Source organism: Cryptomeria japonica, chromosome 5, assembly GCF_030272615.1.
Source record: "Cryptomeria japonica chromosome 5, Sugi_1.0, whole genome shotgun sequence".
Lineage (NCBI taxonomy): Eukaryota > Viridiplantae > Streptophyta > Pinopsida > Cupressales > Cupressaceae > Cryptomeria > Cryptomeria japonica.
The window spans coordinates 764378673-764450761 of record NC_081409.1 but is presented as its reverse complement, the minus strand read 5'-3'; positions in this window follow the sequence as shown (position 1 = coordinate 764450761).

Below are 72089 nucleotides of genomic sequence, written 5' to 3'. Positions count from 1 at the left end.
ATAGATGAAAAAACACCCTGATTTGGACATGAAACAAGGAAATGCAGCCCATAGGAGCAAACCCTAAAACTGACAAAATGTGCCCCAATTGTGATGCAGAGTCGACAGTATCCATTGATCACGTGGGAGAACCGACCTGACTGCTTCATGTTACGACATAGACTCAGGAGCATGGATAGAGATACATTAGCAGGACTTGGAATATACTATATCACATTCATGCCCGAGATTAGGGCAAACACAGGACTACTGACCGCATTGGCAGAGCGATGGCATTTAGAGACCTCCTCATTCCATCTGGCGACTAGAGAGGCGACTGTGACACTAGAGGATGTATGGCATATAGTTCGCATTTCGATTCATGGGGAGATGATAGAGTATGACCCAGTGATAGGGAGAGACACTTTGTGTAGATTATTTGAGTGCGACGCAGATGATCTGGATATCGTAGAGAGGGAGATTGGCTGGGAGACCATGGCATCAGAGTACGATCGACGATATGTGGTGATAGCCGTGGTTATAACATGCCTACTAGCAGGGGACAGACGAGGACATGGATTCCCTATTGGATGGGGAAGAGTGCTAGAGTGGATGGCGACAGAGGGGATGGTGTATGCATGGGGACCATGTGTAGTAGCTATGCTATATTTTCAGCTGCATCAAATAGCATATCAGGGAGTGCAGACTTTGAGCTGTGGAGTCACATTGCTACAGGTATGGGCATTTGAGCACATAGCCATATGTTGACCGATTGCAGAGAGATAGGTAGTATCACATTGACCATATGTGTACTACTATGGGGGAGCACTGAGACAGGGTCCTTTTGGATACATATTGTATTGGCGACATGAGCTAGATAGACTAAGAGAGTTCACATGGAGGCCATATCTTGATTGCCCTGGATGGTCAGATAATAGTGAGGAGCTACCGTATTGTAGACAGGAGAGATACCTGATTGGGTGACCAGTGAATCGCCAGAGAGTGATTGAGATGTACCTATCGGAGAGAGTCAGATGACAGTTTGGGGAGAGGCAGGATGTTCATAGAAGGACTGCACACTTTGCCCGATCTCACAGAGAGACGAGTCAGTGGGGGAGTATGATTCAGCCACACATAGCATATGCCGACTTCACATAGCTACAACAGAGACAGTGGGATTGGAAATTAGATGTGGGGGACGCTGGGATGACAGAGGATTATGAGCGATGGTTTGCATGATGACAGCCAGTGCCATTGACAGATCCTGATATTCCGGTACCGAGGAGACAGGAGGACTTCCCACTCATAGGAGAGGAGGAGGGAGATGATGAGGATGAGGAGGATGAGGGTGGGGATGAGGATAGAGATGAGGATGAAGAAGACAAAGATAATGAGGGGAATGATGACTATGAGCCAGATTCAGCCGATTAGGAGTCATTGCAGGATATACCTATAGAGCCAGAGACAACTAGCTTAGAGGAGATGGAGATGTGCAGGGCTACCATAGCAAGTCAGCATGATCACATTGTGACATTAAAGAGACAGAATGCCCTCTTGAGGATAGAGCATGAGTAGTTCACAATAGAGATAGCCAGACTTACAATGGCTCGAGATACAGCAATAGCTCAGGCATAGCGAGAAGAACAGAGAGTCACTGAGTATATTGGGTCGATTAGGGATGCCAGTGCACGGGAGATGGCACAGATGTTGGTAGAGACCGAAGAGGAGATATGCCATTGGAGGACACTATATGAGAGTGCAGTTCCACCAGAGCAGAGAACATCATCATATCGGGTACGATCGAGGACAGAGAGCAAGGCACGCTCTCGGAGGTCAGTGAGCAGCATGGGGGTGAGTGGACCTATGAGACCACCATAGCTAGGACCTGGAGGGACATCATCCTTGAGACATGGCAGGGATGAGGAGGACAAAGGGAGCACCCAGTGATAGAGGCACGTTCTCCTTATGATAGAGACATATGTAGTTTGACATTATGTAGTCTGCCTGCGAGCCATACTTAGGACAGACAGTCCAATTTTGTACTCCAAGATCAGTTTGATATATGATATGATATGCATCGATATGATGGGATGCAATGTGTTATGACTTATGTTATTTTCCATGTATGGATGGCTTATACACTAATTATGTACCATTGTGGAACATGTATGGATATATATTTTATGTGTTTTTGATGCATTTATAATATGAAATGGATAAAATGCTTGATGCAACATATGTGTTTAGGGAAATCGGAGCACTAGACCGAACTGACTATCCAAACTGATAGAAGAAATGTTTGTAAGAAGAAAATGAGACAAATGATAGTTAGAGATGAAGAAAAACTTGCTTTCAGTAATGCACTTTGTAGGTGAGAACCTTTATTTGATGTAGCAAAACGGATGCAGAGCATCATGGCATTGAAGGCCAGAGCTGAAATGCAACCCTTTTTGCAAAAGACAGACACATTGCAGACAAACAACAATCACAACAAAAAAAAAGAAAGGGACCATGAACCATCCCGGTCACTCTAAATTACTCAGTGACATCATCGAGCAACATAGGAACATGATCGAAGATAAATCAATAAATGATAAGACTCGCTAATTCCAACAAGTCAAACAAACATCTTGATCTTTATTGTCAAAATTTGAAAGTGTTGATAGGATGATCATGATGTTTGGTTTTAGGACATGCCGTACCCCGTCTAAGACAGGACACAGTCTGGTTTCGAGTATACCACACCCTGTATAAGTCCCATGATAGTAGTGACAAAGTCAAATGATATTGATGCTGATGTTCGATTGAGAAGACAATTGTGATCAGTTTGAATGTTTGGTTTGATTGAAAAATTTCATCTGTTTATGCATGATTTCATTAAAGCATAGTGTGTGATTGTGTGTCGTTGGATGTATACTAAGTGATCTGTCTTATGCACCAAGAGGATATATTTTGTTATGCTTTTTGAATTTTTACAATTTTTTTGTTCATTTTTTCAGGACTTTATTTGATTTTTTTGGATTATTTCAGGACGTTATTTGATTTTTTTTGGATTATTGCAGGACATTTTTCAATTTTTTTGGATTATTTCAGGACATTATTTGATTTTTTTCGATTATTTCAGGACATTTTTCAATTTTTTTGGATTATTTCAAGACATTTTTCAATTTTTTTGGATTATTTCAGGACATTATTTGTTTTTTTTGGATTATTTCAGGACATTTTTCAATTTTTTTGGATTATTTCAGGACATTATTTGATTTTTTTGGATTATTTCAGGACATTTTTCAATTTTTTTGGATTATTTCAGGACATTATTTGATTTTTTATGATTTTGCCCCTAGTGTCTAGCAAGGCAAGGAATATGATAGGTGAATAAATAGGCTTGCTAAAATGATGGTGGATAGAGGGAAGACAAAGGCCTTTTATTATGGAGACAACACAGATGCAATTTTCAAGGGCTATGGCGTGATGGAACAAGAGACTGGATATGACAATGTAAAGCAGTGACATGGCATGAGGGACATTTCAAGAGGTTTTTGAAACTATGTTTAAATTTTGCGTCCTTATGTCATATCAAGATCAAGGAATGAAAAATAGTGTATGGATAGTGATAAGATATGGATAGGATAAGCAAGACCAAGAATGGATAAGGGACCTAAACTGAAGGTCGGGTTTGGCTAAGGGATAGTGGCAGAAAGTTGCAATAAGAAAGGGAATATGGATGAAAAGTTATAATAAGCAAATGGATAAATGACCAAAAGCTATGATGGACTAAAAGCTACAAACAAGATGTGTGATGCTTATGAAGATGCTCAGCCTTGTCAAGATCAAAGGTGGAAAGAGGAAATGGACATGAGGGACAATAGGATATGAAGGGTAATGATAGGGGTATGATAGGATAATGGAACAATGAAGGACAAAAGGATATGATAGGATAAAACCTGTCCCCAAGTATGGTATGCAAGAAGTTCATAGATTACGCATGATGCTTGTTTGCCAGGTTTTCATCATGGTACTTTCCCAAGGCGCCTGTTTGCCAGGTTTTCACCAATGGATGAATTATTTTTGCTTTACTTTTTTTCTTTTTCTTTTTTTTTTCACTTTTTTTTTTGTATTTTGACTTTTTCAATAGAAGATGGACACATGATAGGGGATGGAAGAAGGACTCAAACATCTTTTTGTTTGGATAGTAGCCTTGAAAAAAATAAAAATGGACCATGACCTTTAAAAGCATGCTCAAAGACGTTGGTAGGATAAGGACATGGAAAAAGAGATGAAACTAAGGCAAGGATTTATGTAAAGGATGGGATCAAAGGGATCGAAGGATGGAAAATATGCATTGGATAATGGATAGGGTATTGGAAGAACTGGGCTTCACTGGATGGAAATGAAGGCAAGATCAACATTGGTACACACCTTGAGGGGTGATGGACTGATGGAGGAAAAATAGATCTCAGATTGTGAGATTTGGATGGAGGAATAGCTTGGGATTTTGGGACATAAGGGCCCAAAATGGATGAAGAAGGTGATGGAGGAACAAATTTGAGAGGTTTGGATGGAGGAATAGCAATTTTGGATGCCAAGTTGGATATTTATTTAAACTTTTGTGCTTCAAGGAGCCGCTTAGGGATCCACATGGTTTTTGATTTTTCATGCTTTTGTGGTTCCTTGGAGTGCATTGCTTGCACAAGGGATTTAGGAACCCATATATATTTTGACTTTTCTTTATTTTGCTCCATGGGCCTTTGTGGCCTTTTGGATTTTTCCTTTTCTTTATAGATCATATTGTTCTTTGTTTTGACATGTCGATTATATTGGACATGTTGATCCTTGAATACATGCGGATTGCTAGACCTATGGCGTTTATACTTGGCATCCAAATTGCTTCGAGGGGGAAAGGAATGCATGGATGGATATGAATGAAATGGACTTCTTTTGGATTGATGAAATTCACTCAAGGATGTGTGCCTTTTCTGACCTTGCATAGAGGACGAAGGGATATAAGGACCTAAGATGGATGGAAGGTATGATGGGGAAAAGATATGTTTGGATTTTGAAGAGATGTTGGATTTAGTAGGGGTACCCACGTCTTGAGGAATTTCCCTGAGGTCATGACCCTTAATATTTTCTTTAACATGAAGGGATTCTTGCTTATGGAGATCTACTCCTTTGCCTTTATGAATATTTTGACTTGTAGGATACTCTTTTCTTTGGGAAGAAGATGCGAGCACATTATGAGGTGGATATGAGATGAGAGAAATAATGAGATCTTGAAGTGGATCGGATTGCACCAAAATGGAAGAACCCATTATGCATGTCGAGGGTTCATGAACATCTTACACTGACACATTAGAATCATGAGTGGGATTAGGATCATGAGGGGGACTAGGATTGTGTTGTGGACATGGTTCAATGACAGGCTCTTCAAGAGATGGAATGGGAGGAATAATGGGATCATCACAAGAAATACGATCTTGGAGTGTATATGGAGCATTAAGACAAGGAGATGGAGGAACAAAAGGAATAATTTGATCTTGGAAAGGAGGAAGATCATTGGAATCCTCTTTAAAGGTGCTTTGCTCTTGACTTTTAATGGGATCATCAGAAAGGATGGAAGGGCTATCTGGAATGTCAATGGGATTTGAAAGGACATTTTGTTCATGAAATGGAAGGGGATCATTTGGGATTGGATGGACTGGGATATCTTGAGCTTGCTTGGGGAATGGAGTGTCAATAGGACTTTGGATAGGATGGACAAGAATAGGGGAATTGTCATGAGTGTCTAGGAAGATGGGGTCCTGGTCAACAATTGGATGGGATGATAAGGTTTCAAGATCTTGATCTTGATTTTCTTTAGGACTCATTTCTTCATGCTCTAAATTATCCTCTTGACATGCGGTTGGATTTTGGACATGCATGGTTGATTTTGACAAGGGATCAATGTTTTGGCATGAAGGAAATACACTTTGAACATTTGTGATGGATTCTGGCAAGGAATCAATGCTTGAACATGAGGAAGAGGGACTTCGAATGGGGTCCTCCAAAATAGGTAATGGCAATAAAGTGCATGGTGGCATTGGGTCTTGTATTTATGAAACATGACAAGGATGTGCATCATGAATTGGATTATTGTGGCAATCAATTATGGATAGCCCTTGGGTAATTTCATCCTTGGATGTATTGTTTGATGAGGACAATATGGAAGGTTCTTGTGAAACTTCTAGAGGTGTAGGGATAGATGCCACTAGAGAGTCAATTTGTTTGTGGGGGGATGAGGCATTGCTAGACATAATTGTATTATCTTGATCTTCCTCAAAGAACTCACTTGGCAATTTCCTTAAGAGCATTGCAATAAACCCACCTTTCTTTCAAGGTTTTGACATAGTTGTATCTGGAATTTGAACTTGTTTGGCAAGGAGTTGGTTCTGATCTCATGTCATGTTTTGATATTGGACTTGGTTCAATTGTTTTGACATGTTTGAAACTTGGGTTGGTGTGTGCTGCAACCTTTGTTTTTGAATGTTTGGTTGTGGTTGTTGACATTGATATGTTGATTGAACTTGTTGATATTCCACCATTGGTTGAACTATTTGTGGACATTGTATAGGTGGTTGGACATACTGTTGGTAATGTTGGAGCTGTTGAACAATTGGTTGTAATTGTTGAAAATCTAATTGATAGTAAACACCTTCTTGTTCTTGTTGTGGAGGCACATAATGTTGAAATTGTTGTTGTCTCTTTTCTTGAAATTGTTTCATCATCTCTATTTGGGAGAGGAGAGCTGGTATGTCTGATTGTTCAAGAAGAGATCTTACATCAATTGGCTCAATTTTTGGATTTCGACCTGGAAACTTTTTAAACATTTTGGACATTTGTGATCTATTCTTCTCAATGTTTTTCACTCTTTGTTCCAAAATCTCCTCTTCTTGAGCTAGTTTCTCCTCTAGTTTTTGTATTTGGAGACTTGCTTCATCATAAAAATTTTGATCAATGTTGCTTTGTTGTTGGGTTGGATAGAATTGTGATTGCATTGTCAGTTGATATTTCAAACTTTGTTGCATCATTGGTGCTTGGAACCTTGTTTCAATAGACATGTCACTATGCAATGCAATATTTTTTTGGAATTTTTCAAGGATGATATATGATATGCAACTAAATGCAAACTAAATAAATGAAAATGCAATCTATGGCAAAAATGCAACCTATGTTTTTGGTTGTTTTTCAAGATTTTGACAAACTCATGAATGCAATTCTAAAAATGAGACCCTTAGGAAATTAAAATGATGTCTAGACCTCAAAGGACAAAAGGACCAAGTGACAAAACGATAAAATTACAATGTCTCCCCTATATGCTTGGATACTAAGCAAGGTTTGACCAAATGACATTGATGACAAAAAAAACAAAAGTTTGATAAGGTCTAGACTTCCTAACAATAACTTAGGGTTTATCAAAGATTTGGATTACTCAAGTATGACAAAACCTAGTTTTGAGACTATATGCAAAGGGACAATTACTATGTAAATGACCCTAATATGATATGATAATGACCTAAGCTTGATGAAGAGACCTAGGGTATGCAAATGCAAATGTATGACAATGTCAACCTACGTTTGAATTATGAAATGGTATTACTCTAATGCAAGAGGACACATGCAAATGGCTGACCCTTATTGATATGCAAAGGAGTATGACCTAGGTGAAACTTAACCTTGGTACATGACAATGACTTTGCAAAATGCAAACCTAGGATGAACCTAATGTTGGACATGCAATATGACACCTAAGTGAAAACCTAATAATGACATGCAAGGGGACACCTAAATGAGAACCTAATAAGGACATGCAAATGGACACCTAAATGAAATGGACCAAGTGGAATGCAAGAATGATGCTCTAAGCCTTAAGTATGGACAATGGAGGACCTATACTAAGTGACATGAATGTTGAGACAAGATTTTGAAAAATGTTTGACAACCATGTTTGAAGGTGTTTTGAACTTTGTTGAATGAAATACTCTTGTGTTTAACCTTTTTTTGAATCAATTTGTCTTGTTTTTGAAATGAGACACAACTCAACTTTTGACAAATAAAGAAGACATGATATTTTAACTTAGACTCAAGACAATCATGCTCATTCACACATTTCTTATGGTAGGCAAGGACAGTAGGTACTTGAGAGGTAGACTCGTTATGAGATTCAAGGAGAATACATAGATGTTTGACCCCACGGGCTCCCCTCCATGACACTCACTTATCAGGGTAGCCAAGCATCAGTCCCCATGGAAATCTCCCCATGGTGAACTTAGTATGTCTTCCAAGTATCCGAACTTGTCCTTCTCAAGCAACTAGAAGTATTTTTGGCCTCTAAATACAAGGTGTTTAGTAAGGATTTCTATTAACCGTTACTCCTTGGTGTCACACAAGCGTGATTGAGTCATTAAGCCCACCAAGATACCAAACAAATGTAGTCGCGCAAGCATGATTTAGACCTTAAGGCCCTACTTAGATGTTGATATGAGAAAGAGTCCAAGGGTCATCACTTCCCAGGTAACTACAATTCCCACGTAACCCTTCCTTCAAAGCTTTCACCCATTAGGTATTTATTTATAGTGCGTTAGAATGCCAAGGTGTTCTAGCTGTACTCACTTTGGGTCGTTCCCTTCTCACGATTGTCACTTTCTTGCAAAAGAAAGCAAATGGTCAGGAAGATAGGCCCTCTAAAGGTAACAAACAATCTAAACCAAGAGAATGGTATCAAAGATCTGGATTTTTGATCACCCTAAGAAGGATGAGAGCATACTCTCCTACTCCAATGTCAAACTCAACAATCAAAGAAAACACATGTTCATTCCATCCTACTTAGCAATCATACTAGGTGCTTAAATATGAATTACAAACACAAAGTTTAGTTGGAGTCCAAGGCAACCTGCAAAACCATGAAGTCAGAACTTTGATTTTCTTAGTCTTTGACTAGCGAACCTGCATACAATGTGTTGGTAGTTTCATTTGTTGTCTTTGTCATGTGTATGCCAAGGTGCTACACAAAGAATCCATACCAAAAACAAAAAAAATGCAGAAACAAAATGCAAAACAAAACAATTTGCAAGTAAAAAACACTGCATTTTACCTCTATTTCTGGCCCTACGTAGGCACAGAATGTCTCACACAGGCGCAAAATGCTTGACATAGGCACAGATTGTCCTTGACACAGGCGCAAAATGCTTGACACAGACACAGATTGTCTCACACAGGCGCAAAAGTTCTCAGAAAACCCTGCATTACCCTGTTTCTTGGGTTTTTCACCTGCAAATCAACTCAAAAGCACTCAAAAGCATGGTTAGGGGGTTAGTTCACATCGGGTTCACCAATTAATGTAGCTAGGAAATGTGGAAATCATCACAAGAAATAGCAAATTGGACTAGTTCAATCACGAAAACTCAATTGCAATGATAACAATCCTAATTACACTCAATAAAGACATGAAAACAAGACATCAAGATTGAAATCTAAGCAAACCAAATGCAGATGTCTTCTTCATGTGGCTCCATTGTCCTTCTTTCTCCTTCAAATAGCTTTGTTGTGGATCTCACCTACTAGTGCATATGCATGATGTGAAAGCAAGTAGACAAGATGATAGTGCAAGAATACTTGAAGCGTGATTGATTCGACCAGGGATTAGGGATTCGAGAAAGTGATTCAATTGGGGATCGAAGAAATTCATCCAATTTATAGATAATTTGGAGAAAAGACAAAATTAGCATGAATGTGATTCGAATGGAAATCTCAAATCAAGAATGACAAATATGACAAATTATGACAAATTTCTATGTCAAAATTGATTGATTGTCAATTATGACAAGTTATGACAAATTGAAATGTCATTCCCATGAAATTAGGAGAAAAATAGGATAGAATTGAATTAGAAATTAGGAAATTGATGCAAACTAGGTAAATTAATTAATAATTTCTCATTCATTAATTAATTTACAAAAATAGGAGGAATTAATTAGCCAATTAAATAAACATTTAATTGTGACAAGAAGACTTAGGATAAATAAATAAATCATTTATCCTAGAGGAAGAAATGACAAACAAGGTTAAATGAATAAATCATGAAACCCTAGAAGATGAATTAGAAAATGCAAGAATGACAATTAGGTCTTGACAAAAGATAATTGATATTGATTCGATTTGATCATGATTAACAAAGGACCAATACTGATAAGTGATTTGATTGATAAATGCACCAATTGATGAGGAACAATGACTAATTGATCCAAATTGACATGATTGATAAAGACGACAATCGATGACAAATTGATCGCAAAATGACAAAATTGACAAGAAGACAAGGATCAATGACAAAATAGATTGCAAAATGACAAGATTGAAAATGACAACGATCGATGACAAATCGATCGCAAGATGACAAGATTGATAAGAGGACAAAACCCTAATTAGGATTGATGATGTCCAAAATGAAATCAAATTGACGATGTAAAAATATGACAAATGAGCATGCACATTGATGCAACAAGATAAGATTGACCAAAATCATGACAAATATTGTTATCGACAAGACCAAATTAAAAAGTGAGACAAATAAAGAATGCAGAAGAAGGAATCGATGCTCGCAAATGATAAAGACCAAGTGTGAATCATAGGAGGAATGTTAATGCGACGTAAAAACCCTAAAATAAGGCAATGCGTCAATGTTAAAGTATGATTCCACAAGCATTGACCATTTTTAGACGTCTACACATACAATGGCATACAATACGAGTTTGAGAAATACATCACATAGTACCAGTTGAGAATAACTCATATAACAAATAAGTGTGTGTCCATCAATGATAATCACAACTAAATATCATCAAAATGCCATCAAGTAGATCATAGGAAAAGGTCATCCACACTCCAAGGAACATCATAATAAATGCTTAGGGCTCCACAAGCTATGGAAGGGATCTGATAGATCACCAATGCAAATAGGTCCAGGCAATAGGTAATAGGAAACCGTCAATCGATAACAGGAAATTGTCATGGAAATCGGTAGTGATATCTTGCCGGAAAATGATCCAAATTCTCTGTGGTTTGGGAATAAGAAAGATGATCAGGTATTCAAGTAAAATCCAACTCCACATGATCCGGTGAGGCAAATCTGGGACACCCAGAAAGAAATGTTGAAATTGCAAACATAAAGGAAAATGTTTTTGTTTGATGTAAGATTGACATGAACCGGGGATGGTCCTACACCACCTTCCCTTTGGTCCGTACTTCATGCTATGGAGATTCCAGAGGATTCTCATTTTCAAAGGCTAACTTGTGGTTTTGCAAGTTTCATCATGTTAATTGGTGTTTGATTCTTCTTGGGTCAATGTGGATCCCTCTAGAGTATATAAATCAATGTAATTTAGCTTGTAGTAATGAGTTTTTAGAACCAGGAAGATCTAACTTGAAATTAAGTGGTATGGTATTGACTGAGACTGTAATTGAGAATGTTTGTATCAGGTAAGTGAGCCAAATCTTGTAGCCCGCATGTTGCAAGCAAATTGTAAACAATTTTCATGATATAATCAATCAGTTATGTATTGCCTCCATCTTCTTATCTTGGTTTTGTTATACTTACTCTTGTTCCACAGTCTAGATAGATCTCATTGAGGTCCCTTCCATCCATAACTGCACCCCCCTCTCTTTCTCTCTCTCTCTCTCTCTCTCCTTGTCCCTCTCTCCTTCTTTTTCTATCTATCCCCCTCTTTCCCTCATTCTCTATCTCCTTCTCTACCTCATTCTCTATCTCCTCCTCTCTGTATTTCTCTATCTCTCTTCCTCAATCTTCTTGTCTCCCTCATTCTTTATTTCTCTCCCTCTCTCTCATTCTCTATTTCCCTCTCTTCCTTGTTTTCTATCACCTCCTTTCCCTCATTCTCTATCTCCTCCTCTCCCTCATTAAATATCCCTCTCTCCCTCTTTCTTTGTCCCACTCTTCTTCCCTCCACCCCCCTCTCTCTCACACCCTCTCCCCCCCACCTCTCTCTCTCTCTCTCTCTATATATATATATATATATATATTTCTTCCTCGCTCTTCGTCTCTCCCTCATTCTCTATCTATCTCCATCTCTCCATCGTTCTCTATATTCATAGTATACAACATGACCCATTTTAACATCCTAGTACATGACATGACCCCTTGTGACACCATATGACTCCTTAGGACAATATGATGCCCTAATGGATTATGTGGTGTCCTAAGGGGTCATATGGTGTCCTAACACATGTGTGGCTCCTTAGGACCCGATATGACCCCCAATGACACCATATGACCTAGTCTTAGGACACTGTGTCACCCCATATGACCCCTAAACAACACCATATGACCCATTAGGACATTATATTGTCCTAAGGGGCATATGGTGTAGTGAGGGGTCATATGGTGTCATTAGGGTTCATGTCATGTACTAGGATGTTAAAAGGGGTTATATGACCCCAAATGACACCATATGACCCCTTAGGACATCATATGACCCTTTAAGAGACCTTATGACTCCTTTTAACATCCTAGTACATGACATGAATCCTTAGGGAAATATGATATCTTAATGGTATCCTAAGGGGTCATATGGTATTCTAACACATGTGACGCCCCTAAGGACCCCATAAGACCCCTCTCTCTCTCTCTCCCATTTTCTCTATCTCCCTCTCTCCCTCTTTTTCTATCTTTGTTCCTCCCTCTCTCTCCACATCTCTCTCTCCCTCTCCCTATCTCCTTCCCTCCAACCCCCTCTCTCTCTCTCTCCCTCTATCTCTCTTTTCTTGTTCTGTATAAGGTCAATAAACCATATGGGTTTTTGTGAGTAAAGATGTTCCACTACTTCCTCCTCTTCTATAATGTCAACACTCCATATGGGTTTCTTACACTATATACCCATGTATCTAGTGAAAAACTTCATACAAGTTATTGGAACTATATATAGCCATTTCAATGCTCCCCTCCTTTTGTCTATATTGTTAATAACCCGTATGGGTTTTTTTTGTAATAAGAACACGTATGGGTTTCTTACATTATAGATGGTTTCATAACAACAAAAAAAAACATAATTTCTGGTGAATGACCCACTAAAACTATCTTCCACCACGTCATTCTCTGACAGTTTTTGATTTGTTTTGTTTTATATGATCTCAAATGATCGAAATGCATTATAAGTTAGATATTTTCAATGTTTTTTTGTTTCATTTATACTTTTGATTGCCAAATTCATTTATTTGGACCATAGTTTAATGAAATGTTTTTTTGTTTAATTTGAATAATATTTACTAGCATATATGATGTTATTTAGAACAATTCATAATCATGATGGGAAGGAACAAGCGATGAACCATTCAATCACAAGAGGCAGCAAAGGAAACACAGAGGGAGTGCATGAAAATAGTACATGTAATGAGAAAATTGGGAGGAGAAGGTACACCATCTACACCAACTCAATTACATGGATAGAATGAATCAAATGAAAACCAAGAAGAAGTGCTCATTAATGATCAAATGAATGTATACAATGCAAGAAAATAACATGCAACAATATTAACACCTAGAATTATTCGTAGAAAACCAAAGTATATAATTGACATTGATGAAAATATTTTGAAGCCAATGCTCGATAAAATTTGCCAATGCACGATAAAATTTGCCAATGCACTTGTCGTAGAATGTCTCAAAAAGTATGGAAAAAATATTTTGGGAGCTTAAATCAAACTGCAAGATGCCCATTAATTGTTGAAATGATAAGAAATAGGAATTTTAGAGAGACAATGAAAATCATTGGCTTAATATCATCTAAAAATGATGGTGAAAAAGCTATAGTAATAAATCTATTTGATGCATATCAAGAAATTGGTTCAACATCATGCTCTAAAGATTAAAATGTTGGAATTTGCACGATGATTGCATTAATGATGTTATTGTTGGCATTTTTGATGTTTATGTTGTGATTGTCATTGATGGACACACACTTGTATTGAGACCCCCTTTATATGTATGAGCTCATGCTCAACCGGTATTTGTTCCAACCGGTATGTTGTACTCTAGTCTTTTGACTAGTGGTGATTTTGCAGAATGTGTTTCCTGGTCTGAAGCGTCATGTCGACCCCAAGCGGTTCGCAAATCACAAGCGGTACAAGGAAGCAAAGTAGCACGACACATTCTTACTAGTATTCATTTTTGTCAAACCGACAACTAGAATTTTTGTCAAACCGGCAACCGGCATTTTGTATGAACCGGTAACACTTTGTGATGAGTTACCAACCAGAATTTTGTGATGAGTTACCAATCCACCGATTGTTTGATGGTGCTGACACATTGACAGTGATTCTTGTGTCATGTTACTGAGTATGTCTAGATTCACTGAACCTGGGAAATTGTAATGTAATCCTATTGGACCAACATGAAATTAGATTCCTTTAAAAGGACATCATGTCTAGGGTTTTTAGGTGGTTGAAGGAGCTACGAATAGGGTTTATGTTGAGCTAGGGTTTTAAGGTGGAAGAGTAGAGCGATCTTATTAGAGAACATTGAGTTGTAACTTAGAGTGAGACAGAGAATACTGAAGTAATGCTGGAATGCATTAGCTGTGAGCAATACTGGATCTAACCAAGTAGTTTGTGCTAGTAGATAGATGAAACACTTGTTGATTACTCACATCTTTGACAAGTTTGTAGCCCTTAACTGGGTAGGCCTCAAAGCCTTTGTAAAATCCTCTAACAAGGTGGTTCACACATGTGAATCTAAAATCCTCTAACAAGGTAGTCTTTAATCAGACTTATCTCCTAACAAAGATTGAGATTCCTAACAGGATCTATTCTGGTGAAGAACATTGTAAGACCTTAACCGGTCTGGTTTCTATTCTGCAGATAGTGACTTGTGAGTTCCATCTCACCGTGGTTTTTCCCAGTTAGGTTTCCACGTCAAATATCTTGTGTTATGGTTGTATTTCTTTTGTGGGTGAATGGTTTATTCACATTTTGGTTTGTATGTGTGATAACCAGTTTGATTGTCAGACTGCTTTACCGGTTTATCTCTAGACTGTGTAAGTGTTTTAGTGCAAGGTGTTTTGGCATACTAATTCACCCCCCCCCTCTTAGTATTCATCAATTGGTATCATAGCCAACCTTTCTATAAGTTTAACCACTTGGAAAGAGATATGGGAGAATACACATTGAGGGAACTTACTTAATGGCTCACTAAGTCTGAGCAAGCCTATGATGATCTTATGGTCAAATACAAGGCATCTCAAGCAAAAAGAAGAGAACATGCAGAGAGGCTAATGGAACTATTTGAAAGTATTTCTGAAGATGAAGCTAACATGGAAGCTATGATTGCTGAAGTGAATAAGCTGAATGATTCAAACTCCAATCTGAGAAAGGAGTTGGAAGGATTGACTATTCGGTTTAGCCAAGAGCTTGAGAACCGGAGAAAGGCTAAAGATCTGGTAAAAGACAGAGATCATGAGATCTCCAAGTTGAAACAAGAGATTAGTGCACTAACTGCTCGCCTTCATGAGAGCAAAGTGGAGAAAGAAGACATGCAAGGAGAACTAAACATTGCCATCTCTGAAAATGCAAGTCTTATGGAGACAAGCACTGCTATTTCCAAAGAACTCTTTGAATCAAAGGAAATACTAGCTAAGTTTGGGAAAAGTACAATCAGGCTAGAGCAAAAGCTTGAGTCATCTAGACCGGCAAAGAATACCAATGGTCTTGGTTTTTCTGGACATGAGGAAGGAGAATCCTCAAGAACAAATGCTGAAGCATCAAAGAAGCAACCGACACTCAAAGGAAAAGGTAAGCAAAAATTCAAGTCTATTTGCTTTAACTTTCTTAAAGAAGGACACACTGCCAATGTATGTAGGAGCAAAGCCTACAATAATTTTCCTTATTTTATCAACAATATACCTAGATCCAATAAGTTCAATGGTCATTGTTATGCATGCAACAAGTTTGGGCATAGAGCATTTGAATATAGGTCTATAATGGATAACATCGGAAGATATCCTCAGAGGACCAAAGGAACTGGTCCTGAATCTTTTATGAACCAGAACCACAACCGGTTTAATGTCTTCAATCATCAGTCAAGAAGCGGTGGTCATTAAGCGGCAACCAGATGGAGAGAAAGTTGTATGATCTGCCATGATCATGGTCACACTGCTGCAAAATGTAGAAGGAAGAATGGAAACATGTACAATGGACCTTGGAAAGCACCTGGACTTGTTTGCTATCACTGCAACAAATCGGGTCACATTGCAAGATTTTGCAGAAGCAGAAAAAGTATACCTGATGGTATATCGGTCACTCAGGAAGGAGAAATAGAGGTTGAAAAAGTTCAAGAAGACATGAAGAAAATATGGAAGAAGAAACCAGTATTATTGGAGGAGGAACCAGTTTCTGCACCTAGTGTGGAAATATCTGAACCGACAAACTAAGCCTCAAAGGCTTAGGGGGAGCAAACGGCAAAATTCTTTCGAACCCCCAGTTAACACCGATAAAAGACCTTAACCAGTATGCTACACCTGTCACTTGGAAGAAGACCGAAAATGGTAAAGAGGCAAATTAGGGTTTACGCCCTAATATAGGAGCATTAATGATGGTAGGTGAGAGACATGTATAAATGCAATTTTCAAATCATTTCTGACAATCTATTTTTCGAGCGAAGAAAAGTTTTCAAGTGCAAAGCGTAGAGAAGGCGATTTGAGCTTAGATTTTGAGGAATTGGAGAGATTTGAAAGAGATTCAAATATAGTTTGCATTCGGCAGTGGAGAACTCAAAGTGATGATTTGGCATCCAACGGAGAGCGAAGCAAAGCAGAATTAGGAAGCCCTAAATTTGCATGTGAAAGGTATTTTTTGTGTTCTTGAAATACTCTTCAATGGCTTCCGCATCTCATACCAGTTCAAGCACATCCATTGAGTCAGAAAATTTCATTCAGAGGAAGTCCAAGTATAATGCTTTGTCACAAGTCCCAGCTGGAGTCATAGTTGAAGAAGGAATTTCAGACTATATTGATTGCAAGATAGAAGACCTAGGGTCCTTAGCCATTCATACTCAATTAGGTCTATTTTGTGGCAAGGACAAAAGGATCAAATTGGAGTTTAGTATCTTAGAGAAGAAGAAACTCCATAATGCGGTGTATTTTCTGGAAGATTTCACAGAGGATCACATCAGAATCATCCTGAGCATAGTCCATGGTGACAAGATGTACCTAGAGAGAACGCATGATATCATGCCTGAGGAAATTCATGCAATCACTGGTTTCTGCAACACAGGGGAAGTGCCAGCCCTAAGAATGGTAAGAAAAATGGAAATGACCAAGCTCACCAGTTCAACAAGTGATTCATGAGGTATGACAGTTAATCCTATCAAGGATGAACTGGTAAAATATGCCTACATGGTGATAGGCTACAGGACATTCTCAGCCAGTAGGATTAATTCTGTATCTGCTGCAGTGGTAAATGCCGCTTACCGGATGATTATAGAGGATAAATCATTTGACTTATGCACCGGTATGCAAAGGCAACTCCTGTTAAATCTCAAGGCAATCAAAAAGGACAATTCATTGAGATTTAAATTTGGACAACTATTGGTAGGATTGTTTTTCTATTTCCAAGGCTACTTTCTAGGTGGAGGAGATGTCCAGTGGTCCCCTAACCAACCGGTAACCAAGTAGATAAAGGAAAGTGTGCAAGCCATTGGAACTAGCTACCCTAAGATCCTGAACAAATACTTAGATGAGTTCAGAAGAAAAATGCGTCAGAGGTTGTGAATCTCAAGTGACATAGTGAAGAAGTATGAAGACGACATGTGTTTCACTATTTAGGTGGACAAATGTCTAATGGAGGCTGTTGAGCCTAGAATGGAGGAAGTGGAGCCTATGGGCTATGAAGTCATGTATGACATGTTGGAAGGGTATGCTTCAACCCTTATTGCCTTGCCTCTTGATCCAAAGGAGAAGCGAACCAGAACCTACTTGGAGAGGATAGCACCGGTTGAAGAACCATCGGTGAAGAAGGGAAAAGAACCAGCAGCCAAGAAAGCTAAGGTAGTGCCTACGACATCAACACCAGCTACCACTGAGACTCCAAAAGTGACCAAGCGGTCACTGACAAAGAAGAAATCAGAGGCAACACCGGCAAAAGTCTTCAAAAGAAAGAGGAAGACTAAGGCAAATGAACCTGACTCCGAAGAAACTGAGTCTGATGAACAACCAAAGAAGGCTAGACAGACCAAGAAGGTGAAGAAGAATGAACTGGCAACATCCGCACTGGTAAATATAGATATCTCCTCTTACAAACCTTTGACACATTGTCAAAGAATAGTAAAGAATATTAGGAGAAAGTTACTTCATGATTTAATTGATTATTATGATGATTTCAATACTGAGGAAAAAGATGAAGTACTGCAGGAAATTATTCTTTATTTATGTAGAAATGACCAGTCACCATCAGAGATTAAATCTCAGACATCAGATTCATTGTATAAAGCATTGGATAAAAAATGGCGCATTGCTATTGAAAAGGAACAAGAGATTAGGGAGAAAGTTTTTGCACATTACTTCCTCGAACTCTCAAACTCAGAATTATTTGATGTATTAGATAAAAATAAAGGTCTCTTCTTCATAAGGAGAAGAAGACTCTAGTTGTTGGAAGGGAGAGTTGTTGATGTAGAAAAGGATACACATCAGCACATGGCCCATGCTATCAGTTCACACAAAGCTCGAATGGCCAACCTCCAAGCGGAAAAGGAACTGGTTATTTCCAAACTGGATGAAGTTTTTGATGAGGAAGGAAACCTAGTGGAGGAACCAATCGACACCATAGATGTCGATGCCCTAGATATAGAAGATGTCACTCAAAACATACCTTTTGAGGGAACTGAACAGGGGCAATAGGCCGATCAGGGTGGTGAACAAGCTGTGGACACACAAGAAGCGACAAAAGACAAAGAAGAAGATAAAAAGAAGAAGGATGAAGATGAGAAACACAGAAAGGAGGAAGAGAAAAAGAAAGAGGAAGAGGAGAAAAGAAAAGATGAAGAGAAAAAGAAAGAGGAAGAGGAGAAAAGAAAAGATGAAGAGAAAAAGAAGCAAGAAGAAGAAAGGAAAAAGAAAGAAGAAGAGGACAAGGAAGAAAAGAGGAAGAAGGAAGAAGAAGAAAAGAAGAAGGAAGAGGAAGAAAAGAAGAAAAAGGAAGAGGAAGAGAAGAAGAAGAGGGAAGAAGAAGAAAATGAAGAGCAGAAGAGGAGAGTAGAGGAGAAGAAAAAGGAAAAAGAAGACAAGGAAGAAGAGAAGAGAAGAGAAGCGGAAAAGAAGAAAGCTGAAGAAGCCAAGGAACGTGAAGTGGCAAAAAGCTCTCAGGTGGAGACTCCAAAGGCAACCAAAAGTCAACTGTCACCGGTTGATCTCTCTAGTCCTATCAATCCCCAATCTACAAGCGAGACGAAACTTATGCAGAGCATCAAGGTTGCTCAAGAGCACCTTGAGATCATCCGCAACAAAAAGAACAAGACATCATTCAGGCAGCTGTAGACAGGCTCACCAGTTTAATACCCGGTACTAATCTTCTTGACACTGATTCATCACTAGCACAACTCAAACTTCTATGTACTATAGTGGATGATCAGGTGCAGAGCCTAGAAGAAGCAATTGAGGCCAATGTAAAGAAATAGCACCAAAAGGCTCTTAATGTTGCTTTGGTGAAGAAACTGAATGAGCTTAGGACTGAACTGTCAAAGGATCAAAAGGACATAAGGAGTGCTTTGGATGAGTTAAACTTGCTACTCAGCAAAATCTGTCAACCTCAACTATTTTGTGATGATGTGCTAGCTAAGAAGAAATAGCTTCAAATAGACTTACAGTCCTACTTAAGAACATTCAAGAATCCTTACAACTCCTTTGCGGCATATGGGCAAACTGTTCACCGGTTCCAGATCCAGTCAGCCAAGATAGAGCAAGAGATCAACACAAGATCTAGGGATTTGTGGGAACTTCAACTGGTATTACTTCCATGACTGCAAATTCTTCAAAAATGCTATCTGAACCTAGAAGCACTGACAGTCACCCAAGAACTGAGCACAATAGATGCCATGGAGGAACAGGTATCACAAATACAAACAGAGAAGGAAGTGGCGACCTCCCTACTTGAGTCCTGGTCTCTCTCCATGAAACAATTTTTGCAGGACTACAAAGCGGTTTTTGACAAGTATTATTCATTATTTTCATAAACTCTTTTATATATATATGGACACAAGTTTTTGCAGCGGTACTTTGTCATTGTTGGCAAAGGGGGAGAAGTACATGGTTTAAAATTTTGGGAGAAGTATCTGTTTTTGAAATTTTGATATATGTTGTGATATATGCTATATGCTCTGATGATTATGCTCTGAATGAAAAATTTGTATACACTCTGTTGATTAAGGGATAGTGTATATGCTTAGGGGGAGCAATTTTGTTAATGGCAAGTTTTTTTTGTAAAACACTTAGATGTCAAAATTTTATTTTCCTAAGTGTTGCCATCAATGCCAAAGGGGGAGATTGTTGGCATTTTTGATGTTTATGTTGTGATTGTCATTGATGGACAGACACTTGTATTGAGATCCCCTTTATATGTATGAGCTCATGCTCAACCGGTATTTGTTCCAACCAGTATGTTGTACTCTAGTCTTTTGACTAGTGGTGATTTTGTAGAATGTGTTTCTCGGTCTGAAGTGACATGTCGACCCCAAGCGGTTCGTAGATCACAAGCGGTATGAGGAAGCAAAGTGGCAAAACACATTCTTACCAGTCTTCATTTTTGTCAAACCGGCAACCGGCATTTTGTGATGAGTTACCAATCCACCGATTGTTTGACGGTGCCGACACATTGATGGTGATTCTTGTGTCATGTTACTGAGTATGTCTAGATTCACTGAACCTAGGAAATTGTAATGTAATCCTATTGGACTGACATGAAATCAGATTCCTTTAAAAGAACATCATGTCTAGGGTTTTCAGGTGGTTGAAGGAGCTGCGAATAGGGTTTATGTTGAGCTAGGGTTTAAGGTGGAAGAGTAGAGCGATCTTATTAGAGAAGATGGAGTTGTAACTGAGAGTCAGACAAAGAAGATTGAAGTAATGCTGGAATGCATTAGCTGTGAGCAATACTGGATCTAACCAAGTAGTGTGTGCTAGTAGATAGATCAAACACTTGTTGATTACTCACATCTTTGACAAGTTTGTAGCCCTTAACCGGGTAGGCCTCAAAGCCTTTGTAAAATCCTCTAACAAGGTGGTTCACACATGTGAATCTAAAATCCTCTAACAAGGTAGTCTTTAATCGGACTTATCTCCTAACAGAGATTGAGATTCCTAACAGGATCTATTCTGGTGAAGAACATTGTAAGACCTTAACCGGTCTGTTTTCTATTATGCAGATAGTGACTTGTGAGTTCCATCTCACCGTGGTTTTTCCCAGTTGGGTTTCCACGTCAAATATCTTGTGTTATGGTTGTATTTCTTTTGTGGGTGAATGGTTTATTCGCATTTTGGTTTGTATGTGTGATAACCGGTTTGATTGTCAGACTGCTTTACCGGTTTATCTCTAGACTGTGTAAGTGTTTTAGTGCAAGGTGTTTTGGCATACTAATTCACCCCCCCCTCTTAGTATTCATCAGTTATGTGTCATTGATGTCAATTAATTGGTAGTAATGTTGTTTTGCAATCGGTAGGAATACCTAGTAAAGGGAACTGCAACCGGTAGGTGAGCTTGTGGAGGAAACCGGTATTACTTATGAAATAGTGAGATTAACTGATAACCCTACTTGTAAATGAGACCAAACCCTAACCGATGGAGTTTGATGAATCAGTTGAAGCAGTTTATGATCGAATGATGAATGGTAAAGATTATGACACGTATGCATGTTGTATGAGAAAAGTTTTAAATTATTTATGGCACGTAGAGATAAATAGCTTTTATCTTGGGAATGAGAAAGTTCATTGCATGTAATCTTGGGAATGAGAAAGTTCATTGCATGTAATCGAAACCGCGTGATGAGTTACAGAGTTCAAAGAAGCGGTGATCAAGGAGTGGTCAAGGTTGTCTTGAATGATGTTCAGTGATTGCTATGTAATTTGCTATGTAATCCAATAGTTATACTTGAACCGATTTGTTTGTAATCTCTATGAAATAATTAGGTTTGTGATGTGTTACCAACCTATTGATTTGTTTATAAGGTTGGTGAGTTGTTTTGTTGTAGAGTTGGAAATTTGTAGTTGAGTGTAAGAGAGAGTGGTTGTCGAACCTGATAATGTATCTACAGTGTATGTGTTAAGGCAGTTATTGTTGATGAAAACAATGAAGAAGGGACATATTACTTTTTGTGTCATTGCATTGAGGCAAAAAAAATAATTGACAACCATAATCATTGATGGAGAGGGTATTGAGTACCCAACATGGTTTGTTTTTGTAACAAGAACATGGATTCGAAGGTACCCTATGAAATTTTTTGATGTTTGGTTGTTTGAGGACTTCGAGACGCACAGGCATATTATTCATTAGTCTAATGAATATTCTCTTGATTAAATTTCATGGTAGATTGCTTAATATTAATTGATGGAATGTTCATGAATTTGACCATGAGGCAATACTTGACACAATAAGGGTTAGAGCTGATCCACAAGGTTTATTAGATTGATTCTAGAAAAGGGTAGAGTGATTTAGAGGCTAAATTTTGTGTATAGATGACCATGAGATAATTTGTATGTAATTAGAGGCCGAATTCATGAGCTAATTTGTATGTAATCAGAGGACAAATTTTTTGTATATATGACTATGAGTTGATTTGTATGTATTCAAATGCCAAATTTTGTAATCATAGAGAAAATTTTGTATATAAATGACCATGAACCGATTTGTATGTAATCATAGGCCAAATTTTGTATATAGATGGCCATGAGTTGATTTGTATGTAATCAGAGGCCAATTTTTTTTTATATAGATGGCCATGAGCTGATTTGTATGTAATCAAAGGCCAAATTTTGTATATAGATGGTCTTGAGCTGATTTGTATGTAATCAAAGGCCAAATTTTGTATATATAAATGATGAAATGATTATAAATGCACAAATAAAATTTTGTGATTAATTTTGTATGTATGATTCTACTTGAAATTCATGCACTATACTTTTGTTAATGTGTAATTCATGCAATATTCTATCTTGCAACTTTGCATTACACGCAACTAATGATGGCACTCAGGACACTCAAGTGATGATGTCACGATGATAGAGCGACGAATGTTCGGGCAACCTTGGGACCCAACCAGGACCATGCCTAGCATAAAAATGCCCACTTGGATGTGCTAGCATTGACGGTTTGTTGACACAACAAACAAAATAAGATCCACCCTATCTTGCAACTTTGCATTGCACGTGACTGATGATATTTGCATTAACACAAAAATCATTTTCCTAAGAGAATGGATTTGTCTCTTCAAAATATGAGATAGGTTATTTTAGAGGGGCCTAACGTGACCTCGTGGGATCAAATGGATCACTCGTATGTGGCTTGGATATTGAGAAACAACTTATCAAAGTTTGACAATTTTTGGAACTTAGGGAACTCAAGAGATAGCCCTATGACAATAGGACCATGAATGTTCAGGAAACTTGGGGAACCAACTAGGAACATACTTAGCTTACAAATACCCACCCATATGCACTTGCATCAATGGTTCATCAATATGTCAAACATAACAAGATTGACCCTATCTTGCAACTTTGCATTGCATGTGACTTACGCTATTTCCATCAACAGAAAATTCACTGCCCTAAGAGAATGGATTTGTCTCTTCAAAATACGCAATAGGTTTTTGTAGAGAGGCATAAAATAAACCCCATGGGATCAAATGGATCACTCATACATGTCCTGGATTTGGAGAAACAACTCATCAAATTTTGGCAATTTTTTGAACTTAGGGCACTCAAGAGATGGCACTGTGATGGTAGGGATGCAAATGTTTGGGTGATTTGGGGACACAAATAGGACCATGCCTAGCATAAAAATTCCCACCTATACATGCTAACATCAATGTTTCATTGATGTGGAAAACAAAACAAGATTCACCCTATCTTGCAACTTTGCATTACACACGACTGATGATATTTTCATAAACAAAAAAGTCGCTAGCCTAAGAGAATGGCTTTATCTCTTCAAAATATGAGATAGGTTAATATGGATAGGCCTAACATGACCTTGTGGGATCAAATGGGTCACTCGTACGTGGCCTAGATTCTGAGAAACAACCCATCAAATTTCAACAATTTTATTACTTAGGGCACTCAAGAGATGGCATCGTGACAATAGTGTTGTGAATGTTCGGGCGGCTTGGGGACCCAACTAGGACCATTCCTAGAATAAAAATTACCACCCTAATGTGCTCACATCAATGGTTCATTGATACAAAAAACAAAATGAGATTCACCCTATCTTGCAACTTTGCATTATAACTATTGACAACTTTTGACAACCATTGATAATGTTTTATAACTATTCACAAGTATTGAAAACTTTTCATAGCTATTGACAACTATTGAAAACTATTGACAATTGTTACAAAATTTTGATGACCTAAGTACAAATTTTGATCTCAAGGATCATAAAGTTTGGTTAAGTTGCCCGAGGGAAGCAAATTCAACACTAGGAAATCAAATAATACCAATTGTCTATGAAGTAACTAAGATCAAAAGTTAACAGATAAATATTTAAAGTGGAGGATGAAGGTAGAGACATGCTCCAATAGTTGGAGTTTTCCTAAGTGCATCACTCTGGACTTTATTTTGGACACTGTTTAATGATGAGCCTGTGATGTCCCCTTCTAGCTAGAGACATCACTCTAGCTTGTGATTAGCCTATCAAAGACCCTTGTAGGCTAGTAGGATTGGATAGAGGGTCACCTTGGCATGGAGATCATCCAGGGACAGAGCAGAGTACACTTCTGGGTTGCCAGAATTTGTTTATGATGAGTTTTGCTTTGAGTTTGGCTTGGTCAAGCTATTTTTAGCAGTTGGAGATGGACCCCTGCTATTTTTAGCTGACATCACAGTCCTATGGGTGGTCAACTAGTGAGCTCCAATTTTAGATGACATAGCTAAATTTAAAGTATTCATGGAGTTAGACAAGTTTGAATAACTTAGAATTTATTATTAAGTGATTTAAAAATAAAGTTATAAAGTGACTTTATATTATAATCACTTAACTTGAGGGTCAACTCGTCATTAGACGGGGCCATGCTTTTAATTAAATTATCTGAGCCAGACTATTGAAATATTAAAATTAAATGCCCATTTAATGATTAAAATCGTTTTGACACCCAAAGTAAAATTAAATGAATCTACAAGCAAAATTGTAATTAAGAGGATTAGGGTACGATTTGCAAAAAGGATATATAGCGTTGAGTTTGGAAAGAAGGGGGGGATTGCTATTTTGCTATTTTGACATTGTGAAATTGAAAGGGTTTTGCCCTAGAGACTAGGATTTTTAGCCACCATTGGAGGACGTAGTTGCTTCAATGTTCACCATCTGAGCTGATGAGATATTCAGCGATATTTGGTTTCAGGAAGACTTCATTCAGAGGTCTTATTTGGATCTAATTGTGCAGAATTGAAGAATAAATTCATGAGAAATTATTGCAGATTTATTGAAGAAATTTTGGTGATTAACAAGTACAGTATGGATTGCTACAGTACCATCGTACGGACTATTACATTGCCGCCGTATGGACTGCTACAGTACCGTGTGAACAGTAAAAAATTTTTAAAAATTAAAATTTGCAGTTTGTAGATTTTCATCTATTGGGATAGCAAAAATTAGGTTTTTATCTTACATTGTAATGAATTTGTCTTTCAGGCATATTGGCCATAGAACAGAATAAACATTCCCTTGAGAGTCTCATAAATTATTTCCAGTAGTAATATTATTGTTTCAGAATTATTTTAAGCATAGGAGTTTATTTCAGTATTGTATCATTGCTCATTATTACCAAAAAAACAAAAAAAATCCATAAACATTCAAAAACCAAAACAAATTCAAATCAATTGCATTCAAAAGAAATAGTCAGTAGAGGAGAGCCAAGTTGGGTTCTTACATTGGTATTAGAGCCATATCCTACAATCCTGAGGGTTTAGCAATCACATGCAACTGCCTGAGGTTTGCTCTCACAGATATTACACTCGCAGGCGAGCTTTGTTTGATAGGGAACAAGAATTTGATAGGCAGCCGGGCACCATGGGTTATAGGCAAGAGGGTAGCCCACCTAGAGGCAATAGGAATGAGGAGCAAGAAACAAGGGAATTTTTTAGAGCAATGGCTACAGGACAGTAGCAGATGGCTAAGGCCTTGCAGGCACTCACCACCATGATTGAGCACATGAACCCACAAGACAGAGAAAATAAGGAGCAAGGGGATAACAGGAGTGCAGTGGGGTCACCTAGAGCTCATAGGACTCATTCCAGGATAGCAGACAGGCCTACACGTCCTACCTTCATTAGAGATGAGCCTGAGGTAGCACCTACATAAGAACCAAGAGAGGAGATGTTCGCAAATATCCTCATGGCTGCGAATGATGAATGGGATTTATTAGCTCCATAGGTGAGAGAGAGGATGACATTCGAGAGGTTTGTTAATCAGAGGAGAGAGCATTATAGGTCACTCAGATAGGATAGGAGGCCTAGAGGTCAAAATAGGGAGCTGAATAGGGTTATAGGCAAGCTTACTATGCCTACATTTGATGGGAGTGGTAAGATGACAGCTTAGGCTTGGATTCAAAAGCTTGACACATTTTTGGCACTGAGGCCAATGATAGAGATTGAAGCTATCAAATACACCACTTTGAATTTGGAGGGAGTAGCACATGATTGGTGGTACCATGGTATGGTAACACTTCAGTATAATTAGGTGACAGAGTACTAGGACTTCATGGATAGGTTGGTTGAAAGATTTTACAAGAAAGAACTAGAGGTTTACTTCCAGGACTTAGCACAGCTAAAACAAATAGGCAACTTGGAGTATTTCATTGGTAAATTTCAGTGGTTGGCAGTCATGGTGCCAAACATTTCAGAGCGTAGATTGATAGTTCTTTTCATTGAGGGCCTATCCGAACCACTGAGAGGTTGGATAAAGGCATTTGATCCTATTTCTTTATAGGAATCTATGAAAAAGGCAAGAAGTATGGAACATGCAGTCCCAACAAACAAATTTCAGTCCAAAGGAGCATCTTCTAGTAAGGATAACAAACCATTTTATAAAAACCTAGAGAGGACTGATTTTAAAAATGATTCTAAAGATAAAACTCCAGCACCTTTTGACAGGGAAACATTAAATGATTTGAGGAAGAAAAAATTATGTTTCTACTATAAGGGGCCCTATGATGCAAACCATGATTGTCCTCTTAGACCAAAGGGAAAAGCTAACAGAGTTATGTGGACATACTATGAGGAATCAGAATCAGATAATTCAGACCAACAATCTGATATAGAGGAAATAGATGGTGAAAAAGAGGAAGACAAGGCTGAAAACTTGTCTAAAATGGAGTCCAAGGATGGGGAAGGAGATGGGAAACTTAGGGAAGCTCGTCTCACTAGTATTAGGTAGGAAGGGTCATTCCGGATGAGAGGAGTACTTGCTAGACATCGAGTTATAACTTTGGTTGATACAGGTGCCACTCATAATTTCATTGATGCTAGGATGGTGGAGAAGCGTGGAATACAAACAAAGGAGTTTGGGGGAATTAGAGTGAGGGTAGCTGATGGCTATGTCCTTAAATATGATTGTAAGATCACTGGACTCCAATTGAAAGTTAATAATTATGACTGTAAGGCAGATTTCTATGTTGTGCCTATGGGAGATACAGATATAGTCCTTGGGATGAGTTGGTTGCATGATATTGGGGAGTTCACCCTTAACCTCAAGGAGATGGAGATGAGGTTTAAAGTGAATGGGAAGACACATATTCTTAAGGCAATTAGGGATAGTGATCTCAAGATGGTTTCTTTCCGGAGGATGGCTAGATTGATTTGACATGATTAGGTAGAGTGGGCAGTAGAGTGCATGTTGATGCCATCATAGGAGGGACAATAGAAGACTGAATATCCTCCTGATATTCAGGAGCTTAGAGTTAAACACTCTAAGGTGTTCAGTGACATTCCACCAGGTAGACCACCAGATATGGGTATTGAGCACATCATTAAGTTAGAGGAGGGGGCTAAGCCCATCATGATTACACCTTACAGGCATCCAAAGAGGTTGAAGGATGAAATTGAGAAAACCGTAAAGGAGTTACTTGCTATGGGCCACATTAGACCAAGTAAGTCTCCTTTCACTTCTTCAGTGGTCTTAGTGAAGAAGAAGGATGGGACGTTGAGGATGTGCATTGATTACAGGGTGCTTAATAGGAAGACAATTAAAAATAGGTACCCCATTCCTAGGATCGATGAGTTGATAGATGAGCTTCATGGAGCTTGCTTCTTCTCAAAGATAGATTTGAGATCAGGTTATCACCAGATCAGAGTTAGAGAGCAGGACATTGAGAAGATAGCCTTTAGATGTCATTGTGGCCATTTTGAGTTTGTAGTTATGCCATTTGGGCTAACTAATGCACCTGCTACTTTTCAGGCAACAATGAATCGGGTTTTCCATCCTCAGTTGAGGAAATTTATACTTGTCTTCTTCAATGATATCTTGGTGTATAGTAGATCTTAGGAGGAGCACTTGGTTCACCTTGACATGGTGTTGGATATATTGGGCAGAGAGTCCTTGTATGCAAAGGAGTCAAAGTGTGATTTGGACATGATAGAGTTGTTGTACATGGGTCACATCATCAGTGCAGAGGGCGTACGCATGGATCCTGAAAAGATTCGTGCCATTGTGTAGTGGCCTTCACCAATGAACCTTACACAGTTGAGGGGATTTCTGGGATTATGTGGTTTCTACAGGAGGTTTGTGGATGGATATTCCAGGCATGCAGCACCCTTGATAGATTTGATGAGAAAGGGAGCTTTCTTATGGACTCTTGAGGCATAGAGTGTTTTGATAAATTTAAGGAGTTGTTGACTTCTTGTCCAATGTTAGCATTACCAAATTTCAGCAAACCTTTTGAGCTACACTATGATGCTTCTGGAGAGGGCATTGGAGTGGTGCTTATGCAGGAGAAGCACTTTATTGCTTATGAGAGCAGGAAATTGAGAGGGCTAGAGCGGAGCTTCGGCATATATGATAAGGAGATGTTAGCCATTATGAATGCTTTGGCTAAATTCAGGCAATATTTGGTAGGTAGAAAATTTTGTATCAAAACCAACCATAATAGCCTAAAACACTTTTTGGGGCAGTGAGATCTCAATGATAAGTAGCAGAAGTGGGTGAGCAAGTTACAATCCTATAACTTTGACATTACACATTTTAAGGGGACATAGAATGTAGTTGCTGATGCCTTATCATGTAGGTCCCATTTGAGCTTATTGATAGACATATCAGAGGATTGGAGACACTTGATCCTTGCAGAGTATGCAAAGGATACTTGGGCAGCTGGATTCATAGATGGGACTATTCAGGACAGCAGATACACCCTTGTGAATGAGATCATCATTTACAAAGGGCAAATATTTTTGGTTCCAAGATCAGCAGTGAAGAGGATGGTTCTGAAATCTTTTCATGATTCACCTATAGCAGGACATCCTGGTTTCTACAAGACATACTAGCAGACTAGAGAGTGCTTCACATGGAAAGGGCTCAAAGCAGAGGTACTTCATTATGTTAGGGAGTGTCCCACCTGCTAGCAGAATAAGCAAGAACACTCCTATCCTGCCGGTTTACTTTAGCCACTTCCGATTCCTGATAGGAAGTGGGCGTGTTTGACTATGGACTTCATCATAGAACTTCCTAGAGCCCACAGTAGTGACTGCATATATGTGGTTGTGGATCACCTTATGAAGTTTGCACACTTCTTTCCGATCACTACTACATACATTGCTACACAGGTGGCAGAGTTGTTCTTCAAGGAGATATTCAGATTACATGGCTTACCTCAAAGCATTGTGAGTGATAGGGATAGAAGGTTTATGAGTCACTTTTGGTAGGAGCTATTCAGGTTGTGTGTGATAGAGCTCACTCTGAGTACTAGCTACCACCCTCAGACAGATGGTCATATGGAGATAGTGAACAAATGGGTGGAGGGATATCTCAGAAATTATATAGCAGGGTAATAGAAGGCATGGGTAAAGTGGATTTATCTCTGTGAGTATTGCTGCAATACCACTTATCACATTTCTATTCAAATGTCACCCTTTATGGTCCTGTATGGGTATGAGGCACCCAATTTTATGGATCTGCTTTTGAGTGACAGTAGAGTGCCTAGTGCAGGTGATTTATTACAGGAGAGTCAAGACATTGTTAAGACTCTCAAGGATAATATAACTAAGGCACAGAATCAACAAAAGTAGTATGCAGATAAAAAGAGGATTGAACGAACTTTTGAGGTTGGAGATATGGTGTATCTTATGTTGCAGCCTTACCGTCAATCCACTCTCAAGAAGAGTGGTGCCGATAAACTTAAGCCACGATACTATGGTCCATTTAGGATTATCAGGAAAGTGGGAGAGGTGGCTTATGAGTTAGATTTTCTGGCGGAGAGCAAGGTGCACAATGTTTTTCATGTGTCACGCCTCAAGAAGGCGCTAGGACATCATATTGTGCCTTCTACAGTACTACCACCCCTGGATGATGAGGGAAAACTTGTTTTGATACTGGAGGCTATCATTGATTCCAGAGAGAGGAACTTGAGGAGACGTACCATCTGGGAATATTTGGTGAAGTGGAAGAATTTGCCAGCAGAGGATGCTACTTGGGAGAGTGAGGAGATTTTACAGCATGTAGAGTTGAGATTGCTTGAGGACAAGCAATTTCAGGGAGGGCGGACTGTGATGTCCCCTTCTAGCTAGAGACATCACTCTAGCTTGTGATTAGCCTATCAAAGACCCTCATAGGCTAGTAGGATTGGATAGAGGGTCACCTTGGCGTGGAGATCTTCCAGGGATAGAGCAGAGTACACTTCTGGGTTGCCAGAGTTTGTTTATGATGAGTTTTGCTTTGAGTTTTGCTTGGTTAGGCTATTTTTAGCAGTTGGAGATGGACCCCTGCTATTTTTAGCAGACATCATGGTCATATGGGTGGTTAACTGGTGAGCTCTAGTTTCAGACGGCATAGCTAAATTCAAAGTATTCATGGAGTTAGACAAGTTTGAATAACTTAGCATTTATTATTAAGTGATATAATAATAAAGTTATAAAGTGACTTTATATTATAATTGTAGACACCTAAAAATGGTCAACGCTTGCAGAATCATACTTTAACATCTGCGCATTGCCTTATTTTAGGTTTTTGCGTCGCATTAACATTTCTCCTATGTCACACATTTGGTCTTTATCATTTGCCAGCATCGAGTCATTCTTCTACATTTTTTAGTTGTCTCGCTTTCGAAATTGGTCTTGTCGACAACATTATCCAGTCATGATTTTGATCAATTTTATCCTGTCACATCAATGTGCATACTCATTAGTCATTATTTTAGACATCGTCAATCCTAATTAGGGTTTTGTCCTCTTATCGATTCTTGTCCTCTTGTCAATTTTGTCATTTTGCGATCGATTTGTCATCGATTGTTGTTTGTCTCAATTATGTCAATTTGGATCAATTAGTCATTGTTCCTCGTCAATTGGCGCATTTATCAATCAAATCATTTATCAGCATTTGGTCATTTATCAATCCAAAATCATGATCGAATCGATATCAAATCAATATTACATCAAGACCTAATTGTCGTCCTTGCATTTCTAATTCATCTTCCAAGGTTTTATGATTTATTTATTTAATCTTGTTTGGCATTTTCCCTCTAGGTTAAATAATTTATTTATTTATCCTAAGTCTTCTTGTCATAATTAAATGTTTATTTAATTAGCTAATTAATTCCTCCTATTTTTGTAAATTAATTAATGAATGAAAAATTATTATTTAATTTACCTAATTTGCATCAATTTCCTAATTTCCACCTATTCTCTAATTTGTCAAATTTAATTTCCACCTAATTAATTTCTCTCTAGTTCTCCCTATTTTTATGCTTGGGTGGAAGCATGAATTTCTCATGCGTCATACTTTTGGCATAGCAAGATGTCATAAGCCTCTAGTCTTCTAACCTTTGCATTGGCAATATGTCATAATTCATGACATAGAAGGTGTCATAACCTTCTTCTTTCCACTCAATTTTCCTATTTTTGAAATCAATTGCCTAAATATCAATTTCATGCTAATCTTGTTTTCTCTCCAATTTATCTATAAATTGGATGAGTTTCTGCAATCAAAATCCCCAATTGATCGCATTTTGAATCACATTATTGATCTAATAATCAGATTATCGAATTTCTAATCACTTTGTCAAATCAATCACGTTTCGAGTATTCTTGTGTCAATGTCAATCTTGCTTTCACACTAGTTGTATGCACTTGAAGGTGAGATCCACAAACAAAGGATATTTGGAGAGGAAAGAAGAACAATGGAGCCGCATGAAGGAAGCATTCATATCTACGTTTGGTTTGCATAATCTTTAGTTTTGAATGTTTTATTTTCATGTCTTTATTGAGTGTGTTTAGGATAGATCATTGCATTTAAATTTTCGTGATTGAGCTAGATTAGTAGTTTTTATATTGTTTGTGATGATTTCCGATTTCCTATGCTACATAAATTGGTGAACCCGACGTGGACACTAACCATCTAACCCCTTAACTGTGTTTTTGAGTGCTTTTGAGTTGATTTGCAGGTCAAAAAACCCAAAAATAGGGTAGTGCAGGGTTTTCTGGGGACTTCTGCGCCTGTGTAAGACAACTTGCACCTATGTTAAGCATTTTGCACTTGTGTTAGAGACATTCTACACTTTTTTCATGAGTTCTGTGCCTATGTCATGAGTTCTGCACCTGTGTAAAGTCCAGAAACAGAGGTAAAAATGCAGTGTTTTACTTGAAAATTGTTTGTTTTGCATTCTATTTTCTGCTTTTTGGTTTTTGGTACTAATTCTCTTTGCAAAACCTTGGCATGTGCATGACAAAGGCAATAAATGAAACTACTAACATGTTTTGTGCAGGTTCGATAGTCAAAGACTAAGCATATCAAACTGCTGACTTGGATTTTGCAGGTTGCCTTGGACTACAACTAAACCTTGTGTTTGCAATTAATTTTTAGGCACCTAGTGATTTCTAAATAGGATGGAATGAATCTATGCTTGAGTTTATTGTTGAGTTTGACATTGGAGTAGGAGAGTATGCTCTCATCCTTCTTAGGGTGATCAGAAATCTAGATCTTCGATACCATGCTCATTGTTTTGATTGTTTGTCACCTTTAGAGGGTCTGCTTTCCCGACCATTTTCTTTTGCAAGAAAGTGATAATCATGAGAAGGGAATGACCCAAAGTGAGTACGGCTAGAATTCCTTGGCATTCTAACTCACTATAAACAAATACCTGATCGGTGAAAGCTTTGAAGGAAGGGTTACGTGGGAATTGCAGTTACTTGGGAAGTGATGACCCTTGAACTCTTTCTCATATCAACATCTAAGTAGGACCTCATGGTCTAAATCGTGCTTGTGCGACTACATTTGTTTGGTATCTTGATGGTCTTAATGTCTCAATCACGCTTGCGTGACATCAAGGAGTAACGCTTAACAAAAATCCTTACTAAACACCTTGTTTTTAGAGGCCAAAAACCCTTCTAGTTGCTTGAGAAGGACAAGTTCGAATACTTGGAAGAGATACTAAGTTCGCCATGGGGAGATTTCCATGGGGACTAATGCTTGGCTGTCCTGAGAAGTGAGTGCCGTGGAGGGGAGCCCATGGTGTCAAGCATCTATGTATTCTCCTTGAATCCCATAACAAGTCTACCTCTCAAGTACCTAATGTCCTTGCCTACCATAAGAAATGTGTGAATGAGCATGATTGTCTTGAGTCTAAGTTGAAGTATCTTGTCTTCTTTTCTTGTCAAAAGTTGAATTTCATCCCATTTCAAAACCAAGGCAAATTGATTCAAAACAAGGTTAAACATAAGAGCATTTCATCCAACAAACTTCAAAACACTTTCAAACATGGTTATCAAACATTGTTCAAAATCTTGTCTCAACATTCATGTCACTTACATTTAGGTTCATCTTAGGTTTGCATTTTGCAAAGTCATTGTCAAGTACCAAGGTTAGGTTTCACCTAAGTCATACTCCTTTGCATATCAATAAGGGTCATCCATTTTCATGTGACTTCTTGCATTAGAGTAATACCATTGTCATACATTGGCATTTGCATACCCTAGGTCCCTTCATTAAGCTTAGGTCATTATCATATCATATTAGGGTCATTTGCATAGTAATTGTCCCTTTGAATATAGTGTCAAAACTAGGTTTTGTCATACTTGAGTAATCCAAATCTTTGATAAACCCTAAGTCATTGTTAGGAAGTCTAGACCTTATCAAATTTTTGTCTTTTTGTCATCAATGTCATTTGGTCAAACCTAGCTTAGTATCCAAGCATATAGGGGAGACATTGTCATTTTGTCCTTTTGTCACTTGGTCCTTTTGTCCTTTGAGGTCTAGACAACATTTCAATTTCCTAAGGGTCTCTTTTTTAGATTTGCATTCCAAAAAGTTTGTCAAAATCTTGAAAAAGAACAAAAACATAGGTTGCATTCTTGCCATAGATTACATTTCCATCTGTTTAGTTTGCATTCAGTTGCATATCATACATTATCCTTGAAAAATTCCAAAAATATTGCATTTGCATAGTGACATGTCTATTGAAACAAGGTTCCAAGCACCAATGATGCAACAAAGTTTGACATATCAACCGATAATGCAATCACAATTCTATCCAACCCAACAACAAAGCAACATTGATCAAACTTTTTATGAAGAAACAAGTCTCCAAATACAAAAACTAGAGGAGAAACTAGCTCAAGAAAAGGAGATATTGGAACAAAAAGTGAAAAACATTGAGAAGAATAGATCACAAATGTCCAAAATCTTTAAAAAATTTCCAAGTTGAAATCCAAAGATTGAGCCAATTGATGTAAGATCTCTTCTTGAACGATCAGACATACCAGCTCTCCTCTCCCAAATAGAGATGATGAAACAATTTCAAGAAAGGAGACAACATCAACAACAACATTATGTGCCTCCACAACAAGAACAAGAAGGTGTTTACTATCAATCACATTTTCAACCATCACAACCAATGGTTCAACCAATTGTTCAACATATACAACCAGCACAACCAATGGTCCAATTTCAACAATATGTCCAACCAACTATACAATGTCAACAAATAGTTCAACCAATGGTGGAATATCAATGTCAACAACCACAACCAAACATTCAGAAACAAAGGTTGCAACACACACCAACCCAAGTTTCAAACATGTCAGAACAATTGAACCAAGTCCAATATCAAAACATGACATCAGACCAGAACCAAATTCTTGCCAAACAAGTTCAAATTCTAGATACAACTATGTCAAAACCTCGAAAGAAAGGTGGCTTTATTGCAATGATCTTAAGGAAATTACCAAGTGAGTTCTTTGAGGAAGATCAAGATAATACAATTATGTCTAGCAATGCCTCATCCCCCCACAAACAAATTGACTCTCCAGTGGCATCTATCCCTACACCTTTAGAAGTTTCACAAGAACCTTCTATATTGTCCTCATCAAACAATACACCCAAGGATGCAATTACCCAAGGGCTATCCATAATTGATTGCCAAGATAATCCAATTCATGGTGCACATCCTTGTCATGTTTCAGAAATACAAGACCCAATGCCACCATGCACTTTATTGCCATTACCTATTTTAGAGGACCCCATTCAAAGTCCCTCTTCTTCATGTTCAAGCATTGATTCCTTGCCAAAATCCATCACAAATGTTCAAAGTGCATTTCCTTCATGCCAAAACATTGATTCCTTGTCAGAATCCTCCATGCATATCCAAAGTCCAACCCCATGTCAAGAGGATAAGTTAGAGCATGAAGAAAGATGTTTTAAAACAGATCAAGATCACAATCTTGAAACCTTATCATCCCATCCAATTGTTGACCAGGACTCCATGTTCCCAGACACTCATGATGATTCCCCTATTCTTGTCCATCCTATCCAAAGTCCTATTGACACTCCATTCCCCGAGCAAGATCAAGATATCCCAGTCCATCCAATCCCAAATGACCCCCTTCCATTTCATGAACACAATGTCCTTTCAAATCTTATTGACATTCCACTTCCTAAGAAAGATCAAGATATCCCTTCCATCCTTTCCGATGATCCCATTGAAATTCAAGAGCAAAGCACCTTTAAAGAGGAATCCAATGATCTTCATCCTTGTCAAGATCAAAGTATCCTTCCAAATTCATTTCCAACACAAGACCCTATCATTCCTTTAGATCCTCCACAAGATCCACTTGTTCCTCCATCTTCTTGTCCTAATGCTCCATATACACTCCAAGATCACATTTCTTTTGATGATCCCATTATTCCTCCCATTCCATCTCTTGAAGAGCCTGTCATTGAACCATGTCCACTACACAATCCTAGTCCTTCTCATGATCCTAATCCCCTTCATGATTCTAACGTGTCAGTGCAAGATGTTCATGAACCCTCGACATGCATAATGGGTTCTTCCACTTTGGTGCAATCCGATCCACTTCAAGATCTCATTATTTCTCTCATATCATATCCACCTCATAATGGACTCATGTCTTCTTCCCAAAGAGAAGAGTATCCTACAAGTCAAGATATTCATAAAGGTGAAGGAGCAGACCTTCATGAGAAAGAACCCCTCCATATCAAAGAATATCTTAAGGGTCACGGCCTCAGTGAAATTCCTCAAGACGTTGGTATTCCTCCATCAAAATCAAAATATACACCTTCCCCATCATACTTTCCATCCATCTTAGGTCCTTATATCCCTTCATCCTCTATGCAATGTCAGCAAAGGCACACATCCTTGAGTAAATTTCATCCATCCAAAAGAACTCCATTTCATTCATATCCATCCATGCATTCCTTGCCCCCTCTAAGCAATTTGGATGCCAAGTATAAAAGTCATAAGTCTAAAAATTCACATGTATTCAAGGATCAACATGTCCAATATAATCGACATGTCAAAAAAAAGAACAATATGATCCATAAAGAAAAAGAAATATCCAAAAGGCCACAACGGCCCATTGAGAAAAATAAAGCAAAGTCAAAATATATATGAGTTCCTAAATCCCTTGTGCAAGCAATGCACTCCAAGAAAACACAAAAGCATGAAAAATCAAAAACCATGTGGATCCCTAAGCGGCTCCTTGAAGCACAAAATCCTAAAGAAACATCCAACTTGGCATCCAAAGTTGCTATTCCTCCATCCAAACCTTCCAAGTCTATTCCTCCACCACCTTCTTCATCCGTTTTGGGCCCTGATGTCCCAAACTCCATAGCCTTTCCTGCGTCAAAATCTCAATATCCAAAATACATTTTTCCTCCATTAGTCCATCACCCCTCAAGGTGTGTGCAAATTTTGATCTTTCCTTCATTTCCATCCACTCAAGCCCAATTCTTCCAATACCCTATTCATTATCCAATGCATATTTTCCATCCTTCCATCCCTTTGATCCCATCCTTTGCATAAATCCTTGCCTTAGTTTCATCTCTTTTTCCATGTCCTTATCCTACCAATGTCTTTGAGCATCTTTTAAAGGTCATGGTCCATTTTTTTTCAAGGCTACTATCCAAAAAAAAAAAAAAGACGCTTGAGTCCTTCTTCCATCCCCTATCATGTGTCCATCTTCTATTGAAAATGTCAAAATCCAAAAAATAAAAAAAAAATTGGAAAAAAGTGAAAAGAAAAAGAAAAAGAAAAAAAACAGTAAAGAAAAAATAATTCATCCACTGGTGAAAACCTAGCAAATAGGCGCCTTGGGAAAGTACCATGATGAAAAACTGGCAAACAGGCATCATGCGTAATCCATGAACTTCTTGCATATCATACTTGGGGGCAGGTTTCCTCCTTCATATCCTATTGCCCTTCATTATCCTATCATATCATGTCATTAGCCTTCATATCCTATTGTCCCTCATGTCCAGTTTCCCTTTCCACCTTTGATCTTGACAAGGCTGAGGATCATCATGAGCATCATGCATCTTGTTTGCAGCTTTTAGTCTATCATAGCTTTTGGTCATTTATCCATATGCTTATTACAACCTTTCATCCATATTCCCTGTCTTATTGCAAATTTTTGCCACTATCCCATATCCTACCCCGACTTTCAGTCCATGTCCCTTATCCATTCTTGGTCTTGCTTATCCTATCCATATCTTATCACTATCCATACACTTTTTTTCATTCCTTGATCTTGATCTGACACAAGGACGCAAAGTTTAAACATGTAGTTTCAAAAACCTCTTGACATGTCCCTCATGCCATGTCACTGCTTTACATTGTCATATCCAGTCTCTTGTCCCATCACGCCATAGCCTTTGAAAATTGCATCCCATTGTCTCCACAATAAAAGGCCTTTGTCTTCCCTCTATCCACCATCATTTCAGCAAGCCTATTTATTCACCTGTCATATTCCTTGCCTTGCTAGACATTGGGGGCAAAATCATAAAAAAATCAAATAATTGTCCTGAAATAATCGAAAAAAATAAAAAACTCTCCTGAAATAAATCCCCAAAAAAGTCAAATAAAGTCCTAAAAAATGAACAAAAAAACTCGAAAAGCATCAAAATCCAAAAACAATTCCTTTGGCATTTTGCATTTTTTCAATAAATATCCCCTTTGTGCATAGACAGATCACTGAGTATACATCCAACGACACGCAACCCAACATTGTGCTTTAATGAAATCATGCGTTAACAAATGAACTTTTCACTTAAACCAGACATTCAAACTGATCTGAATTGTCATATCAATCAACCTCAATATCATTCATCCTTGTCACTACTCTCATGGGTCTTATACAGGTTGTGGTATACTCGAAACCAGACTGTGTCTTTTCTTAGACGGGGTATCACATGTCCTGAAACCAGACAGCATGATCGTCCTATCAACACTTTCAACTTTTGACAATGAAGATCAAGATGTTTGTTTGACTTGTTGGGATCTGTGCATCTTATCTTTTTACTGATTTATCTTCGATCATGTTCCTATGTTTCTCGATGATGTCACTGGGTGATTTAGAGTGACCGGGATGGTTCATGGTCTCTTTCTTTTTTTTGTTGTGATTGCTGTTTGTCTGTGATGTGTCTGTCTTTTGCAAAAAGGGTTGCATTTAAGCTCTGGCCTTCAATGCCATGATGCTATGCATCCATTTTGCTACATTAAAATAAAGGTTCTCACCTACAAAGTGCATTATTGAAAGAAAGTTTTTCTTCGTCTCTAACTATCCTCTGTTTCAGTTCTTCTTACTAACATTTCTTCCGTTAGTTTGGATAGTCAGTTCAATCTCATTCTTTGATCTCCACACACATATGCTGCATCCTGCATCCATTCGATTAGTACATTTGTATTATATCAAACATCACATCAAACATTTTATCCATTTCATATTATCAATGCATCAAAAACACGTAAAAAATACATCCATACATGTTCCACAATAGTACAAAAAAAGTGCATACACCATCCATACATGGAAAATAACATTAGTCATAACACATTTGCATCCCATCATATTGATGCATATCATCTCATATATCACAATAATATCGGAGTACAAAATTGGACTGTCTGTCCTAAGTATGGTTTGCAGGCTGACTACATAATGTCAAACTACATCTGTCTCTGTCCTAAGGAGCACGTGCCTCTATCACTGGGTGCTCCCTCTGTCCTCCTCATCCCCGCCATGTCTCATAGATGGTGTCCCTCCTATTCCAAGTCCTGCTAATGTATCTCTGTCCATGCTCCTGAGTCTATGTCATAACATGAAGTAGTCTGGTCGGTTCTCCCGCGTGATCAATGGATACTGTCGACTCTGCATCACAATAGGGGCATCTTTTGTCAGTTTTAGGGTTTCCTCCTACAGGTTGCATTTCCTCATTTTCATGTCCAAATCAGGGTGTTTTTCATCTAATCTGACCTATCCTACCCTTATCCCCCCTTTCCAGATCATTTGCATGCTGTTTTGACCAAAATTAGGGTTTCAAATGCACAACTGCACTTGTGTCAAGGAACCTGCACCTGTGTCATGTAACCTGCACCTGTGTACCCTACACAAGTGCAGAAGACCTCACACAAGCACAGGACTCACCCTACACAAGCACAGAAGTCAGTTTCTGCACTCCCTGTGGGCCCCGCAATGTCCTGCGAGCCAGTCAAATTCATCAAATTGAAAACATGGGTTTTTGAAATACATACCGCTGCTCCCGCATCGTTCGATCATCTGAATGTGCGTACATGTTCTCTGAGGTGATCTACCCTTGGATTGTTCGCCATCTCTCTGCAAGTGTCCTTTTCCAGAGCAACAAATCCTCTTCTTGGGCTAGTGCAAATGAGCAAATTTCATTCTCTTTGCCTCATTTATAGATCTTTGTTAGTGCATAGATGGACGTGCACTCTCTCCATCTCATGTTGGTCATAGTTTTTTGCATCTTCTTTTGTTTGTCCTTCGTGCATTTGGTCTCCGATTGTCAGTCTGTTTGCTCCTATCATTTTCTATCATTTTTATCGATCAATTGGCCTCTTTTGTGCATGTTTCCGGCCAATTCCTTGAGGGGGCATGCATATGTCACTGTCATTTTCTGGGGCATTTTCATTATTGTTCTTTGAAACAACGCTTAGAATCACATTGTCTCAAAGGGGGGCAAAATGTAGACACCTAAAAATGGTCAACACTTGCGGAATCATACTTTAACATTTGCACATTGCCTTATTTTACGTTTTTGCGTCGCATTAACATTTCTCCTGTGTCACGCATTTGGTCTTTATCATTTGCGAGCATCGAGTCATTCTTCTACATTCTTCAGTTGTCTCACTTTCGAAATTGGTCTTGTCGACAACATTATCCAGTCATGATTTTGATCAATTTTATCCTGTCACATCAATGTGCATACTCATTAGTCATTATTTTGGACATCGTCAATCCTAATTAGGGTTTTGTCCTCTTATCGATTCTTGTCCTCTTGTCAATTTTGTCATTTTGCGATCGATTTGTCATCGATTGTTGTTTGTCTCAATTATGTCAATTTGGATAAATTAGTCATTGTTCCTTGTCAATTGGCACATTTATCAATCAAATCATTTATCAACATTTGGTCATTTATCAATCCAAAATCATGATCGAATCGATATCAAATCAATCTTACATCAAGACCTAATTGTCGTCCTTGCATTTCTAATTCATCTTCCAAGGTTTTATGATTTATTTATTTAATCTTGTTTGGCATTTTCCCTCTAGGTTAAATAATTTATTTATTTATCCTAAGTCTTCTTGTCATAATTAAATGTTTATTTAATTAGCTAATTAATTCCTCCTATTTTTGTAAATTAATTAATGAATGAAAAATTATTAATTAATTTACCTAATTTGCATCAATTTCCTAATTTCCACCTATTTTCTAATTTGTCAAATTTAATTTCCACCTAATTAATTTCTCTCTAGTTCTCCCTATTTTTATGCTTGGGTGGAAGCATGAATTTCTCATGCGTCATACTTTTGGCATAGCAAGATGTCATAAGCCTCTAGTCTTCTAACCTTTGCATTGGCAATATGTCATAATTCATGACATAGAAGGTGTCATAACCTTCTTCTTTCCACTCAATTTTCCTATTTTTGAAATCAATTGCCTAAATATCAATTTCATGCTAATCTTGTTTTCTCTCCAATTTATCTATAAATTGGATGAGTTTCTTCAATCAAAATCCCCAATTGATCGCATTTTGAATCACATTATTGATCTAATAATCAGATTATCGAATTTCTAATCACTTTGTCAAATCAATCACATTTCGAGTATTCTTGTGTCAATGTCAATCTTGCTTTCACACTAGTTGTATGCACTTGAAGGTGAGATCCACAAACAAAGGCTATTTGGAGAGGAAAGAATAACAACGGAGCCGCATGAAGGAAGCATTCATATCTATGTTTGATTTGCATAATCTTTAGTTTTGAATGTTTTATTTTCATGTCTTTATTGAGTGTGTTTAGGATAGATCATTGCATTTAAACTTTTGTGATTGAGATAGATTAGTAGTTTTTATATTGTTTGTGATGATTTCCGATTTCCAATGCTACAATAATCACTTAACTTGAGGGTCAACTCATCATTAGACAGGGCCATGTTTTTAATTAAATTATCTGAGCCAGACTATTGAAATATTAAAATTAAATGCCCATTTAATGATTAAAATCGTTTTGACACCCAAAGTGAAATTAAATGAATCTACAAGCAAAATTGTAATTAAGAGGATTAGGGTACGATTTGCAAAAAGGATATATAGCATTGAGTTTGGAAAGAAGGGGGGGATTGGTATTTTGCTATTTTGACATTGTGAAATTGAAAGGGTTTTGCTCTGGAGACTAGGGTTTTCAGCCACCATTGGAGGACGTAGTTGCTTCAATGTTCACCATCCGAGCTGATGAAGTATTCAGTGATATTTGGTTTCAGGAAGACTTCATTCAGAGGTCTTATTTGGATCTAATTGTGCAGAATTGAAGAATAAATTCATGAGAAATTATTGTAGATTTATTGAAGAAATTTTGGTGATTAACAAGTATGGTATGGATTGCTACAGTACTGCCGTACGGACTGCTATAGTGCCATGTGAACAATGCCGCCGTACGGACTGCTACAGTACTGCGTGAATAGTAAAAAAATTTAAAAATTAAAATTTGCAGTTTGTAGATTTTCATCTACTGGGACAGGAAAAATCAGGTTTTTATCTTACATTGTAATGAATTTGTCTTTTAGGCATATTGGCCATAGAACAGAATAAACATTCCCTTGATAGTCTCATAAATTATTTCCAGCAGTAATATTATTGTTTCAGAATTATTTTAAGCATAGGAGTTTATTTCAGTATTGTATCATTGCTCATTATTACCAAAAAAATAATAAAAATCCATAAACATTCAAAAACCAAAACAAATTCAAATCAACTGCATTCATAAGAAACAGTCAGCATAGGAGAGCCAAGTTGGGTTCTTACAGGGTCTTTACTAGACATTGCATGAGTGGAAGCCATTTTGATGTGATCCAAGAATTTCATTGTGATTGAGGCAAGGAGTTTTTAGGGTTCACTCAATATTTTAGAAATCTTATCAAATCATATTTCATAATTTCAATGCTTACCAATCATAGCAACAAAAAATGTTTGTGGAAAAAATTGGCAAATCGAAACTACAAGATTTTTTTGAAAAAGAGATAAAATAGACACAAACTATTTTTTTTGAAACTTAAGCACGGATTTATAGCACAAATATATAGAGAGTATATGAAATTTAAAGTATTCAACCCATGAATTGTACAAAATAGATTTTTGTTGTTTATATTCATATTTTGGATTATATAGGCAAATATCCATTTAACTTAAAAGAGCAGTCACCAAATTCAACAAATAGTTGTCTAAGTCTAAAGATCAAAGATTAGCTAAGTCTATAAAATATTTGAGATTAAAATTTATCTTGAACAAAGATCCAACTATTGTTACGAATTTAGTAAAAGTGGAAGGCATTTTGAAGTGATCTAAGACTTTCATTATGATTGATGCAAGGAGTTTTCAATGGACCGAATTCAATATTTGAGAGAGCTTATCAAATCATTTTCCATAGTTGCAATGCTTTATATTCCCTGATGACAATTTGTAAGTGTTTTATATGGGGTAGAATTCAACAAAAGGCATTTGTTTATCTAAAGTAAAAGATTATCTTGTATGGTTCCTATGGTTCAAAACATAACCATTCTTATTGAAATCAATATGCATTCTTCATAACTTAACATTTTTTTAAATGTTAATAAATAGTTCAACGTATGAATATATGCACACAATGACCAAATTAGATTGAATATTATCTTTTATATATATCCAAATGTAGAATAATTTTTTTACAAAATTGTGGCATATGTGCCAACTCAACAAAATATACAAAAAAATGGCATATGTGTCGACTCAATAAATGTACAAAAATGACATATGTGCCAAATCAATACAAGTTTTACAAAAAAATGGCATATATGCCATATCAAGATTGATATATAGTGGCCACCACTAATATAGTATGACTCTAAAAAATCCTATAGTTGTGGTGGATCATCGAAATTGAACTTCTTTGAAGTAGTGTGTGGCTCTGTAGATGCCTGTAGAATAACAATTGAAACAACAAGTTAGATTGCTTATGTCAATAATAATTTATAGTTGTCAAATTAACATCAAAATAACTATAATGTACTACTATTTCCCTATAATTTAATTGTCGATTACCTCATGTTGTGGTTTTTTTTTCTTCTGATTTTCGTTCAACAAATGGCGGCCGCCTTTGACCCCTTTGACTAACAGGAGTCTTATGAAATTGAGAAAATTTAAAAAAAAATACCTCCTACATCTCTTCTTCCAATGCATCATCAGGTGCATTCATCATTGTTGTAAACAATCATAGTCATTTTTTTACACATACAAGATAAAAGATGTTAGACTCGATCAATCTAAATGAACAGGTACATAATCATAATAATTTAAAAAAAGAAAATCTAAATCATGCTACAATAACATGTGTAAGATCTTAAAACTATTGTATCATGATTGGAATTGTGCTCAATTACTTTTTTTTGCTTGGGCACCTTTGAGTATGTCCTTTGCAAAGGAGAAATATCATCCACCTGTTTGACATACCCTAAAAGAGACATAATTAATATACAAAAACATATAATGTTAGCATGAAGTTGACTAATTAAAATTCAACTAAGATGCATATTCAATAAAAACTATAAACAAGATATGTACAAAGAAGAATATCATATAGCTCTCTAGGCCAAATGAAATGGCCATAGCTATGGCATCATGAACCTATGAAAGCTGGTTGATAGTCAACACCTATCAAACCCCACACAAAGATACATTAGAAAAATAATATGAATTCTAAAACATTAATTTGAGCTAAAGGTATTATACTATTTTGACATGAATTATAATTTTTTTACCTCAGATGATGATAGAGGTGCAGAAGTTATGATAGGTAAGGTGGATGATGTACCCAAATTTGCTAACTTGTTGGTTGATAGATTTTGTTCCCTTTCAAAATATAACCATTTGACTCAATTCCCACATTAAAAACAAACAATCAATCAATAGTTGGGTAAGTTGCAACTACCTCTACAACATTCCTCTTAATTTTAGAGGTACAACTCCCTCTTATGATATGAATTTACAATTTCTGGGGTATGCTTTAAACCAAAAAGAAAGAAAGGCAAGATTTATAGCTTACAACTTTACAAAACATAAGATAAAATACAAATGACAAAGCATTTACCTAGCTGAACACTAACTAAGTTTGTTTTGCCCAATATCATTCAAAAATAAACATTATACCACAATGAACAGTAGAGGAAAACTAACTATTTAATGTTTTTAAATACAAAAACTAAATAGGAAGCATTCACATAAGAAAAATGCAATTTATCCAAAGTAGCACAAAGTTTTATCTAATAGATAATTGTTCAGTAAAACCAAAACTTTAATTACATCATATTTGTCTTTTAGAAAACAACACAAAGTCTATCTTGATGGTATGATCAAAGAATAAGGATCCAATCAACTATTGAGAGGGAGGGGGGGTGAATCAGTAGATAGAAAACTTGATACACTTTCACCAAACTCAAAATCAAGCTCTCAAGAGAAACACTAAACTAACTGGTTTCAATACTAAATTTCAAATGCAATAATACTGACAAGATTAATTGGTTGACTGTTATAATAGATTAATAGTAAAACAACTTAAAACTTACAAAACCTTTTATCTTGATCATTTAAATACTTTACTGACAGTAGCTAAAACATGTTTCAGTTTGCTGCTGGTTGTCATAACATATCAAAGTGGATTTAGCAGTTAAGCAATTCAACAATAAACATAACCACAAAAACATTCACCACTTGACACAATATTTTTGATGTGGAAACGCAAATGGGAAAATCCATGGTGGGGAGGAATACCCACAAGTATTTTGAACTCTTCTGAAGTTTGCCCTCTTAGGAACCAAGCTTGTTAAAGCTTTACAAAAAGTCATGTTAAGAACAAATCTTGTTAGGGACCACCCAATTAAGGGATTTGACTATAATGCCCTATTAAAAGCAATACAATGTTAGGAGTAACCTCAGTGGAGGATTTAGAATCCAAGCTAATGGATCACCTAGCTAGAGAATTTGAATAAAGAATCTTGTTAGAGCTTACCCGGTTAGGGGATTTAACTGCTGTAACTATTAGAAAACAACAGGGGTTTGCTGATATGTTTGAATAGAACTACACTTGCTTGTTTAGATCATTTTCATGCTCCTATTTGCCATTACACATACTGCAGATACATTATCAGGTTTGGCAACCACCCTCTCACTCTCAACACCAAGTTTGCCAACACTCAAACAAAACAACTCATTGACCTTATAAACAAATCATTAGGTTCGTAACACATCACAAACCTAAACATCTTATAGAGATTACAAACAAATCGGTTCAAGTATGACTGTTGGATTACATAGAAATCAATGCACATCACTCAAGATATTCTTGACTGCTCCTTTATTACCGCTTCATCGAACTCTATAACTCATCACATGGTTTTCATTAGATGCAATGAACTTGCTCATTCCCAAGACAAAAAACTATTGTCTCTACGTGCCAAGAAACATTTAAAACGTTCATCAATCAACATGCATACGTGTCATAATATTTTTCGTTCACCATTTGATCATAATCTGCTTTAACTCCATCAGTTAGGGTTTGGACTTCTTCTATAGGTAGGGTTACCGGTTCAATTCTTCATAACATAAGTAATAGCGGTTTCCACTACAAAATCTCCTATCGGTTGCATTACCCTTTGCTAACTCCTACCGGTTGCATGACAACATATAACATCATTACAAGATTATAAGCTAACATCAATATAACTAGACATCATAACTGGTTTATTGACATCAATGACAACATAACATATCATTAATGCAATCTTCAAGAAAAATACCAACAATCTCCCCATTTGGCATTGATGGCAATACAAATATCAATACCCTTGATTGTGATGATGTGTATAGGAATCCTGGTTTACATTTTACCACAATCATACAATAATCCTCATAGTCGTATAGTTATTCTCCCCCTTGGATAGGAATGCCAAAGTGAAAGTAAAACATGCAATACCAAACTTCACTATTCAACATCATCAATGTGCAACTTGATGCTCCCCCTATGGAATAACTCCACTCTACACCAACCCTACTGTAAAATTTGGCAAGTAGCTCTAGGACTGATGTATTCCTACATCATGCTTAATTGACCTCATGAAGGGGTAAAACCCCTAGCTGACTTCTAAGATACTCAAAAGTAGTCTTAGACAGAGGTTTAGTAAAGATATCTGGAAGCTGCTCCTTGGTAGAAACATGCTCCAATATCACATCTTTACTCTACACTTTTTCTCTCAAGAAATGATACTTCAATTCAATATGCTTGGTCCTAGTATGCATCACCGGGTTCTTTGAGATATTAGTGGCACTGGTGTTGTCTCATAAGATGTTTACCAGTTCAAAAACTTCATCTTGAAACCCTCCAAAATGAGTTTCATCCAGATAGCCTGGGTACAGTTCATATAAGCTACAACATACTCAGCTTCAGTAGTAGATTGAGATATGCAACTCCACTTCTTGCTACTCCAGGATACAAGCCTTCCTCTAGGAAAGAAAGCTCCATCAATTTTTCTTTTTCTCTCATCAGCATTACCTGCCCAATCCGCATCTGTATACACCTTCAAATCAAAGTTAGCTAGATATGGATACCATAAACCATAGTCAACAATACCTTTCAAATATCTGAATATTCTCTTGGTTTCTATCAGGTGTGTTTCTTTCAGATTGTTTAGAAATCTTGCAACTAGATTATCTGCATGAGCTATATCCCGTATAATATGAACAACATAGTGAAACTTCCCTATCATTGACCTATACTCCTTTTCATCAACAAATTTTGCTTCATCTTCCTTAGACAATTTACAACTTGTAACCATTGGTGTCCTAACTGGTTTACAGTCACTCATACTGAATGTTTTTAACACCTCTTTCACATACTTAGACTCTGTGATAAAAACACCACTCTTCATCTACTGAATTTGCAAGCCTATGAAATTTTTTCTCTCCTACTAGAGACATTTCAAACTCATTCTTTATTTTATTTGCAAAGGCATTACTCATGTCATCATTTCCTCCAAATATAATATCATCTACAAACACTTCACTCACCAGTATCTTATATCCTTCAAATTTGAGATATATGTCACTATCTTCACTGGTTGTCTGAAAACCTATCTTCATCATGTGTGAATTTAGCCTCTCATACCATGGTCTCGGTACTTTCTTCAAACCATATAGTGCTTTGTGCACTTTATATACCATATTTTTCTCATCAGTCAAAGCATAACCATCATGTTTCTCAATGTACACTTCTTCTTCCAATATTCCATTTAGAAATGTTGACTTCACATCCATATGATATACTTTGAATCCCTTATGTGCTGCAAAAGCAAGTAAAGTCTTGACACCTTCAAGTCTAGAAAATTGTGCACAAGTGTCATCATAGTCTTCTAATTCTTCCTATGCATAACCTTTGCAAACCAATCTAGTGTTGTTTTGTACTACTACTCCATCTTCATTTAGTTTGTTCTAGAACACACACTTAGTACCTATCACATTCTTATTCACTAGTCTAAGTACTAGGGTCTATGTTTTGTTCTTCTCAATTTGATCAAGCTCCTCCTCCATAGCTTTGATCTAATGATCATCACCAAAAGCTTCCTTAGTAGTTCTAGGCTCAATAGTGGAGATCATGTCTTTGATTCTTCTTTTGGTTATCACTCCAGCATCTTTATCTCTAATAATTTAGTTAGGATTATGATTGAGTCTCACATACCTCAGAATAACATGATCATCATATTCAGGTTATTCTTCCTTATCATCATCAGATTCTAATTCTACCTGTTCTGGTTGAACTGACACAACAACACTCTCCTTACCAGTTTCAGGTTTCACCAGTTCTGGCTCCAAAAATAGAATGCAAGGATCTTCTTCCTTTTTCTCCATAGTGGTTTCCCTTGAGACTTCAGGGTTCTCATCCACTCGAACATCGACACTTTTAATGATTCTCTGAGTTCAGTTGTAGTAACATTTGTAGGCCTTACTCTTGGTGGAGTAACCAAGAAATATGCCTTCATCGCTCTTAGCCTCAAACTTGCTGACATAGTCACCTCTCTTAATAAAAGATTTATTGCCAAATATATTAAAATAACTGACATTAGGTGATCTATCATACCAGTATTCATAATGAGTCTTATCCTTACCTCTTTTTACTAGTATCTGATTCATAGTGTAGATAGTTGTACTGACAACTTCTCTCCATAAATTTTTTGCTACACCTCCTCCAATCAATATGGTTATAGCAGCTTCAACAACTGACTGGTTATTCCTCTCTACAATACGATTTTGCTATGGTTTCCTTAGTGCAGAAAGATGCCTTTTGATGCCATTTTCTTTACAATACCTAGTGAATTCATCATAAGTAAATTTACTGCCTTGATCCGTCCTCAGACGCTTTATCTTCATGCCACTTTCCTTCTCTACTAAGGCCCTAAATGCCTTAAACTTGCCAAAATATTCTAACTTATCCTTCAAGAATGTGACCCACATCATCCTTGAACAATCATCAATGAAGATCATAAAATATCTATCACCTTGAATGATTTTAGTCCTTACGGGTCCACACAGATCTGTATGAACCATATCTAACAAGTGGTCTGCTGAGAAGGACTTTCTCTTGAAATTTGAGGTAGTTATCTTCACCAATTGACATTCCTTACATAGAGAATTATACGGTTTGTCCAATTGTGGCAAACCTATCATAGACTTGGACTTACTTACTTTGACAATGTTATCAAAATTTATATGAAAAAATCTCCTATGCCAAAGCCAACTATCATCTATATTAGCAATTAAACAGTGTTGGCAATATTGCATTATAACAGACAATGAAAGATTGTTTGCATTTCATAAGGATATTGAGAAGGTTGTTGATGATTATGGATATAACTGATTAAGGATGTTTTACTGTCTTGATATTATTATTTTGTCATTGATGTCAAGTAATTGATTTTCTAATTCAATATGATGTTGCCATATCTTGAGAAGTATGATTTGAAGATTGTAAAGATGTCGGTAAAAGACATAGGAAAGAATATGATGAATAAGGGGATGAATAAGGTATTCAATGGGCAACTAGTACCAAGTCAAACAAAGATGAGATCATGATGTTTTAGATTGTTTTAACATCATACATATGTTGTAAAATGTAAAAGTTAATACTATACTATGTTATCAAACAAAGAACCTAGTTGGTAAACCCTAAGGTTATCGCTATCGGTTAATGAAGGCGGAATGTCTACCGAGTGAAGTTTAGTATTAAATGAGTTGTTATCGAGTTGTAACCGAGCTATAATAGAATGCATTAAATGGTTACATGCAATATTTAATGAAGGAAGCTGATGAGATGGAATTGATTAAATGATTGGTGAGCCGTGCATGAAGTTTGTTAATGAATTTAAGGCAATGGAAAGTCGGCATGAAGATCTACAACTCAGATTGAACTGCAATACACTGGCACAAGTTCCAAAAAATGTATGCAAGTTCCAAGGCGGGGTAAAACATTTTCAGATCGAAAGATGCATTGAACATGGACAAGATCAAAGATCTGATGGCTAAGATTGATCATGGGAAATGTGATCAAGGAGATTAAGCGGTTACCTAATTGTTTATAAATAGGAAACTGTTGATAAACAATGTATGCAGACAAGTGTATGCACAGGGATGCTACATAGTTATTACCGAGCACAAAAGCTTGAAGACCTGTTAGAATAACAGAGTATAGAAGCCTAGCAGATAGACAAGATTAGTTTGATGTCTAGATTGTATTGAACAAATAGGAATCTGCTTTAGCATTTTAGATGTGAAGTTGCAGATAGATTTTATTACTATTATTTTGTGAAAGTGACAAAAAATCTCTTAATCGAGTGGACTTAACAGTCTTATTTGTAAAACCCTCTAGCAAGGTGACATTCTGACTGAGTGTTTAAAATCCTATAACAAGGTCACTTCTAACAAGTTGAAGATCCTAACAGATCTGAGGGAAATCCCTTAACCGGGTCACATCTAGCAATGTGTTTGTAATCTTTAACAGGATTTGCTTTTAACCGAGCATACTCTAGAAGAGTATAATTCTTAGTGGGTCCGAAATCCCACAATGGTTTTTCCCTATTTGGGTTTCCACGTTAAATCTGGTGTTATGAGGTTTATGATGTTTATATGCTTTTGAGTTTGCATGTTTAACAATTTTGGTTTATTAAATGAAAGATATGTTATCGAGGTTGAATCTAATGTTTTTATGGATGATTAAGTTTGTATGATTCACCCCCCCCCCCTCTCATCTTGTTGGCTATTGGATCTATACTTATATTAAGTATCAGAACTATCAATTGGTATTAGAGCTTTGGACTCCAGAAGGAAAGTTTAAAGGCACTTGAGTTAAAGATCCAAAGATGTATAAGAGGGATGCACCGAAGCTGAAAAAGTCACGTTTCTCTACATGGCAGAAAAGGATGAAGCTACATCTATTAGGAGTTGGAGAATATGCTGTATACTATCTGGAGAATGATTTTGTCACACCGAGCACCTATCCATTGACTATGGAAGAGATAAAGGGAAAGCAAGAACATATTCAAGCAATGATTGAAATAACATCTGCATTGACCGATTCAAAGTTTAATGATCTAGAAGGCTGCAATGATGCAAAGGCTATGTGGGATAAGCTCATATTAGTATATGGAGGAGATGAACATGTTCAAAGAGAAAAAGTAGATAGTCTAAGAGGACAACTTGAATCTATGAGGATGAATGAAGGTTAGAACATAACTCAATACAGTACTAGACTAAAGGAGATTGTCAATCAAATCAAAGGAGTAGGTGGAACTATTGAAGAAAAGGATATAACAAGTAAGTTGTTGAGAACCCTTCTACCAGCTTATGCAATCCAAGTCTCTGCAATCAATGAATTGAGGTCTGTACCTAATATGCCAGTTTCTTTAAATGCTACTATTGGTAAGCTACATGCATTTGAGTTAAGTAACTTTGATAACAGTGGATCATTGGTAAATAAAGTTGAATCTACATTTAATTCTTTTCATCTTGATGAATCTAATGATTTCAATGAAAGAAAGTATAATTACTTTGAAGGAGATCACAGTGGAGCAAGTGAAAGATTTTGTAAGAACATGGAGGCAGTACACAAACTGTATGAGGAAATCAGAAAACAAGAAGAGTTTGAAGCACTTTTAGCCAAAAGGTTACTGAGAGGCAAAGGTAAGTATAAAGGGAAACTACCTTTGAAATGTTTCAATTGTGATAAGATAGGACATATGGCTTCTAACTGTACTGACAAAGATTCTACTCAAAAGAGAGATTACCGAGATGATAGACATAAAGATAATCATTACAGAGGACACCGAGACTTCAAAAGAAGAGATAGAAAGACATGCCTAATAGCTGATGAAGAATCCAATCATGATAAATCAGATGAGATTGATACAGAGGAAGTAGTTTATGTGGCTATCAAAGATGGATCAGATGAAGAAAGGTATGAAGAAAAATCCCTAATATCTCACATAAACACTAATGATTCTTGGATTATAGATAGTGGATGCTCACATCATATGACAGGAGATAAACACAAGTTTGTTATATTAATAGATTATGATGGAGGCTATGTTAGATTTGGTAATGATGCACCATGTTCGGTAAGAGGTAAAGGATCTATAACACTTCTTTATAATACAAGATGCAATGATGTTTATTGGGTTGAAGGTTTGAAATACAATTTGTTGAGTGTAGCGTAGCTAAACAACACAGGTTACCAAATAGAATTTCAGAAGGGAATTGTCAAAGTTAATGACAAGAATGGAAAGTTAGCTACTACCGGGACACAAAAAAAAGGTAACACATTTCACCTTGACTCAACTCAGAATAAGTGTTTAAATGCAAAGTTAGATGATACCAGGTTATGGCACAAAAGGTTTTGTCATGTAAATTTTGATAATCTGATCAAAATAAGTAAGAAGCACCAAGTAAGAGGTCTACCAAGTCTTTAAAAACCTGAGAATGCTATGTGCCGAGGATGCCAGATGGGTAAGATGACAAGATCAAGCTTTACAAGTAAGTCTTACACTTCTGAGGGAATTTTAGATCTAGTGCATGCTGATCTTTGTGGTCCTATGAAAGTTCAAAGTTATTATGGTGATAAATATTTCATATTATTTGTGGATGACTATTCAAGGATGATGTTAGTAATGTTTCTAAAAGAAAAATTAGAAGCTTTTCAAATGTTTAAATGGTACAAGGCAAGAGTTGAAAATGAAATAGGAAGACAACTGAAATGTCTTAGATCTGATAGAGGAGGAGAGTTCACATCTGATGAGTTCAACTTATTCTGCAATGATCATGGTATTAAAAGACAAGTATCTGCACTGAGAACTCCACAGTAGAATCAAATAGCTGAGAGAAGAAACAGATCTATTGTGGATTGTGCTAGAACACTGATGATTGAAAAGAAGGTGCCACAAACATTTTGGAGAGAAGTAATAAGCACAACAGTTTACACCTTGAACCGAGTTCAATTGAAAAAAGGTACTTTGAAGACACCATATGAAATCTGGTATGATAAGAAACCTAATGTAAGTTATTTTAAAATCTTTGGAAGTAGAGGCTATGTTCACAAAGATGATAGAAATGGCAAATTTGATCAGAAAAGTGAAGAAGGAATGTTTCTAGGTTATTCTTCTAGAAGCAAAGCATTTAAATGTCTGATCAAATCATGTAACAAAATAGTAGAAAGTGCAAATTTGAAAATTGATGAATTTGCAGAAAGAAATGATGAAGGAAATTCCAAGGAACCAGAAGACTATGATGAATTTGTCTATGTTCAATTGAGAAGTCTTACTGAGAAGACTGTTGAAGAAAATGAAGAGAATATCTAGTTACCGAGTGATGAAGAAGATCATATAGAGCCTACCAAGCCTATATTAGCCAATTATGTCAAAAGACATCATGCACCAAGTCAGATTATAGGAGATAAGGATGATCAAGTAATGACAAGGAACAAATTGAGACAGAACACATGTCTGATATCTAAATTTGAACCGAGAATAGTGAAAGAGGCATTTAACAGTGAAGATTGGGTAAATGCTATGAGATAAGAGATTGATCAAATCAAGAAGAATGACACATGGACACTAATCCCAAGACCAAAGGACAAAAATGTAATCGGTACAAAGTGGATTTTCCGAAACAAGCTAAATGAAAAAGGAGAGGTCATTCGAAACAAGGCAAGACTAGTTTGCAAAGGTTATGATCAAGAAGAAGGAATTGATTACGGTAAAAATTTTGCACCTATTGCTAGACTTGAAGGAGTAAGAACATTGTTGGCCTATGTTGCTTTAAAAAACTTCAACATATATCAAATAGATGTCAAATTTGCATTTCTGAATGGAATATTAGAAGAAGAAGTTTTTATTGAACAACCTGAAGGATTTGTTGAAGACAATAATAAGGATCAGGTATGTAAATTGAAAAAAGCTTTATATGGTTTGAAACAAGCACCTAGAGCATGGTAAGAAAGATTGCACTCTTATTTGACTAAGATTGGTTTTATAAGGACAAGTGAGAACAACAACATGTACATGAAGAATGATGAAAATGGAATACTGATCTCAGCCATATTTGTTGATGATATTATATTTTGTGGAAATGACTCTTTATGCAAGAACTTTGGAAATGAAATGAGCAAAGAATTTGAGATGTCATTAATCAGTGAGGTAAAGTATTTTATAGGTTTACAGATACTGCAAATGAAAAATGAGATTTTCATTACTCAATCCAAATACATAAAGGAAATCTTGAATAAATTTGGAATGGAAGATTCAAAACCAGTAAGTACTCCTATGACTAACAACTGTAAATTGTCAAAGAATGATGAATCTGCATCTAATGATGAGACACTTTACCGATCCATGATAGGAAAGCTACAATATGTTGTTCACAATAGACCAGATATAGCACATGCAGTAGGTATAGTTGCAAGATTCTCTGCAGATCCTAAGGAAACACATATGACTGCAATCAAAAGAATTTTAAGATACTTGAAAGACACTGAGGATTATGGCTTAGTATATTAGAAAGGCAATGATTTTGATTTAAAAGTTTATACTGATGCTGATTTTTAGGAGAAAGACTAGTGAGTTGGCTTAGCAAGAAACAAGGATGTGTTTCACAGTCAACAATAGAAGCTGAATACATTGCTGCAACATTGAATTGTACCAACATTGCATGGATCAAATAACTATTGGAAGGCATAAATGAGAAATTTACCGAGCCAGTAACTATATTCTGTGACAATAATAGTGCCATTAATATTTCAAAGAATCCTGTTATGCACTCTAAGACAAAGCACATCTCTATCAAATATCATTATCTTAGAGAAGAAGCTCAAGAGAAGAAAGTGGTGTTGGAGTATGTTAGCACAAAGGAACAAATAGTAGATATCTTCACCAAGCCACTACCAAGGGACACTTTTGAATATCTCAGAAGTAAGTTAGGGGTCCTACCCCTATCTTCTACTCACTAACCGAGTTCGGTGAAAGCATCAATCCGAGGACTCTATTGAATATCTTTTGGGAGTTGATGCTGATTTATACACTTTAGGATATTTTCTAAAGGTGTACAAGAATTATTACAGGAAATAAGACAGGGAACAGAAGACAAAATGCTCTGACCGAGACTGAATTGATACACAACAGCAGGAAATCACTTTATACAGGAAGAAATTATGTTTAGTTCTTTACTTTTTGGCGTTGTTGTCAATGGGGGAGAAGACTAATGAGAAGACTACAGATTGGAAAGAAGACTGAATGAAATAGGAGAAGTCTAATGTACGGGGGAGAGCATTTTAGCATTTCAGAATCATAGCAATCTGAATCTTTTAAGGGCAAATCAATTGGTTTTTCCATCAATGCCAAAGGGGGAGATTGTTGGAAATATTACATTATAACAGACAATGAAAGATTGTTGGCATTTCATAAGGATATTAAGAAGGTTGTTGATGATTATGGATATAACTGATTAAAGATGTTTTACTATCTTGATATTATTATTTTGTCATTGATGTCAAGTAATTGATTTTCTAATTCAGTATGATGTTGCCATATCTTGAGAAGTATGATTTGAAGATTGTAAAGATGTCGGTAAAAGGCACAAGAAAGAATATGATGAATAAGGGGATGAATAAGGTATTCAATGGGCAACTAGTACCGAGTCAGACAATGATGAGATCATGATGTTTTAGATTGTTTTAACATCATACATATGTTGTAAAATGTAAAGGTTAATACTATACTATGTTATCAAGCAAAGAACCTAGTCGGTAAACCCTAAGGTTATCGCTATCGTTTAATGAAGGCGAAATGTCTACCGAGTGAAGATTAGTATTCATCGAGTTGTTATCGAGTTGTAACCGAGCTATAATAGAATGCATTAAATGGTTACATGCGATATTTAATGAAGGAAACTGATGAGATGGAACTGATTAAATGATTGGTGAGCCGTGCATGAAGTTTGTTAACAAATCTAAGGCAATGGAAAGTCGGCATGAAGATCTACAGCTCAGATTGAACTGCAATACCTTGGCACAAGTTCCAAGAGATGTATGAGAGTTCCAAGGCGTGGTAAAACATTTTCACATCGAAAGATGCATTGAACCTGGACAAGATCAAAGATTTGATGGCTAAGATTGATCATGGGAAATGTGATCAAGGAGATTAAGAGGTTACCTAATTGTTTATAAATAGGAAACTGTTGATAAACAATGTATGCGGGCAAGTGTATGCACAAGGATGCTACATAGTGATTATCGAGCATAGAAGCTTGAAGACCTGTTAGAATAACAGAGTATAGAAGCCTAGTAGATAGACAAGATTAGTTCTATGTCTAGATTGTATTGAACAAATAGGAATATGCTTTAGCATTTTAGATGTGAAGTTGCAGATAGATTTTATTACTGTTATTTTGTGAAAGTGACAGAAAATCTCTTAACCGAGTGGACTTAATAGTCTTATTTGTAAAACCCTCTAGTAAGGTGACATTCTGATTGAGTGTTTGAAATCCTTTAACAAGGTCACTTCTAACAAGGTGAAGATCCTAACAGATCTGAGGGAAATCCCTTAACCGGGTCACATCTAGCAATGTGTTTGTAATCTTTAACAGGATTTTCTTTTAACTGAGCATACTCTAGAAGAGTATATTTCTTAGTGGGTCCAAAATCCCACAGTGGTTTTTCCCTATTTGGGTTTCCACGTTAAATATGGTGTTATGAGGTTTATGATGTTTATATGCTTTTGAGTTTGTATGTTTAATAGTTTTGTTTTTATAACTGAAATATATGTTACCGAGGTTGAATCTGATGTTTTTATGGATGATTAAGTTTGTATGATTCACCCCCCCCCTCTCATCTTGTTGGCTATTGGATCTGTACTTATATTAAGTTTCAGAACTATTGTTGATTTAGGATTCAGGTGAAACAAGTTACCTTTAGTCTACTTGCCGGTTGCAATCAGTTCACCTTTTCTCCCATAGGTTTTGTGCATACCATTCCTAAACTCCAATGGATAACCTTTGTCATTGAGTTGTGCTTTAATCCTTCAACCTAGTAGATATCATCTATACTTCTCTTTCCATTAAAAGAAATAGTTCCCTTACCTTTTACCATGTAGGGTGAGTCATTACCGAATCTCACCTTTAGAGAAAGAAATTTTCTCTGGTCACCGGTTATGTGGTGTGAACAACCACTATCTATGATCTAATCATCAAAACTATCCATGCGAGACACTAATGCCTTCTGATTAGATGTCTCCTCTTTGATGGCAACAAAGACAATGTCTTCATTAGCATCACCCTCAGATTCCTCATCATTGACACCACCACCAATTGCAATAAGACAATCTCTTTTGCCTTTAACTTTGTACTTCTTGAACTCCTCATGCTTGTGCTCATTGTCACCATTAGGACAGTTAGCTGCAATGTGTCCAATCTTGTTACAAGACAAGAATTTCAAAGGTAATTTACCTCTGTACTTATTGATATCTCTAGGCAACCGCTTAACCAATAATGCTTCCATCTCAACAATACTATCTTCATCATTAGCATATTTGCTGGATCTAGATTCATAATTGTGACTGACATCTATACTTTTCCTCACATATGGGTTAGAAACTGAAGCTCTAAATGAAGACTCAGATTTCTGAGCACTACCATCATATCCATTTAATTCAAAAGTGGTAAGCTAACCAATTATGGAATTCAGAGTTACCTTAGTTTTATCAATTGACTTTAGCTCTTGAATGGCTGCAACTCGGATAGCGTAGTCTGGTAGAAGGGTTCTCAACACCTTGCTAATTATTGTGGCATCTTAAACTTTACCACCAGCACTCTTGATCTCATTGACTATCTCTTTTATCCTCTGACCATACTGTTGGATAGTTTCACCTTCAGCCATTTGCATGTCATCGAATTTTTCTCTTAGACTCTCTTCTTTGGAAATCTTCACATGCTCATAACCGCTGTAGATTTCTTCAAGTTTCTTCCATAACTGATAAGCAATCTCTAGACCATCAACATCAACATATTCTACATCAGACAAAGAATTGATAATAGCCTCTAGAGCTTGATCATTTTCTTGTTTCTCTTTATCTTGATCATCAGTCATAGTCCCACTAGGTGCAACATATTGAGTAACAACATGTTCCCAGTATTGACTTCCAAGACTCTTGATATATATTTTAATTCTATCACTCCATATCCTATAGTTCTCTTTGTTAAACTTCAGACCTTCCTTCTTCATCATGAACTACAAGATCTTTACCTCAAGCTGTAAGGCTTAGACCTTAGAGGACCTGAAATGCTTTGATACCAATTGATGGTATGATGGAGGAATAAGGATCCGATCAAATACTGAAGGGGGGGGGGGGGTGAATCAATAGATAGAAAACTTGATACACTTTCACCTAACTCAAAATCAACCTCTCAAGACAAACACTAAATTGACTGGTTTCAATACTGAACTTCAAATGCAATAGTACTGACAAGATTAACCGGTTGACTGTTACAACAGATTAATAGTAAAATGACTTAAAACTTACAAAACCTTTTATCTTGATAATTCAAATACTTTATTGACTGTAGTTAAAACATGTTGCAGTTTGCTTATGGTTGTCATAACATATCGAAGTGGATTTAGCAGTTAAGCAATTCAACAATAAACGTAACCACAAAAACATTCACCACTTGATACAATATTTTTGACATGGAAACCTAAATGGGAAAAACCATGGTGGGGATGAATACCCATAAGTATTCTAAACTCTTCTGAAGTTTGCCCTATCAGGAGCATAGTTTGTTAAAGCTTTGCAAAAAGTTATGTTAAGAACAAATGCTATTAGGGACCACCCAGTTAAGGGATTGACTATAATGCCCTATTAAAAGAAATTCACTGTTAGGAGTAACCTCAGTGGAGGATTTAGAATCCAAGCTAATGGATCACTTGGTTAGAGGATTTGAATAAAGAAGCTTGTTAGAGCTTACCCGATTAGGGGATTTAACTGCTGTAAGAAAACAACAGGGGTTTTCTGATCTATTTGAATAGCACTACACTTGCTTTTTCAAATCCTTTTCATGCTCTTATCTATCATTACGCATACCATAGATATATTATCAAGTTTGGCAACCACTCACTCACTCTCAACTAGAAGTTGGTCAACACTCAAACAAAACAACTCATCAACCTTATAAACAAACAAATTGGTTCAAGTATGACCGTTGGATTACATAGAAAATAACATAGAAATCAATGCACGTCACTCAAGATATTGTTGATCGCTCCTTGATTACCACTTCATCAAACTCTGTAACTCATCACACGGTTTGCATTAGATGCAATGAACTTGCTCATTCCCAAGATAAAAAACTGTTGTCTGTATGCACCAAGAAACATTTAAAATATTTATCAATCAACATGCATACATGTCATAATCTTTGTCATTCACTATTTGATCATAATCTAATTTAACTCCATTGGTTAGGGTTTGGACTTCTTCTACAATTAGGGTTACCAGTTCAACTCTTCATAACATAAGTAATACCAGTTTCCAATACAAACTCTCATACTGGTTGCATTACCCTTTGCTAGATCCTTCTACCAGTTGCATGACAACATATAACATCATTACAACATTATAAGCTGACATCATTCATAACTAGACATCATAACCGGTTTATTGACATCAATGACATCATAACCGATTGCTTGTTAAAACCACTTTTCTTGTTTCCAAGAAACGATTCTTTCCATAGTCATGGTGTTTGAAAATGATCATTTTTAAACATGATATAAAGAAAACAATATTATCGGAAAACCCTATCATTGGCACTAATCCTTGCATTATAAATAGCTACTGACTTCACACTTCCTCTTCATTAGGCATCGGGTTCCAACCTATTATCAATCAGCTCCACTTTTGTCTCCTCCTCAATAAGCATCCAGAGATATGCTGAAAATTCATTTTCATCCAATATGAGTTCTTGACCTAGGTTAGTGAGGTCAAAGAGGATATCATCTTGCATATGCTCAACATCTAGCTATATCATAGACCCTTTTCATTTAAGCACCAAGTCTCAAAACTAATTACCAAGGCCCCTTCTTGCAACAATTTCTTCCTCCAAATGTTGTTCATGATTTTCAGTTTGCTTTACAATCTTTTCTAGTAGAGTGATAGTCTTTCTATATTTGGAAAATTCAATGTCATTTCCATGCAAGAGATCACAATCCTAGGATAATATTCCCTTGATCAGTTGTTGGCCAATTTAGGTATGAATTATTAAATGTCAGTTGACCATCATGATGATGAACCATTTGGGAAAATAAAAATCATAATGGCATGCATTACTCTGATTGGCTCTTGAGGGTGGTGCATAAAATTTCTTGCAAAAAGATGATAATATCAAATTTTATGGTTTCCACCACCACCTTTACGTTCTTCCAACTATTTAATTTATCATTAATAATGGTACTTGTAAATCTTTCCTTGATTTGTTTCTTCAAATTTGAGTGTCACATGGAGACAAGCTGAGCTGGAAGTATGGAAAACAAAGACTTTAATGCTCTGATACTCTGACATCGGGTTGCAAGAGAATGTTGGGCATCAAGATAAAATAGGAAATGAGGTTGATGTGAGCTTCTTGTTATCTCCCAATGAACATCAGATCCTCTTCAAGTATTGCAACATTGGGTAAAATTGGAACACAATGACCCCAACACAAGGTTCTGGTATATCAAGGTTTTACCGATAAGATTTAGCCAATAAAAGGAAAAAAATGATAAGATAAATCATATTTTTTGGATAGGGGTGGGTTTCTTTGAAAAATAACTGGAGGCTAACAATCCTAAAATGCATTATGTTTTCTTTAGTTTAATTTGAACTATAATTAAATATATATTTACACTTCAAAGTTTAAAGTATTTACTAAATAAAATATAATAAATTGAAATCAACATGCCTGACTACCATAGACCTGCTGCATGAGCTCATTTTTGGGGACCATGTTGTCTGTACCACCAACCTCACAACTAGCCCCATAATGTATGCATTGATGGTATATTGAATCATATACACATGCAATGTCATCTACCCTGTAGCATACCTCGAAGTACGTAATTCACTGGTGACTACTAGTCATGCTAGTAGTATGTGGCATAGTTGCAACACCATCATCTATTGCTACACCATCATGGGATCCTACACCATCATTTGGGCCAAGAGGATGTGATAACTACATACCATGCTAGATAATGGTGTTAGTTAGTGATGCAACTTCTTGAAGAGTCTCCATCTCCATAGACTCCTTCAAAGCTATAAGGATCCTGATGTGCACTAAGGGTTTCAAAGTATGTGGATCTCGATTCTAAACATTTTGTACATGTCGAGCCCCTAGTTTATCTTGGGTAGATCCTCCACCTCTTCCTTGGAACTCCCTCATATAAAAATAATTAGGGAGCTCATTGAGGATGAAATTGTAATATAGTTTCCTCAAAAAATACAAAGGCACCCCAAAGTTATTACAAGGAGGTTAGTCAAAGACCATCCACCACCTATCCCAAAATTGTGTTTTCATGTAAATGTGATTACACCAATGTATAGGAAACCTCTTTGAATTAAGAGGGAGGGTCTCCTAGGTTTGAGGATCAGTTAAAAGAGCACATATTTGTGCTTTACTTATTTCTTTTTTCTTTTCAGCATCATATTGTTGGTATTATAGATGTGTTGCATTAGTTTTGTCATTTATGTCAACACTTATCCTTTTGGAGATCTACATTGTCGTTTTGGAACTATGGTTATATTGGTTTACTCTTGAACTGGCACATTGTATTCACTGACAAGGTCAGTGACTTATGCACAGTCATCGATATATGCTCACCAACAGGTTATATGGCTCACTGACACTGATGATGACTTGTTATCATCTAGAGATCACTTGATTATGTCGAAGACATGGTTTGGATAATTGGGTTTGGTGTTTTGTTTATTAGTCTAATCGTGTTGACATATTTGTTGTTATCGGTAGATTGGTCTAGGTTATGGACCAGTATACGTTACCTATTTCAGATCAGCACAACACATTATGGAGATGATTTATTGATTGGATATTGTTGTAATTGTATTGAGCTGACATGTTGTATCACATCAAGAATTATTTGTAATTGATTTAATTATAATATTATTAGTGACCTGACCTACACATTTGGTCTTAGGTTTTGTATATATGTAAGATCTCATTTATGAGATAAACATATGATATGGTTATGGTATGGTATTGTAACAGGGTATGTGTGAATATTAAAGATCATATGAGCAGACGATAAAGAAGGTTCAAGGAAGGTTTGAAGGTATTTATCAGAGCTTAACCCATACTGAATCTAGCATTGGAGATGCTATTTTGAGCACTACATTATTCTAGGATTTAACCATCCTATTGTAGTCATTGTGACTCCCAATTGAGCAGTGTGCTCTAGGCAGTTGGCCTTTCTGCATGTGTAGACCCCATTTGTATACACATACTATTTGCAGTAGTATCATCTTATTGTGGGTAAGGTTTCCCACCATGGTTTTTCCCCTTATAGGATTTCCACGTCAAAATCTTTGTGTTATGTGTTGTGGATGTTGTTTCTCTTTATGTTTCATGCATTAAGTTTCACCGGTATTGATATTAGCTACCAATCTGTTAACCGACATTAAGTTTGGTTTACCGGTATTAAGTATTAAGTTTGATTAAGTTATAATTTGGTTGAAATTCATTGACAACTGATTCACCCCCCCCCCCCCCCCCCCCCCCCTCTTAGTTGCCCTTCTGGTTCCTAGCAATTGGTATCAGAGCTAAGTTTGCTTTTTGCAGAAGCCTAACAACTTGAGGAGATCCTATGGCAACAAACATTTTTAGGAAGGACAATCCTAATGTTGATGGAACTAACTATGGTATATGGAAGATCAGAATGGAGACACATCTGAATTGCATTGGAAGAGACATATGGGAAGTTACAAAGAATGGCTATGTTGGTCCTACTCCGAATCAACCTAATCCACTAACTTTGGTTAAAGATCAAGAAAATGATTGCAAAGCAAGAGAAGCACTTCTGAGCACATTATCGAAATAGAAAATTATGGGATTATCAGACCGATCTATTGCTAAAGATATTTGGAATAAATTGGAGACATTGAATTAAGGAGATACCACTATCAAAATTGCAAAACTGGAATGTTACTAGGCCAGGTATGAAAATTTGAAAATGGAAGAAGATGAAAGAATTTATGCTTTTATGGAAAGAGTTAATGAAATTGTTTTAGGAATACAATGTTGTGGAGGATCCTTAAGTGAAGATGAAATTGTTTCTAAAGTTTTAAGAGCTTTGCCATCAGCTTACAAAATGAAAGTAATTGCTATTAATGAGTTGAGAACAATACCTAATACATCAATATCTAGAGATACCTTGGTTGGAAAACTATTAGCATTTGAGCTTGAGGAATTTGGTCTTGTTGGTATAGTTAAGACAGATTTAGCCTTCATAGCATCATCATCTACAACATCATCATCATCATCATCTAACAAATCTTATTGGAAAGCACTGTATGCTAAAGAACTTGAAGATATTAGGAGGGAAAATGAAGAACTGGAAGAACTTGAAGCACTATTTGCAAGGAAAATGTCTAAAGGTCTAGTTGGAAGTAATTATGAAGATAAAGCATCCTTTAAATGTTTTAATTGCAATAAAGTTGGTCATATAGCATCTAGATGTCCTGATAGACATGCAAGATTGAGAGAGGAAGATAAAAGAACATATAAGCCTAACCCTGAATATCAGAGATACATATTTAATAAGAACAGGGATAAATCATGTTACTATGTTGATGAAGGAGTTGCAGATGATTCTGATGAAGAACCGACAGACAATGGATGGGCATTTGTTGCAATAAAAGACTATTAACTGACACCTACTATTCCACAGGTAGAGCAGGCCCTGACCGCTAAAATTGAAGAAAAAAATGATTGGATCATTGATAGTGGATGTTCACATCATATGACTGGTGATAAAAGTAAATTCTTATCTTTTCAGGAATATAATAGAGGTCTAGTAAGATTTGGCGATGATAAAGCTTGTTTAATCAAAGGAAAAGGCACTATATCTTTGGATGGTAAGCACAATACTGACAATGTTTATTATGTTGAAGGTTTGAAGCATAATCTTTTGAGTGTTGGTCAATTAGTTGAAAAGGGATTTCAGTAACAGTTCAAGAATTATAAATGCAAAATCATGAACAAAACTAGATTGGAGATTGCAATCGGTAATCTAACTAAAGATAATATCTTTCATTTGAATAACAGTGATAAGACATGTTTGATTGCACATATTGATGAAAGTTGGTTATGGCATAAGAGACTTTGTCATGTGAATTTTGATTGCATTGTATAGATCAGTTCAACTAAGGAAATAAGAGATTTACCTAAGATTGTGAAACCTCATAATCCGGTATGTAAGGAATGTCAAATGGGAAAGCAAGTTAGAACAACCTTTTAAGAGTGTTTCTCAGAAATCCAATAATGTTCTTGATTTAATTCATACTAACTTATGTAGTCCAGCAAGAACAAGAAGTCTATAGGGAGAGAGATATTTTATGCTAATTATTGATGCCTATTCTAGAATGTGTTGGGTTACTTTTCTCTGGGAAAAATCAGAAGCTTTTGGAAAATTCAAGTTATACAAGGCAATGGTAGAGAATGAAACCGGTAAGAAAATAAAATGTTGGAGATTTGATCAAGGAGGAGAATTTACATCTAAGGAATTTAATACATTCTGTGAAGTGAATGGAATCAAAAGACAACTATCAGCACCCTGGACACCTCAGCAGAATGGAATTGTGGAAAGGAAGAACAAAATTGTTCTAGAAGCAACTAGAAGCATGATATTGGAAGCAAATCTACCTCATGTTTACTAGAGAGAAATAGTAAATCCAGTGATTTATAGTTTCAACAGAGTTCACATCAAAGGTGAAACCAGTAAGACCCCTTATGAACAATGGTTTAGTAATACTCCTACTCTTAAATACTTTAAAATATTTGGAAGCAAATGCTATATTAGGAGAGATGAGTATGTTGGTAAATTTGATCCTAGAAGTGATGAAAGAATATTTCTTGGTTATTCATCTAAGAGTAAGGCACATAGATGTTTTAATAAAAGATTGTAGAAGATCACTAAAAGTGCTAATGTGAAGATAGATGAACACTTTAGAGGAAATTCAAGGTCTGTAGATTCTAAACCGATAGTTGAGATGATCATAAATGAACCAATACAGATTGCACCAATATAGAATGTGGATCCAGTGACACTGACATCATCAGAGAATTCCATAGTGACTGAAGAACAACAACATACGAATAAACCTAGCTATGTAAGACTAAATCACTTAGAAAATTAGATAACTGGGAATAAGTATCAAGGTGTTATATTGAGAGGAAGACTAACAAATGAAAAGGTATGCTTAATTTCTAAAATTGAACTAGCATTTGTTATTGAAGCATGTCAAGATGAACATTGGATAAAAGCAATGTAAGATGAATTAGAACAAATTGAAAAGAACAATACATGGACATTAGTTCCCCAACCTAAAGACAAAAATGTAATTGGCACTCAATAGGTATTCAGAAATAAACTTAATGAAGATGGTAAGGTAATCTGGAACAAAGCAAGATTAGTTTGTAAAGGATATTCACGGAAAGAGGGAATTGATTATATTTAAACCTTTGCACTGGTAGCTAGAATTGAGGCAGTTAGATTATTTATTGCATTTGCAGCTCATAAGAACTATACAATATATCAGATGGATGTAAAATGTGCATTTCTGAATGACAATCTTGAAGAGGAAGTTTACATTGAACAACCTGATGGATTTTCATTGACAAATGTTAAAGATATGGTTTGCAGATTAAGGAAAACTTTGTATGGATTAAAGCAAGCTCCTAGAGCTTGGTATGCTAAATTGGACAAATATCTTTTGAAGCTTGGTTACACTAAAGGTAATGTTAAAAAAAACTTATATTGCAAAGTGACTAATGATGACATCTTGGTTATTGAAGTCTTTGTTGATGATATCATTTTTGGAGGAGAAGATGGATTGTGTAAGGACTTTGCTAACAAGATGTAGGAAGAATTTGAAATGTCTATGATTGGGGAGATAAAATTCTTTTTAGGATTGTAGATTTCACAAACTGATAAAGGTATATTCATATGTCAAACAAAATACTTAAAGGAACTACTAAAGAAATTTGGTATGGAAAACTCTAAACCTGTAAGTACTCCCATGACTACAACTAATAAATTGACATTGAAGGATGATTCAGCTCCTGTTAATATGACAAGATACAAATCTATGATAGGAGGTTTACTATATTTGACTCAATCTAGACTTGATATAATGAATGCAGTATGTATTGTTTCAAGATTTCAGAGTAATCCTAAAGAAAATCATGAACCAACAGTAAAAAGGATTTTCTGGTATCTACAAGGCACAACAAATCTTGGTTTATGGTATCCTAAAGATTAAAATTTTGATTTATATGAATACACCGATGCAAATTGGGTAGGAGATGTAGATGACAGAAAGAGTATCACTGGCGGTGCATTATTTCTTGGTAGCAGATTGATTTCCTGGGTAAGCAAGAAGCAGAGTTGTACATCATTATCAACAATAGAATTAGAATATGTTGTAGCAACAACTAATTGTACTAAGGTATTATGGATTAAGAAAATGTTGAAGGACATAAAGGTAAAATGCAAAGAACCTATAACCATTTATTGTGATAACTTAGCAGCAATTGATATATCAAAGAATCCGGTATTTCACTCTAAGACTAAGCATGTTTCTATCAAATATAATTTTCTGAAAGAGAATGTTGAAGCAAAATAAGTAAGATTGATATATGTGAATACTAAAGAGAAGATTGCAGATATCTTTACAAAACCTTTGCCTAAGAAAACCTTTGAATATCTCAGATAGAATCTTGGGGTAATACCCTCACCAACACAGATTTAGATGATTGAAGATTGTCATCAAACCAACAGAAACTAACATAGAAATCTTTTTTCGGCTTTGATGGAGGAGAGATACTTCTCAAGGGGAGTAGTTGGTTGTATGTTCTGGTATTTCTTCTTTAGTGCTTTAGCATTTGATGTCAAAGGGGGAGAGAGATCTATGGAAAAAAATTCTTTAGAGAGATATTATTCATTGAGGGAGAGATATATACCCTTTGTATTTTGGTTTTGATTTTTGGTATTGATGAACTCTAGAGATTGTTGGATTTGGGTTTTTGGCATTCTGTTTTGGCACTTAGATGTTTTTCCATCTAGTGTTTCCATCAATGCCAAAGGGGGAGATTGTTGGTATTATGAATGTGTTGCATTAGTTTTGTCATTGAGGTCAAAATTTATCCTTCTGGAGATCTACATTGTTGTTTTGGCACTATGGTTATATTGGTTTACTGTTGAACCAACACATTGTGTTCACCGGCAAGGTCAGTGACTTATGTACAGTCATCGGTATATGCTCACCAACAAGTTATATGGTGCACCGACACTGCTGATGACTTGTTATTATCTGGAGATCACTTGATTATGTCAAAGACATGTTTTGGATACTTGGTTTTGGTGTTTTGGTTATTGGTCTAATCGAGTTGACATATTTGCTGTTACCGACAGATTGGTCTAGGTTATGGACAAATATACATTATCAATTCCAGATCAACACGACACATTATTGAGCTCTTTTATTGATTGGATATTGTTGTAATTGTATTGAGCCAACATGTTGTATCACATCAAGACTTATTTGTAATTGATTTAATTGTAATATTCTTAGTGAGCCAACCTACACATTTGGTCTTAGGTTTTGTATATATGTAAGATCTCATTTATGAGATAAACATATGATATAGTAATGGTATGGTATTATAACATGGTATGTACGAATATTGAAGATCATATGAGTAGACCATAGAGAAGGTTCAAGGAAGGTTTGAAGGTGTTTATCAGAGCTTAACCAGTACTAAATCCAACATTGGAGATGCTAGTTTGAACAGTACATTATTCTAGGATTTAACCATCCTATTGTAGTCATTGCGACTCCCAATTGAGCAATGTGCTCTAGGCAGTTGGCCTTTCTGCATGTGTAGACCCCATTTGTATACACATACTATTTGCAGTAGTATCATCTGATTGTGGGTAAGGTTTCCCACCGTGGTTTTTCCCCTTATAGGGTTTCCACGTTAAAATCTTTGTGTTATTTGTTATGGATGTTGTTTCTCTTTTTGTTTCATGCATTAAGTTTCACTGGTATTGATATTAATTGCTAATCTGTTAACCGAAATTAAGTTTGGCTGACCGATATTAAGTATTAAGTTTGATTAAGTTATAATTTAGTTGAAATTCACTGACAACTGATTCACCCCCCCCTCTATTAGGATTGATGATAGTCCAAAGATATTGAGAGGGGGGGGTGAATCAGTATCTAACCGGTTTACAAAATATTTAACCTTATTAAGTATTTTGCATTTCAAAATAGTGTACCGGTAAACAAGAATTAATACAGTAAATAGGAACAGTAAAGAAAACATAGAAAGCACACCATAACATAAGATGTTTAACAAGGAAACCCGGTGTGGGAAAAACCTCGGTGGGATTTGTGACCCACAATATTCACTCACTGGCCAATGAATAGATATTACTTACAAGAGGGGCCTGCACATGCAGGAAGGCCAATTTCCTAGAGCTCACTGCTCAATTACAAAGGGAAGTCTCACTGACTTACAAAATGGATATGAGAATCCAATATAATGTACTACTATAATTTAGCATCTGCTATGCTAGGTTCAGTACTGGTTTAAGCTCATACTATAACCATAAACCCTTATACAAAATCTACCTTAATATTCGCTTATCACTTCTACATCCATGATACCTAATTACAAAATGATTTACAAGATCTCATACATATATGAGTCTATTACAATATGCCATGTTGGCTTACAAAAGATATTACAATTAAATACAAAAAGTTATTCCTGTCGGTTGGGATACCGGTGAACATTGTTGTCGTTGCCAGTGAAATGCCTACCGGTGTCGGTGCCTATGCCGGTGGTTGTGCCTGCTAGTTTCCACAATGCTACAAGGTTGCCATCAATGACAACACATTCAATCACCTTCAATTCTCATTGGAGTGTGCAATGCCAACAATCTCTCTATTTGGCATTGATGGCAACTCTCATGAGAAAAATCCAAAAACTGTATCCAAAAATGAAGTCCAAAATTTTACCAAAAATGTGTGCTAAAAGGTGTGCTCCCCTGGGTAGATGATCTCCTCTGATAATCATTTTTCTCTATCCTACTCCTCCCCCTTTGACATCAATGACAAAGGTTGTCAAAATTGTCAAATGAGTGCAGTTTTCAGCTTGAACTTTGTAACCGGTTGGTTACAATCTGGAATAAGTCTGCTAAGACTAAATTCAAGCTCTAAATAAACTTGTTACTGTCCTTCATATCTTCCTCAGTTCTCTAAATTGTATCGGTGAGATGATGCATTTGTTCTTCCAGTGTCTTTTGACCTTGAATTAGTGCCTCAAAGATTTCTTTCCCCATAGAGATAAGATTATCTAACTTAGGACTGAGTTTGCACTTTAGCTCTCTGGATTTTGCCTTTATCCTTTCCTTCTCTTTCTCTTTCTTCTCCAATTTTTATTCAAATCCAGCAATTTCCTAATCAATAACTGATATAGGTTCAGATGAACCAATGATATTATCAACTATGTCATTAATCTCCTTTTGAACTTTGCTGATTTCTTTGTCAATATCCACTGTCAATAGATTTGTCTTGCAGGTATCTCTGTATAGTTCCTTAAACTCCATAATTAGTGTGCTTAGTGTCGGTAGAAGAGTATCAATATGTTCCATGCACTTCTTTATTGTTTCCTCAAAGAATTTCTCTTTTTCTTTTTCATTTTCTCCTTGAATGTTTCTTCATTTATTTGATCAACAGTTAATATACTGCGAGTAATATATTTAGACAATGTGCCTAACTGACTCAAAGAATCCTTATTATCTATATTGCATTTGGGTGTAATCAACTTAAGAATAGGAATTGTGTTATCAATTGCCTTATACGCCAATGCATTACAGCCTATTATTTTCTTTATTGAATCCAAAAGTACTTTAGTTACATTGGTGGGTCTAAATTCTATCAGTGAAGTACTAGATGTCTGCCCAACTACCTTTACAATCTCAGTGCTTCTGGTGGGAGTAACCGCTTTGCTTGTCTCAAGCTCTGGTGGGCCAGTTTGTGTTTTCATTTCCACTAGAAAATGTTTTGGTTTCTCTGTGGTTACTGGTTTCACTATCTCAATGTGTCCTCGTGACTCTACAGGTTTCTCTACTTGTTTCACTGTGTTATCTACTACTAGTATCTTCATTGGTTTTTCTTTATTCTGTGCTACCGGTATCTTAGTTAGTGTCTCTGTAGGTTTCTCTGTGCTTGCATTGGTATTGTCAGTAACCATTTCACTAACCTAAGGTTCCTCTAAATGCTCAGTTTGCTCTGCTTGTACCCCAATCTTAATGTGTTTTGCTTGTGTTCCAACCTCAATAACATCTATCGGTTGCTCAATAGAAACATCTTTCTTTTCCTCTGTGCTTTCCTTATCAACTACAATGTTAACCTCCTGAGTGTCTATGTTCATAGTGTACAAAATTTTAGACTCAGGGTTTGTATCCTCATGTGGTGTATCCATATTTTCAGTAGCCAGTGTACTATCAATCTGTACCGGTGGAGTAGCCAAATGTGGTGGTAGGCTATTAGTTACTTTAATGTTTGGTAGTCCACCTACCTTGCCTTTCCCCTTGTCTCTGTTCTTTTTATAGACTTTGAAAGTCTTAGGTCTTTTCAGTTCTTCTTGTTTTTCTTTCTCAATAAAGAAGATGTCCCATTTGTCAGTTGTTTCTTCTGAAATTTCATTAACCCTGCCAGCCATTAGGCTCACATGCCGGTGTCCACTT